The 72,089-nt window shown below is 42.0% G+C and overlaps 1 long non-coding RNA gene across 1 annotated transcript; it reads left to right on the top strand.

Moving 5' to 3' along the window:
- Positions 1 to 39,532: 39,532 nt before the first annotated feature.
- LOC121996328 lies at positions 39,533 to 50,110 on the top strand. The gene is made up of 2 exons (XR_006116045.1): positions 39,533 to 39,719; positions 49,953 to 50,110. It is a non-coding gene; the product is annotated as an uncharacterized LOC121996328 (long non-coding RNA).
- The last annotated feature ends 21,979 nt before the right edge of the window (positions 50,111 to 72,089 follow it).

Below are 72,089 nucleotides of genomic sequence, written 5' to 3'. Positions count from 1 at the left end.
TTCTACTGACCTGAACTGGGTCACAGTGGGATCTCGCTCTCCCCCAAAAAAATACGAATAAATCGTATCGAGAGTAATATGTGAGTAGGGATCTCCGAATGGTAGATCCCTGGGAGGATAGCACAAGAAAGGGCAATCAGATGGACGTAACTCTAAAAATTCTCGGATAGTCGAAGGAGAAAACGTGATATCAGTACCCGCTGCCCTAGTGGTATAGGTGAGATCGTCTACTTTCACTAGGTTATTGCAAAATTCAGCACACAGACTTATGTTTACTGGACTGGTACATTCGACTAGGTTCCTTAAGTTATAGTGGTTTATCACCTCTATAACGGAGGCACACGAATTTAGAAAGAAAGATCTATCTATACATTTAGTCATAATGGCCTTATAAATGGTTGACTCAAACTTAAGCCTTAGTTCATCTGTGGGAAACCTAGGGTCAGTGCTAGCATTGGAGGGTCCAGCACCAGTATTTGTTCGTTTCCTACTGTATAATAAAAAAAATATTCTAAGAAAACATGAGAAGACAAATTTTAATAAATTTTCAGATAGGGGAAGAAGATTTACCGAGGAGCCATCGACAAAATATAGATCTGACGACCTCGGTTAAATCGCAACAGCGTCTTCACCGCAAGAAAATTTGATTTAAAATACTCTCGCACTGAGGTTCGGAGTGAACCTTGGCAAAAGTGAAGTTTTTGTATGGCAAGGATTGGGGGCGCCTGCTGCCCCCTATTTATAGGGAACTCCGGGCGCCCCGGAGGGGAATACCAGGGGCACCCGCCCCTGGTGTTTGACCTTTTTTTTTTTTTTTGAGATTAAATTTTAAAATTAAAATTTTGAAATAATTTTTAAGTTTAAAATTGAAATTTTGAAATTAATTTTTTAAGTTTAAAATTAAAATTTTGAAATTAATTTTTTAAGGTTAAAATTAAATTTTTTTTTTAAGTTTAATTATAATTTTGAAATTACTTTTTAAGTTTAAAATTAAAATTTTGAAATGATTTTTAAGTTTTAAAATTAATTTTTAAGTTTAAAATTAAAATTTTGAAATTAATTTAAGTTTAAAATTAAAGTTTTGAAAATAATTTTTTAAGTTTAAAATTGAAATTTTGAAATTAATTTTTTAAGTTTAAAATTAAAATTTTGAAATTAATTTTTTAAGTTTAAAATTGAAATTTTGAAATTAATTTTTTAAGTTTAAAATTAAAATTTTGAAATAATTTTTTAAGTTTAAAATTGAAATTTTGAAATTAATTTTTTAAGTTTAAAATTGAAATTTTGAAATTAATTTTTTTTTAAGTTTAATTAGAATTTTGAAATTAATTTTTAAGTTTAAAATTTTGAAATTAATTTTTTAAGTTTAAAATTAAAATTAATTTTTAAGTTTAATTAAAATTTTGAAATTAATTTTTAAGTTTAAAATTAAAATTTTGAAATTAATTTTTTAAATTTAAAATTGAAATTTTGAAATTAATTTTTTAAGTTAAAATTAAAATTTTGAAATTAATTTTTTAAGGTTAAAATTGAAATTTTGAAATTAATTTTTTAAGTTTAAAATTAAAATTTTGAAATTTATTTTTAAGTTTAAAATTAAAATTTTGAAATAATTTTTAAGTTTTAAGATTAAAATTTTGAAGCCTTATTCATCTCACCCGATCTATATTATCAATCAGGGAATCCTATGATTTTGTGAGATGAAATTGGATTTTTAATTATGGAGTTTTGGTTTAACTTGTGTTAGATTCAGATTTAGCTTTGGTCTCCACAAATAGGCAATTTTCGGATAAACTTCTAAGTTTGGTGAGTCATATGGACGTCATTAGAAGTAACCAACCTTTCGAGGTTTTCCGAATAGTCCTATCCACGGAGCTTAGTACTAAATCTTGGTCTAACTGGTTAGGGTTCATTTAAGGGTAGCTTCGGTCAGTTCCACTTGGCCAAATGCACCAGATCGAAACCATATCTTTCTAGACATGCGATGTCCAAGCTTCTCTAACGTACTATCATCCAAAAACTTCACCAGTACCATGATTCAAGTTAAACTTGGTCTCTTTTTAACTAATCCTAATTACCCTACCGGGTTAGTTAATTTTGGGTTACCCTGTCGGGTAAGTTAGTTTTGGAGGTGCCAGCTATTCTGGAGCCTCCCCCTGAATTATTGGCCATTAATTTAAATTTTGGTTTTAGGTTTGTGTCGATTCCTTTTGTAGTTATAGTTAACTTGGTGATAATTTTGTTGATTTTTAAAGTGTTTAAATTTTGATTTAGGTTTGTATTTTGGATTTTGGTTTGGTTTATTCGATTTTATATAATGTATTTTTTCTTTAGGTATATAATATTGATTAAGTCCTATTTGCGTGGTTAAACACGCTTTCGGAACCCAAGCTAGATTGGTTGATTTGCATTGAGTTATTAATGATTTGAAGGTTTTATTTGAATTCGACTTATATCTTAGTCTGGTTTTATTATAGCATGCTTTTTGATTATTTAGGATTAAGTCTAGATTTTTTGATCTTGTTGTGAATTTTTCTAACATTTCTTTTAAATTGTTAATCTCATTTTTTAATGATAAATTCTCCTCCTCAAGTGTTAGATCTTGAGTTGGATTTGTATTTTCTTTTTATTCCTTGAGGTTTTGATTTTCCTCAAAAAGTGATTTGTTTTCATTTTCTAATTTAATCAATTTACTATTTAAACAGGAAATAATTCTAAAAAATTTTTTGTTTAAATTAAAATCTACCTCATTCGTGCCTTCGGAAACGAGTACGGACTCGTGGCTTGTTTCGGGTTCAGACCCGTCTTCATCTTCCGTCTCGTCTTCTGTTTCAGCTTCGTGGGCCATCAGTGCGAGGTGGCTCTGATGTTTCTGCTCTTCTTCCTCCGATTCATCCGAGGAGTCATCCCACGTTGCTTTGAGGGCCTTCTTTTTGGTTGGCTTCGGTTTGTCGAACTTCAGTTTTGGACATTCGTTCTTGTAGTGTCCCTTTTTGTTGCAGCCGTAGCAAGTCACGTTCTTTTGTTCTGAGGGAGAACTGATCTTTTGAAGGCCCTTTTTGCTGAAGCTCCTTTTTCTCCTGGTGAATATTTTTCTTACCAAGTTCACCAGGTGTTCTTCGTCTTCGGAGTCTTGGTTGGAATCTTCTTCATATTCAGGTTTGCTCTTCTTTTCTTTGGAGGAACCTGCAAATAAGGCTATACCTTTCTCGGCTCCAGCATTAGTTTGTTCATGTAATTCTAATTCACAGAAGAGCTCGTATAATTTTAATTTAGAAAGATTTTTAGAGATTTTGTAGGCATCTACGATTGATGCCCACAAACTATTACGTGGAAAAGCATTTAATGCATACCTTATTAAGTCTCTATTTTCCATCTGGTGGCCTATCGCATGAAGCCCGTTAAGGATGTCCTTGATCCTTGCGTGGAGTTGATTTGCCGTTTCACCTTCCTGCATTTTTATATTAAAAATTTTATTTAAAAGCAGGTCTCGTTTTGTTACCTTGGCGTCGCTCGTTCCCTCGTGCAGCTCGATCAATTTGTCCCACAGCTCTTTAGCGTTTTTGTGTGGACCGACTCTGTTTAGTTCTTCTCTTGTTAATCCGCATTGTAGAGTGTTGATTGCTTTATTCTCTGTTGACGCCTTTTTCTTCAAATCTGTTGTCTAGTCTTCAGGATCCAGTATATTCCCGGAAGTGTCCGCTGGAATTTTATAGGGTCTCGTAACGCTCATCCACTGGTCGAAGTCTGTTTTGAGGTAAACCTCCATGCGCTTCTTCCAGTACGGAAAATCGTCCCCGTTGAAGAGTGGAGGTCGTACTGTGCTGAAGCCTTCTTGTTGGGACATCCTGTACACAAGTAAATAACCGAAAAAAAAATATCCCAAGACTTGGTCTTGGATTAGTAGTGCGGGAAAAATAGTAGAAAAATCTAGATTGGTGTTGCACCAATTTAGATTTAATTAAAAAATATTTTAAAAAAATAGACCAGTTTGGAATAAAGTGTAAAAGTGAAGACCGAAAAAAAAAAAGGTTTCACCCCCAGTCTGATTGGTGGTTGCACCAAATCAGAGCGGTACCTGCTCTGATACCACTTGTAGGACCGTTAGATTCGATAGAGGGGGGGGCTGAATATCGATTCGAAAATATCGAGTATAAGCGCAGCGGAAAAGTAAAGTAGACACAGAGTTTTTTTTACTTCGTTCGGAGCCTGTGACGACTTCTACTCAAAGGCCCGTACTCCTTGAGTACTTTCGTTGGGCAATTCACTAGCAATTCGGATAATTACAATTTAAGTACAAAAAGATGCTAATGAAAAGAAAAAACAAAGCTGTACCGACAGACAAGGAATTTAAAAGAGCGGGATCGTGTCGTCGGAGCTTTGTGAGCGTCGTTGGAGCGCAGAGCAGCAGAGTAGCAGAGCGAGTAATCTCAGAGTTCTCAGATGTGAAACAGATGATTCTGAAGCTCCTGCCTGGGGCTTCTTTTATATGTTGCTCCAGGCGCCTGGATTCCTTCCGAGCGCCTGGAATGTGACGTAGCTGCTCAAACCGAGATGCTCCACGTGGCGACGACTTGGCCTGGATATAATTTGCTTTCCGGGCGCCCGGACCACCTTGTTCCAGAAAACTCCCATTTCCTGCAAAACAAAGTTAGTCCGAGGCAATATATATCCTGCAAAATAGATTGTTAGCACATTTTATAATAGTATGAATTAGCACAAATAGTATGACTTAGATTCCGTCTTTCCGAGACCGGAATCTAGTCACGATCTCAACTTTAGACATCCGAAATGGATCTAAGCCGGATCGAGGCCTAATGTTCCCTTCCCGGGAACGCGTCCTCGCAGTCACTCCCCTCCAGTGACTTACCTCACTTACCTGCCGACGTCTGGTCAGCCCTTCGACCCATCTGGACTTCTTGCCAGCTATCCGGTCAGCCCGTCGACCTAGCTGGACTTCTTGCCAAGCGTCCGGTCAGCCCGTCGACCCGCTTAGACTTCTCGCCAGCTATCCGGTCAGCCCGTCGACCTAGCTGGACTTCGTGCCAGACATCCGGTCAGCCCGTCGACCTGTCTGGACTTCTCCTGCACACTCGATCAAAGTGTCAGATAACAACAAAACTAACTTAACCTATTTGTCATTCATCAAAACCTAGGTTAGACCGTTAGTGCTACCCGCACCAACAACTTCTTCTTTTCTCTGGGTGGTCCATTATATATCTGGCCGAATAAAAATCCAACTGGGCTTGTAGTACATAGCTTCATAATGCTTCCCAGATGGATTTCCAGTATGCTTAGTGCATCATATTATTTCTTGAATGGATTTCTAAATAGCCTTCAATACATAACAAAGCAGCTTAATGTGAGGACATGCATAAAGACGACCGACCTTATACGTTGACCGAGATATACTCATCGACAGCATGAGCAGAGAATCCTAACAACCTGTCAGAATAACAACTATATGTCAGAGAATATATTTTCTGGAACCTTTTTCAGGAATCATCAAGTCTCTCATCCGCAGACTACTTATGACAGCATATTCCTTTAACAATCTCAGCAATGACATAAGCTATAAACGAAAATAGATATATACATGGGTAAATGGGAGATCCTTGGATAATTATTGCACATTACCTTGATTGTACATTTTTCTTTACCTAACAACCTCTGATACACTTCCTCACCTTATGATTGCAGAGGTTATGAGAGGTGGTATATAAAGGGGGTCCTCTCCGTTAGCAAGGTACCTTCTCTGAACATTTGAAGCTTACTCTCGCGAGCATGTTATCTACTGTTCTTCATTCACTCATCCGGACTTGTACTAACTTGAGCATCGGAGGGCCTTCGCCAGGGACTCCCCCTGGTTTCTAGGTGATGATATTTTATTGGCTCGTTTCCACGTGCACATGATCGAAAGGGAGCCTCTTTGTGGAGTAAGAAGTCTTCTCTAGGTTAACCATCAAGCCACCGTGCCCAGCGCACCATATCTGTAGTTTTCAAATAGGATAACTCTAGAAGCCCTAGAATGTAATGACACTCACCCTAGTGACTTTAAGAAAAGATCTTACAAAATCTTAGCTAAAACCTCCATGAAACCCCCCTGATAGTGTAAGGGCCCACGAGCAAAAATTAAGGAATTTATTTATGAAAATGTCTAAGTTCACACAAGCGTTAATTAAGGGATTAATTCATAAAATTTTCTATGAATTTTAGGAATTTTTCAAAATTTTAAATGCACTTGTATGATGCGTTTCAAGTGGATAGAACTGTTAAAATAAGGGAAACATATGATACCTGATCTAGTGGTAAGGACGGGGGATCACTCGTTGACGGGAGGTCAACGACACGTGGAGGTCAATGGTCAAGAGGGTCGAGCTAGAGGTCGTGCCGAGTGGCCAGAGGTCGTGCCGAGCGGAGTGACGGGGCCGATCAAGCATCTGGCCGACCGGACATCTGGCCAAGGGTCTCCCGGACCGGACGAAAGACAGCCTGACCAGGGGTCGGGTTTCCGATGTTCAAGGTAAAAAGGTCTATGGGTCGGGCGGACAAGGCGCTCGGCTGAGACGCAGGACAATAAAGCTCAATCATAGCCAAGCACATGAACAGGACTTCCCGGAGGCCATTGAGCATCGGGCGGCTGGTCCGCTTGGCCCGGGAACAGATAAAAGCGCTAGAAGACAAAAAGGACAACTGGTAGCTTTGTCCTCGAGACACCTGCCGCCGACAAACAGCATGGTCGGCGGCCGGATCGGACAGAATATCGTACGGTGGAAGCTTCCACCGTCACATATGGGATATGCTCAGACAATTGCGGAATGACGTCAGACGTACTTTTCTAACACTACCCTATTGAGGTATGTTTAGGGAAGTGTGTCCACGCCTCCCCGGGGTCCTATATAAGGACCCCCAGACATCGACGGAGGTATGCAATCTTTCTCACTGTAGCCATAGTAACATTACTCTGCTTCTTCGTTGCCTGACTTGAGCTTCGTAGGGTCGTCGTCGGGAAACCCCTCCCGGCTTGGCTTCTTTGCAGGTTCGCCAGAGGTCTACTTCAACACCAAAGGATAGCGGAGAGCGCCACGTCCCCAGCGTCCGTCGACTCAGCGCTCGGACAGGATCAAATTGGCGTCGTCTGTTGGAACTCACCTGAATCCGAGCTTAGAAGATGAAAGAAGCTGGACGTCAACTCCTGTTAACGCTCTCTCCTGAGGAGCTCGAAGCACTCATTCAAGCGCGAGCCGCAAAGATGGTTGAGCAATAGCAGAAGATTCAAGCAGAAAGGATAACGCAGCAGGCCGCATCCGTCTCTGGAGGCCGAGTGGCAATGGAGGACCGACCGGAACAATATTCTACGTGGGCTCAGAACAAGGGGAAGACCGGCACACCAGGAGACGCGTCGGCCGCCCCTATTCCATTCCATCGAGCACTATTCCATACGCCATCAGAATTGGCCCTAGCCAACCAAGGATCGTCCGACGAGGCACCTATCCGTGACGCTAGGAAGGGCAAGGCGCCCCGGACGGATTCATCCCCCAGTGGATCAATCGGTAGTTCTCCGACGCCATCCTGAGAGACCCACTACCAAAGCATTATACGCCTCCGGCGATCGGGGAATACAATGGGACCACCGACCCGGATGACCATCTGGGTAAGTTTGACAACACCGCCACTTTGCATCAATATACAGATGGGGTGAAGTGTCGAGTGTTCCTCACCACCCTTTCTGGGTCGGCACAACGGTGGTTCCGGAGGCTGCCGGACGATCAATAACAAGCTTCAAGGAGTTCCGCACGGCTTTTCTCCACCACTTCGCGAGTAGCAGACGCTATCAGAAAACTAGCGTCAGCCTATTCACCATCAAACAAGGACCGAGGGAGCCGCTCCAGACCTATATCCAACGCTTCAACCAGGTGGCCATGGACATCCCGACGGCCACCTCGGAAACTATGATGAACGCATTTACACGGGGCTTGCGGACGGGGATTTCTTCCATGCACTCGTCAGAAAGCAGCCTCGCAGCTACGACCACATGTTGAACAAGGCCAATAAGTACATCAACGTGGAGGAAGCTCAGATGGCGAGGAAAAAGGAAGCACCAGCCGAGCCACCAGTCCCCGCCGAGCGGAAGCCGCCTTCCAATTATCAACCGCCAAGAGGACCCCGCGCAGAGATGGCTCGTCCCCATCAGCAAGCAAGGTCGCACGTCGTTCAACAAGTAGCGGCCGATCGGCCTAAGCTAAAAGGGAAGGTATGGACTCCCATGTTCTGCTCGCTCCACCAATCCGCCACACACAACACTCGGGATTGTCGGAGTCTCCCTCCGATCGCTCATCCCGCTCCCAGGAGTTATCGTCGCCGATCCCCATCACCTGACAGGCGACATCGACACCAAGAGGCCAGGTGGCGAGCGGTCAGAGAATCACCCGAGCGACACCATCACCAGCCGCACAGAGCTAATCCCCGGGCGTCGCATGAACGGCCTAAGCCGTCCGCTCGGGAGGAAGAGAACAAAGGAAATGCCTCGAGGGGCGAAATCAACATTATCACCGGAGGGCCGGCCGAAGGAGATTCCAATAGGGCACGGAAGGCGCATGCAAGGCAGCTCACGATCCACGCAGTTGGCTGCAGTCAGGAGCGGACAAACGGGCCCGAGATCAGCTTTGGGCCTAGGGACCTTGAAGGAGTCTAAGTCCCGCATGATGACGCCCTCATCATCCGAGCGGTAATAGCTAATTATACTATTCACCGTATTTTTATTAATACAGCCAGCTCGGTCAATATCATCTTCCAGAAGGCATTTGATCAATTGCAAATCGACCGAGCCGAGTTGCTGCCGATGACAACCCCCCTCTATGGATTCACCAGTAACAAAGTTTTGCCGGTTGGACAAGTCCAGTTGGCTATCTCGCTGGGGGAGGAGCCACTCAGAAAAAACTCGGACCGCCAACTTCATCGTGGTCGATGCTCCCTCCGCGTACAATGTTATCCTGGGGCGACCGGCTCTCAACGAGTTCCGAGCGGTCATCTCCACCTTCTGCCAGAAGATCAAGTTCTCGGTGGAAGATCAAGTTGGGGAGGTCCGAGGAGATCAGCTTGCAGCTCGGCGATGCTACGTAGAGATGGTCCGTGCTGAGGCTAAATCCGCTCGGAAAGTGCCACGAGTCGAGGTAAACGCTATAACCGAAAAGCTGCCTTCTTTAGTTTATGAAGAAAAGGAGGAGGTATAGATCCACCCTGCCCGACCGGAGGCCACGACTTTCATAGCAGCCGACCTGGAAGTAAGTCAGAAAGAGAAGATGATCGGATGCCTTCAGAAAAATTATGACATTTTCGCTTGGTCGACCCACGAGCTTCCAGGAGTCTCGTCGAGCATAGTGCAGCACGAGCTTCACGTCCGACCGGATGCTCGGCCGGTAAAGCAAAGGAAGAGGGACTTCAGTGCCGAACAGAATATCATCATCCGGGCGGAGGTGGAGAAGCTCTCGGAGGCCGGCCACATAAGGGAGGTGCAGTTCCCGAGTTGACTTGCAAACGTGGTGCTGGTCTCCAAACCAGGCAACAAGTAGAGAGTCTGCATCGACTTCCGGGATCTGAACAAGGCCTGCTTGAAAGATTTCTACCCTTTGCCCTGGATCGATCAACTGGTGGACTCCACGACCGGGTGCGAGCTGATATGCATGTTGGATGCTTATCAGGGCTACCATCAAGTGCTGCTCGCCCGAGAAGACCAAGAGAAAGTCAGTTTCGTCACTGCAGACGACACTTTCTGTTACAACGTAATGCCATTCGAACTGAAGAACGCAGGAGCTACCTATCAGCGGCTGATGAATAAGGTATTCCGGGAGCAGATCGGGCGCAACTTAGAAGTGTATATAGATGATATACTTATCAAATCCTTCCGAGCGGCGGACCTTTATGCGGATTTGGAAGAAACTTTCCAGACACTGAGGAGATATGGGGTCAAGCTGAACCCCCAGAAGTGCTTATTCAGAGCAAAGGGTGAGCGTTTCTTGGGTTATATTGTGACCGAGCGGGGCATAGAAGCTAACCCCAGAAAGGTAAAAGCATTGCAAGATATGCCTCCTCCCAGAAATCTTCGAGAAGTACAGCGCCTCACCGGTTGGATAACGATGTTATCACGATTCATCTCTCGAACGGCCGACCGAAGCTTCCCTTTTTTCAAGATTCTACGCAAGGCTACTAAGTTTCAATGGGACGAGGAATGCAATCGGGCGTTCGAGGAGCTGAAGACTTATCTCAATTCTTTGCCCGTGCTGGCCAAACCGGATTTACTTGTCTTCGACCGAGCATGTTGTGGGCTCGACATTAGTAAGGCCGAACAGTGAAGAGCAGCCCGTGTACTTTTTAAGCCACATTCTAAAGGATGCTGAATCTCGCTACACTGGTCTCGAGAAATTGGCTTTTGCCTTGATCCATGCTGCGCGGAGATTGCACCCTTATTTTTTGGCGCATACAATCATCGTGATGACGAACAGCCCGCTGGGAAGGGTGCTCCTGAATCCAGAAGCGTCCGGGCGGCTCATCAAGTGGACAACCGAGCAGAGTGAGTTAGACATTCAGTATCAACCCCGCTCGGCAATTAAGGCGCAATCCTTGGCAGATTTTGTGACCGAGGTGCAAAATCCTGAGCCCGAAATGTGGAAAGTATTTATGGACAGATCTGTTGGTTGCTACTCGGAAAACCTAGAGGTTCCACTGTACAAAATTTTGTACAAAGGTCTGAACCTTTTCCTATCTACCATGTGTTCTTTTAAATTAAATTTTGGATCGCCTGCGGAACTTAACACGTTTGATCCAAAACTTAATCTATTCGTTCTTTTAGGTTTTGACTTGGGTCTCCTGCGGAACTTAACACATTAGACCCAAATCACCTTAAGTTATTAATTCCATTAAATATTAATTTCCATAATTGGTTCCCAGTACTGACGTGGCGAGGCACATGGCCTTCTTGGATATGGGAGCAACCACCACCGACTAGACAAAACCTTTTATAGAAAGCTAATATTTAATTTCCTAAAATAACTTTAGGTTAACCGAAAAGAACAATCAAATCACAAGGAAAAAATAAAACAAAAGAACACAACTTCGAAAAACATATTCGAAATACTAGAACGTAAGCCTCTTGTATTTGGTATTATTTCCATAAATAACTAGTATGATGCGGAAAGAAAAATTACTAGTTATACCTTGTAGAAAAACCTCTTGATCTTCTACCGTATTTCTCTTCTAACCTCGGACGTTGTGCAGGAAACGATCTTCCGAGATGAGAAACCACCAACCACCTTCTTCTCCTCCTAGCTAGGTTCGGCCACAAAAGAAGAAGCTTCACCAAGGAAGAAAATCAAAACACTAACCAAGCTCCAAGAGATGCTAGCTTTCTCTCCTTCTTCTTCTTCTTCTCCAAGTAGTATCCGGCCACCACAAGAGCTCCAAGGGAGAGAGAGAGGTTCGGCCACCACAAGAGGAAGAGAGGGAGAGGATGGCCGGCCACACCAAGGAACAAAAGAGGGAGAGAAATAATAGAGGTTGTCGCCCATGAAGGCACCCTCACCCCTTCTTTTATATTCCTTAGCCTAAGCAAATTAGGAAATTTAATTACAATAAAATTTCCTCAATTTCCTTGACATGATTTAATTGAGAAAAATAAAATTTCCCCAATTGAAATCTTATGGCCGGCCACATCAATGAAGAACAAATTGGACAAGTTTCAATCAACAATTAAAACTTCCTAATTTTTTTCCGGAAATTTTAAAAAAATAAAATTTCTCTTCAAAATCTCTTCATGGTTGATAAAAGGAAATTTCTATAATTTTAATTTTACAACATGTGAATAATTTTTAAAGAGAAAATAAAATATCTCACCAATCTACAAATAAGGAAAGAGATCTAATCTCTTTCTTTAATCTTTTGTAGATCTTTTACAAGAGAGATATTTTAATTTTAATTCTCTTTAATAAATTATATCTCCCACATAATAAAAATTAAAATTAAAATCCCTTTTTAATTTAATATGGCCGGCCCCTCTAGCTTGGGTTCAAGCTAGGGCCGGCCACCCCAATTTATACCTAGGCCGGCCCTAGCTTGTTTCCAAGCTAGCTTGGCCGGCCCCCTTTAAGTGGGTATAGAAGGTGGGTATAGGTGGGTATAGTACTCTATAAATAAGAGGCTACGATAGGGACCGAGAGGAGGAATTGGTTTTGGTCTCCCGATAAAATTAAGAATCCCATGTTCACCCTGAACACACAACTTAATTTTATCAATAATAATTCATTCCACTAGAGAACTATTATTGAACTACCGCACCAATCCCAAATTACATTTTTGGGCTCCTTCTTATTATGAGTGTGATAGTCTCCCTGTGTTTAAGATATCGAATGTCCACTAATTAAGTGAGTTACTGACAACTCATTTAATTAATATCTTAGTCCAAGAGTAGTACCACTCAACCTTATTATCATGTCGGACTAAGTCCACCTGCAGGGTTTAACATGACAATCCTTATGAGCTCCTCTTGAGGACATTATCAACCTAATATCTCTAGGACACAGTTTCCTTCTATAATCAACAACACACACTATAAGTGATATCATTTCCTAACTTATCGGGCTTATTGATTCATCGAACTAAATCTCACCCACTGATAAATTAAAGAAATAAATATCAAATATATGTGCTTGTTATTATATCAGGATTAAGAGCACACACTTCCATAATAACCGAGGTCTTTGTTTCTTTATAAAGTCAGTATAAAAGAAACGACCTCAAATGGTCCTACTCAATACACTTTAAGTGTACTAGTGTAATTATATAGTTAAGATAAACTAATACCTAATTACACTACGACCTTCCAATGGTTTGTTCCTTTCCATCTTGGTCGTGAGCTACTGTTTATAATTTATAAGGAACCAATAACATGATCTTCTGTGTGTGACACCATACACCATGTTATCTACAATATAAATTAATTGAACAACTACATTTATCATAAATGTAGACATTTGACCAATGTGATTCTTATTTCTAGATAAATGTTTATACCAAAAGCTAGGCTTTTAGTATACATCCTAACAATCTCCCACTTATACTAAAAGACTAAGCTGCTATATCTGCTGCCATACATCTGATTCCTATCCCTTCAACATGCCCATCAAAAGCTCTTGCCTTAAGGACCACAGTGAAAAGATCTATAGGTCATCTCCTGATGCAATCTAGGCGGCAACAACTTCTCCTCGTTTATACGATTTCTCGTTTTGGGTGGTACTTGCGCTCTATTGTGTTTACTTGCCTTATAGACTTATGGTTTCTTCAAGTTTGCTACTGCACCAACATTATTACAATAAATTGTAATAATCTTTGGACAAACCAGAAATCATATCTTAGTCTATCTTGAGGTTATTGAGTCATTAAGCTTTTATGGCTACCTCAGAGGCTTGCCATATACTAAGCTTCTATGATAGAGTCCAGAAAAACACCTATGCTTATCACTCTTCCATAGTTATGACTTTACCTCCTAAAATAAACACAAAACCCCGAGGTTGACTTATTATTGTCCCTATCTGATTGGAAGTCAAAATTCATGCAACCCACAAGGACCAAATTAACTGCCTTATAAGCTAGCATATAATCTCTAGTGCTTCTAAGGTACTTCAATATATGCTTTACTGCAGTCCACTGTCCTTGTCCAGAGTTACTTTGATATCTGCCAACTATGCCCTTGGCAAAACAGATTTCTTATCTCGTGCATAGCATTCATTAGGCTTCCGACAGCCGAAGCATAAAGAACTGTCTTTCTTTCCTTTATCTCCTTTGATGTCTACAGAGACATATCTTTAGATAAAGTCACTCCATCCTGAAAAGGTAAGAAACCTTTCTTGGAGTTTTGCATGCTTTAAAACGAGCAAGGATTTTTCCGTTGTATGAAGATTGGGATAAGTAAAATATTCTTTTCTTGCGATCCCTTATTACTTTGATCTCAAGAATATATTCATTCTCCCAAGTCCTTTATATCGAATTGTTTGGACAACCATACCCTTACTTCTGACAACATTTTGATATTATTTCCAACTACCAAAAATGTTATCTACGTATAGTACAAGAAATACCACCACGCTTCCATCACACCTTTTGTATACACAAGACTTATCCGATTACTAAATAAATCCATAGGTCTGAATTACTTTGATAAACCGGATGTTCCAAGACCTTGAAGCTTTGCCTCAGTCCATAGACTGATTGAGCTTTACACAAGATGCTCTTAGCCCTTTGCAATGAACCCTTCTGGTTGCTTTATATGGATGTTTTCTTCAAGACTTCCATTAAGGAATGTTGTCTTGACATCCACTTGCCAAATAGATAAAAGAATCCGGATAGACTTAAGCATGGCTACCAGTAAAAAAAGTTTCCTTTTTCATCAAGCCTTGCTTTGAAGGTTTCTACCTTCCTGTCTATCCCTCTTTTCCTATTATAGACCTTTTACACCCAAAGGCTTTTACACCACTTGGTGGTTCTACAAGCTTCCAGATTTTATTAGAATACATATATTCTAATTCTATTATTCATTACTCTTTGCCAAGATGCTGCATATTCATCTTGGAGTGCTTCGTCATATGTCCGGAGATCAGGTTCATGTCCTTCAGGGATCGAGTTCAAAAACTCTCTCAAAACATGAATCTTTTAAGGTTGCTTAACAACCCTCCCACTACAACAAGGCATTTTCTGTAATTGTGTATCATTTGTGATACGTGTTGCAGTTTTCTTGTGGTATCTCATCTTGTACAGTTGGTACTAGATTAGACATGTCTTTTATTATTTCCTTAAGAACAAATTTACTTATGAGCACGTGGTTCATTATATAGTCCTTTTAAAATCAGTCATTGATGCTAACAATGACCTTCTGATTTTTAAGACTATAAACCTACTTTTGTTTATCTAGGATAACTTACAAACAAGTGAACTCCTATCCAACTTATCATTATCTCTCTTTAACATATGTGCTGGATTACCCGAATCCGAATATGCTTCAAAATAGGCTTATGCCTATTCAGCAATTCTATATGAGTAGAGAGTTCTATCTTGGAAGGTACTATGTTCACTTTCGTTTTCAGAGTTTTATCCTTAAAACAAACTTGGTAATTCTCTGAATAACTCATCATCTATCTAATTATTCCATAAGAGTCCTTTACCTTCTTTCTACTACACCATGCTGTTGGGGTGTACCAGATGCAGTTAGTTGGGATTGAATCCCTACTTCTGATAAGTGATTCCTAAATTCTCCCAAGAGGTACTTGCCACTATGATCTCACAATAGTGTCTTTTTACTTTGTTGTTTCTCCACATCAGCCTAGTACTCTTTGAACTAATCAAAGTACTTAGTCTTGTGGTACATTAAGTAAATTTATTTGTATCTTGAATAGTTGTCTATAAAATAGACGAAATATTCAATACTACCTCTTGTCTGGATAGTCATAGGATCACACAAATCAGAATGAACCAATTTCAACATATCTTCGACTCCATACCCCTTAGACTTAAAAAAGCTTCTTGGTTATTTTTCCTTCCAAGTAAGACTCGCAGGTTTGGAAAGATTTCCACTACTAATGAACCCAAAAGTTCATCAGCTACCGATGAATCCTACTTAAGTTAATATAACCTAGCTTTAGATGCCAAAGATATAATTGGTTCATTTTCGAAGGTTACTTCCTCTTAAAGTTAGAAGATGGGTTACTAATTTCCATTTGTTGCATCGTAAGAGTTATTGGATTTATAAATTACCAACCAACGTACCAGAACAGATAACTTCCCTCTTTTTCTTAATAACAACTTTGTTATTAAAAGAGGCAGAATATCAAGTTCTTTGAATAGTTTAGAAACTGAAAACTAGTTCTTTCTAAACTTAGTGCGTAAAGACAATTACTAAAAAATCCATGTTTTATTCTTATCAAAAGATAAACATCTCTCACTGTAACAGCTACCACTTTTACAGTAGTGCCCATGTGGACGGTGATTTATCTTTCATTTAGTTGTCGGGTTTCCTGGAACCCTACAATGAATTGCAGACATGACTAATGGCATCTTGTATCTACACTCCAGGTTCTGGTAGATAACACCACTAGACATGTTTCAACTAATGAATTAAATACACCTAAATTGTTCTTAGTTCTAAGAAGACAGACTACCTTAATGTCCAAGTCCTATTTCCAATCATTACAATTGGGACTACTAAGTCTTTTTCTATAGTATGACTACTAGGGATTGACAAACATCCTAAGAATCACAAAAATATTTGGTCAAGATCAACTCCTTAAAATCTCCATGAATTTTGTGTATACAAAATCGAAGAGGAGATTTTATTCATTAATTTTATTATCTCGTCAACTTGACGAATAAAATTAATAGTTGATCTGTCTTTGATCAAATATTTGGTCAAAACTCTTTGAATTTAAAATAACATTGATTCCTCAAACAATATTATTTAAATTCACCAACACATCAAACACCGTGAATTTTGCATGGCACGTTAGTGTGGATGTATACAAATTCATCATTTGTAAGAGGAGGGTTTTACCCATTGACTATCTTGTCAATATAACTTTTTGACAAATAAAATTACCTCAAACACCATGAATCTTGTATGCCACGTTAGTGTGGACGTATACAAATTCAAAGATTTGTAAGAGGGGTTTATTAATTTTATTATATTGCCAATCTAGTTTTATGACAAATCAATAGTTGGTTTCCCTTTGGTCACACAAGTGATAGTAGTGACTCCGTTGGGGAGGATACTATTAAATGTGTCTAAGTGTATACCATTACTTGACACTAAGTCCATTAATAAGATTATGTCCCTTCCGTTAGGGAAGATCACACGCTCTTAATTAACTTCCTATAGTCATCCAAAAATAGAAGTCTGTTCTAGTGATCCACAAACAAGCTCATCCGTTATGGAGGAAGGCACTCAGAGCCAACGCGCAAGCTTGTTTGCATCACTTACAAACCAGTAATGGAGACCATGGGATTTACTTAAAAATCCCTCTCCCACTTAGTTATTTATAAATGAGGAATTTTAACTATGCTAGCCTACTAAATATGTAAACCAACATGCACACACAGCACAATATAAAAGCAATAAATAGAAAATCTAATTTTCAACTATTATGACTTTTATCTCTAGCTGTCCTCCGTGTGTTGTCATCCCAAGCCGCTGCCATATTTGGCCACCGCCACCGGGTCTAGCTGTCGCATCCATCTTGCTCCTAGTTCCGCTGCGCCTCTGGTCCTTAGAAGGTTCCACGCTTTGCAAGATTCGATCCGCGACATAAATAGAATTTTACATTTTTGATCCTATATTCCATAAAAGGAATGTACATGTATCTAGATCAAAAATAAAATCCTAATAAAACTAAATACAGCTCCTGCTGTATTTTATAATACAATCATGCACACACATATAAATGCCCTTGACATGTCCAAGGGTCAAATCACACACATAATAACTAAAAGCCATAATAGTTGGATCCTGCATCCATAAAGTTAGCACATCCTTCTATTATCCTGCCTAAATTATGTATGACATGTGCATAATTAAACTAATACCAAATACACAGAGGCAAAACCCTAGCTCTGATACCAATTGTTGGTTGCTACTCGGAAAACCTAGAGGTTCCACTGTACAAAATTTTGTACAAAGGTCTGAACCTTTTCCTAGCTACCATGTGTTCTTTTAAATTAAATTTTGGTTCGCCTGCGGAACTTAACACGTTTGATCCAAAACTTAATCTATTCGTTCTTTTAGGTTTTGACTTGGGTCTCCTGCGGAACTTAACACGTTCGACCCAAATCGCCTTAAGTTATTTATTCCATTAAATATTAATTTCCATAATTGGTTCCCAGTACTGACGTGGCGAGGCACATGACCTTCTTGGATATGGGAGCAACCACCACCGACTAGATAAAACCTTTTATAGAAAGCTAATATTTAATTTCCTAAAATAACTTTAGGTTAACCGAAAAGAACAATCAAATCACAAGGGAAAAATAAAACAAAAGAACACAACTTCGAAAAACATATTCGAAATACTAGAACGTAAGCCTCTTGTATTTGGTATTATTTCCATAAATAACTAGTATGATGCGGAAAGAAAAATTACTAGTTATACCTTGTAGAAAAACCTCTTGATCTTCTACCGTATTTCTCTTCTAACCTCGGACGTTGTGCAGGAAACGATCTTCCGAGATGAGAAACCACCAACCACCTTCTTCTCCTCCTAGCTAGGTTCGGCCACAAAAGAAGAAGCTTCACCAAGGAAGAAAATCAAAACACTAACTAAGCTCCAAGAGATGCTAGCTTTCTCTCCTTCTTCTTCTTCTTCTCCAAGTAGTATCCGGCCACCACAAGAGATCCAAGGGAGAGAGAGAGGTTCGGCCACCACAAGAGAAAGAGAGGGAGAGGATGGTCGGCCACACCAAGGAACAAAAGAGGGAGAGAAATAATAGAGGTTGTCGCCCATGAAGGCACCCTCACCCCTTCTTTTATATTCCTTGGCCTAAGCAAATTAGGAAATTTAATTACAATAAAATTTCCTCAATTTCCTTGACATGATTTAATTGAGAAAAATAAAATAAAATTTCCCCAATTGAAATCTTATGGCCGGCCACATCAATGAAGAACAAATTGGACAAGTTTCAATCAACAATTAAAACTTCCTAATTTGTTTCCAGAAATTTAAAAAAAATAAAATTTCTCTTCAAAATCTCTTCATGGTTGATAAAAGGAAATTTCTATAATTTTAATTTTACAACATGTGAATAATTTTTAAAGAGAAAATAAAATATCTCACCAATCTACAAATAAGGAAAGAGATCTAATCTCGTTCTTTAATCTTTTGTAGATCTTTTACAAGAGAGATATTTTAATTTTAATTCTCTTTAATAAATTATATCTCCCACATAATAAAAATTAAAATTAAAATCCCTTTTTAATTTAATATGGCCGGCCCCTCTAGCTTGGGTTCAAGCTAGGGCCGACCACCCCAATTTATACCTAGGCCGGCCCTAGCTTGTTTCCAAGCTAGCTTAGCCGGCCCCCTTTAAGTGGGTATAGAAGGTGGGTATAGTACTCTATAAATAAGAGGCTACGATAGGGACCGAGAGGAGGAATTGGTTTTGGTCTCCCGATAAAATTAAGCATCCCGTGTTCGCCCCGAACACACAACTTAATTTTATCAATAATAATTCATTCCACTAGAGAACTATTATTGAACTACCGCACCAATCCCAAATTACATTTTTGGGCTCCTTCTTATTATGAGTGTGTTAGTCTCCCTGTGTTTAAGATATCGAATGTCCACTAATTAAATGAGTTACTGACAACTCATTTAATTAATATCTTAGTCCAAGAATAGTACCACTCAACCTTATTATCATGTCGGACTAAGTCCACCTGCAGGGTTTAACATGACAATCCTTATGAGCTCCTCTTGAGGACATTATCAACCTAGATCTCTAGGACACAGTTTCCTTCTATAATCAACAACACACATTATAAGTGATACCATTTCCCAACTTACCGGGCTTATTGATTCATCGAACTAAATCTCACCCATTGATAAATTAAAGAAATAAATATCAAATATATATGCTTGTTATTATATCAGGATTAAGAGCACACACTTCCATAATAACCGAGGTCTTTGTTTCTTTATATAGTCAGTATAAAAGAAACGACCTCAAATGGTCCTACTCAATACACTTTAAGTGTACTAGTGTAATTATATAGTTAAGATAAACTAATACCTAATTATACTACGACCTTCCAATGGTTTGTTCCTTTCCATCTTGGTCGTGAGCTACTGTTTATAATTTATAAGGAACCAATAACATGATCTTCTGTGTGTGACACCATACACCATGTTATCTACAATATAAATTAATTGAACAACTACATTTATCATAAATGTAGACATTTGACCAATGTGATTCTTATTTCTAGATAAATGTTTATACCAAAAGCTAGGCTTTTAGTATACATCCTAACAGGATCATCCACTCGACTCAGAAGCAGAATTGGTATCCTGTTACTTTCCCCTCAAGAAGAGCGGATGCACCTGTCCGTCCGACTCAATTACTGAGCGACCAATATTGAAGCTGAGTACGAAGCCCTAATAGCCGGCCTACAGGCCACGCGGCACGTGGGAGCCAGCCGAGTGACGCTATTCTCAGACTCTCAGTTGGCCGCTCAGCAACTCTTAGGGTCCTTCGAGATAAACAACGCAAGGCTCAGGCTCTACGCGGAGGCCTTTGAAAAGCTCAGGACCAACTTCATAGAAGTCATCATACAGAAGATCCCCGAGCCGAAAACCAGCCTGCGGACGAGCTAGCCAAGCTCGCCAGTTCGATATCGCCGGTTGTCATCCAGCAACCAATAGAGCAAGTGTCCCTGGTGGCGCACATCGACCGGATGGAAGGTCTCACATTCCCGAGCGATTGGAGGACATCCATAATAGAATTTTTGCGATCGGAGGCCATGTCGTCCAATCGGGAAGAAGCCCAACTATTGAGGAGGAGAGCCAGCTAGTTCACGCTCATCGAGGACCAACTCTACAAGAAGGCATTCTCCCGACCTCTGCTAAAGTGCGTCAGCTCGGAGGATGCAGAATACATTCTCCAAGAGGTACACTAAGGATCTTGCGGAGGTCATCCGAGCGGTCGGTCTTTAGCGAGGAAGATCTTGCTGGCCGGATACTTCTGGCCCACCCTATAGGAAGACGTCGCTCGGACCGTCGCTACCTGCCTTTCCTATCAGAAGTTTCACAACTTCTCCCATATACCAACAGAGAAGATGAAGACATCTGCTGTGTCCTGCCCGTTCGACCAGTGGGGTATGGACATAGTGGGGCCTTTCCCTATGGCGACCGGACAATGGAAGTTTTTATTGGTGGCGGTCGACTATTTCTCCAAGTGGGTCAAAGCCGAACCACTGGCCAAAATAACCGAGCAGATGGTCAAAAAGTTCATCTGGCAGCATATAATCTATCGGTTCGGCATCCCTCATCGGCTCATCTCGGATAACGGCCGACAATTCGTTGGTCAGGAGCTCGGAGAATGGTGCAAATGATACGACATCGAACAACACTTCACTTCCGTGGCGTATCCTTAGAGCAACGGTCAAGCCGAAGTGGCCAATCGGGAGATCCTGCGAATACTTCGGGTTCGACTCGATCACATAGGAGAAAGCTGGGTGGACGAGCTGCCCGGCGTACTATGGGCCATCCGCACAACCCCAAAGGAGGGAACAGAAGTGACACCGTTCTACTTGGTGTACGGAGGTGAGGCGGTCGTCCCAGTCGAGGTCGGAGTGGAGTCCGATCGGATCTAAAGCTACGATGGGGACAATGCCGAGCGAAGGCAGCTGGAGTTGGACCTGGTGGACGAAGCGAGAGCTAAAGCAGCCGTCCAGCTGATGGCATACAGACAAAGAATGAAGCAGAATTACAACAAGCATGTAATTCCCAGAGCATTCCAGGTCGGTGATCTTGTGTGGAAGAAGGTGAAGCCGGTCGACGATGTGAGCAAGATGACAGCTCCCTGGGCGGGGCCCTTCAAAGTCATCGAGAAGCTCCGATCGGGTGCATACTACCTGGAGGATCAGGACGGACGGCGGCTGGATCGACCATGGAGCGCAAACCACCTCCAGCCGTATCGTGCTGGATAAAAGGTGCACCAGTGTAATTCATTTCATGTGTGTTCCGTTCATCTGTATCCTTTGACTGTAGGATTGAAGATAAGAAAAATTGCGAAGAGTCTGAGCATTATATGCCGAACGGAAAACTACCTGAAGATCGTCGAGCGGCGACGTTAAACTCCAGAGTCAGACCGGCGACTATAAAAACTCTGGCTTGAAGACTGTCGAGCGGCGACGTTAAACTCTAGAGTCGAACCGGCGACTATAAAAACCCCGGCTTGAAGACCGTCGATCGGCGACGTTAAACTCTAGAGTCGGACCGGCGACTATAAAAACCCCGGCTTGAAGACCGTCGAGCGGCGACGTTAAACTCTAGAGTCGAACCGGCGACTATAAAACCCCGGCTTGAATACCGTCGAGTGGCGACGTTAAACTCTAGAGTCAGACCGGTGACTATAAACCCCTCGGCTTAAAGACCGTCGAGCGGCGACGTTAAACTCTAGAGTCAGACCGGCGACTATAAACCCCCCAGATGAGGCAGCGTCGCGTTGAAGCACTTCAGCGAGACACTAGCAGAAAGTCCATGTAAAATGGAAAGTCGTTTGATCGATCGGCGCAGTAATGAAAAACACTACAGCGAAAAGCTCATAGAAGTCCCAGGGAGAGTGGGAGGTCGTTTGACCGATCGGCACAGTAAAGAAAAACACCCCAATGACAAACTCATAGAAGTCCTAGGCAGAGTGGGAGGTCGTTTAACCGATCGGCGAAATTAAGAAATTTCCTACGAGAAAAAGGTCGACAGACCGGTCGGCACAGTTACAAGCAACACTCAAAATGAAAGGCTAACGCAGCAAAAGTAGGCATTCATTTAAAAATTACTTTTAAAAGTCCGCCGACCGGGGATAAAGTTATAGATGCCACTCATTAAAAATAAAGTCTAGTCGATCGGTAGAATTACAGAAAATAGTTCATTCAAGGTAGTTGAAAATATGTTTCGGGATGGTAGTGAGAAGCGCCGCATGCTCTGTAGCAGGGATGACCACGGAGTCAGGGAGCTAGCCCTTGGACTTCAGATAGTCCGCAGTGGCGATGATGGCCAACTCGAAGGCGATGACCAGCCGGTCGCAAACCTTCTCCACAAACTCCGCTGAGCGGATGTATTTTTGCCTCAGAGTTGCGACCCAACCTGGCTCCGCTTCTTGGTACTCCTTGAAGGTGGCACGGGAAGCATCTAGAGCCTCCTGCAGGGCCTTCACATCGTCCTTGAGTTTGGTCACCTCCTCCGAGCGGCCTTTCTGCTCTCCTTCTAGCAGCTCGGCCAGCTCTTTCACACGCTGCTCTAATGCTCGAGCTTCCACATTCTTCTTATCCAAATAGGCGATGGCAGTGTTCTTCCGAGTGGTGGCGAGCTCGATCTTGTGGTCATAAGTCTTGACCTGCTTGTTGAACTAGTCCAGCATGTATGCCTGGTCGGCCGTCTTCTTCCGCTCGGCCTCTAACAAGCCCTTAGTTTTTGCGAGCTCCTTCTGCAACTCAACATAAGAGGGACCTCGAGAAGAAGACGGGCTGCTCAGACTCTTCAGTCTTTTCAGCTCCTCCTCCACCATTGCCAAGCGGTTGGCAACAACAATTTCTTCCACCCATCTCTAATATACAAAGGCATGTTAAAAGGCCGACCGGGAAGGCTACGTAAAAGTGCAGAAATGAGGCTTACCCTTGTAGACTGCTGCATATGATTGTCAGCCAGCTTGTCGAGCGGTATCATGGCCACACGGGCCCGGGCGTCCACCCACATCTCAGCGAGGGGCCCCTTGATGGTGATCAGATGTTCGGGAGCTGTTGGCCGATCGGACTCGGCCATAAACGCCTCAGTAGGGAGGTACAAGGTGGCCCTAATAGTGCGGCGCTGGCCCGGAGTCGTCTGAGCGAACGTCAAAGGATCGGAGGCCAAGCTGGACATTGTGGTAGAATGCCCGAGCGGCGAACTCGGCGTGGTACAAGAGGTAGAGGGTTGACCGACACCGCTTCGATGGGGGCCACGGGCGCATCCAGTTGAGAAGGGGTTCAGTCGGAGGAGAGCGCCTCGACCGATAGCGCTTTGCCGCGTTGAGATGCGGTGTTCGTCTGCTCGGACGCTTGCACGGCGGAGGTTGCCGAACGGAGAGACTTCTCAACATACCGCCTTTTCCTGTCGAGCGGAAGCTTGTCCTTCGGTTCGGAGTCTTCCTCCCGAACAGTCAGTTCCTTGCTAGGAGTTGCACCGCCAGTCGCATCCACAGGCAAAGCCTGAGCGGCCGACTCCCCTGCTTGCGCTTTACTCTCATCCTCGTGAGAGCCGACCGGAGCGATGCCCAACTGCTCCATTTCCTTGGCCGCTGTCGCTTTGAGCGCGGCCGCTTTCTTCTTCAAGATTCTGAACAACACGGACTCCATTACGATATTCGCGACAAAGAAAAGAAAAGGAAATCAGTTAGAACTCAAGGCAAATGTATAAGTCAAGTTCTTACCAAAGCTGCTCGGGAGGGGGGTCCGGCTCGGACTCAATCCAAATATGTACATCACTCCTTCAGGTAGGAGCTTGTTGATGTCGAGCTTCAGACCGGCTAGCAGATTCGCTGCTTGAAAATAGTCCGGTCGGGTCTTAAACTTCTTCAGCTCGGGAGAGGTAGGCGGTCCGACCTGCCATGTAGTGCGGAAAGGGAGCCGCCCGGGCATACGAAGAAAGAAGAAGTTTTCTTTCCAGTGTTTGTTGGAAGAGGGCAGTTTATCAAAAAAGACTAAGCCAGTCCGAGCCTAAAACAGATAAGTGCCCAGCTCGGACTGCTTAGGATAGTAGAAATAATAGAAGACTTCCGGGCGGAGGGGAATGTTGTGTATATTAAATAATACCACAACCCCGCACAGAAGGCGAAAAGTGTTGGTAACCAACTGGGCGAGCTGAATGCCAAAGAAGTTACAAATTTCGACGATGAAGGGGTGGAGAGGAAATCGCAGACCAGCTATAAATTGTTCGTGGAAAAAATAGATAGTGCCGCGCGGAGGGTTATGTGGCCGAGCGGAAGGAGAAAGTAGGATCAATTCGAAATCAGAAGGGATGTCGAAAGCGTTAATCAGGCTCTCGGCATCACGCCGATCGAACCGCGACTCCATGGTGGTATACCATGGGCCGAGAGCGGGGTCCTTGGGCTGAGAGGAACTTGCCATCGCTGGAACAGCAGTGGAGAAAGCGGAAATTGGGAGGAAATACAAAGGCTTGAGGGAGATGAATGGAACAGTAACCAAAAGACGAGAACTCGGCAAAGAACGCAAAGAAAACACAGAAAAAAAGAGGGAAAGACAAAGAACCTTACAGAAAAGATGAGAAGCGAAGGAAGAAGGTGTGTAAAATACCGGAAATAGGCGAATATTAATAAGGGATTTTTCCGGAATTTTTGGACATTTTTCGGGAATTTTTCGGAGCTCGTATGGACGAGTTAACGGGAACAAGAACGGGGTCCGGAAAATGCCTGTTTAGGCTACCCGATTTAAGCGAGGAAAAGATTATATTTATATATCCTTTTCCTTTTTATTTTCTTATTTCTTTTTCCTTTGCTTTTATCGCCGTTTCTCTCTCGCCGAAACCGTGCCGCGCCCCTTCTTCCCCACGCGAAATCTCTCTGCCCTAACCGCTGCCGCCCGCGGTGGTTCCTCCTCCTCCTCGCGACAGAAACCCCTCGGCCAGCAGGGGCTCGCCGGAAGGAAGATCAGTTTCGTTGCATCGCGTCGCCGCCACCGGCCGAGTCGACGCCGACCCTTCTTCTTAGCCTAGCGCCGACAGCCGGCCGCCATCGTCTGTGCCTTAGATCGCCGTCGCACAGAGCAGTGCCGGCCACCAGATCTGTTCCGAGACCCCCTCACTCTCGATCACCCCTGCGCCAACACCGTGCCCTAGCTTGTAGCCGGCTCCGACGCCACTGCCAGCCACTGCCTTGTTTCGTGTTTGAGCAGCCGGCGATCGCAGGGATCTTCCTCACCAGTCCCGTGCCCTGGGTTTGATTTTTACAGTCGGCCTTGCTTCATTTTTTCTCGGAGACAAATCGATTAAGGTAAGGTTAGGTTGTTAATTAGGTTGGTGTTTAGATCTATGATTCCCATAGCTTGATATTTGTTCTTGTTCTGATCAAGGATATTATTGCTTGATACCATATTGATCTGTTTCGTGGGAAGAATTTCCAGCAAGGTGCTGTTCTGTGGTTTGTTTTGGGTTCGGCAGCTTTCTAACAGCGGCTACTTTTCTTAGGCAGCAACGTTTCTGCTGGGAATCTAGGTAAGGTGTAGGATAACAGATCCTTGTAGTAGATTCTGTGTTGGTTGGACTATTATGATGGTAGATGTGAGTTAAGTTTATATGATGAATTAGGTTATGTATAGAATTGGATTGGTATTGAATTTAATCCATTGCTTGTTTTGTTATATGGGATCAATTCCATTTCTAAGGAAGGATAAGGTTATTAAATAGGTTTGGAGATTTTTATTTAGTTATATAGCTAAATACATTATCTGTTTGATAACACAGGACTTTGACGCGAGACGGTATCTCGACGTTGGATTGGACATTTCTTATTTGGAGGCGGGTACTTTTGACTCTTGTTGTCTTTGATATGCTTAGTAATGGAATTAACATGTTTCATTAATTATGTTTCTTATCTATATCGGTTAATCACTACCCAAATCTTACATGCTTGATTGATTGATTGGTTTTGCATCTCAGGTATATTTTTACCTGTTTATACATGCTTATAGGGGTAGTGATATGCCATGCTTGACCATGTTCAGGACCTAGGTTTTTATACCTTCTGTGTACCTTGATTTGATATGATTCTTTGACCTAGGGTGCACATTTCTATATATATGGATTAGGTCAGGATGTTTATATGGTTATTGCCATGCATCATTTGCATGATTGCATGCTGTGCGATAGTCCGCTCCATTATTGCTGAGCACATCGCCAGTTACATGGATCTGCACACACCACCACTCATGGGTTAGTGGTCGATTCAGGCTGAGTGTGTCGCAGCAGGGACTCTGTTAGGCACCGTTGGTCCGCTCATGGGTAGTGTGACACAACGAGTTATCCGACAGGGATTCCTCCCCGTCTTTGAGTACCGGGAGTTGAGAGCATTGCGCTCCCCCATCTATGATTTGGGGTAGGAGGATAGGTGTACTCCGACAGCATCCCGTCCACTCGGTCACTCATCAGGAGTAGTGACGACAGAGTGTACGGTTGTCACAGCCCTACCCACTCGGCCTCACTTTTGTATGAGATGATCGACTGGCGTCAGGGGTGACCAGGACGCATCATTGGCATCATATGCATGATGCATTTATTGCTTGTGTTTGTGGTTGCTGCATTTATATGCTGCATATTGTTTGGATGCCTATGTTTGACATGCATACAGGATTCCTATACCACTCGGATTGTTTGACCTTATACTCAGGACCTGGTTAGTACAACATTCTCCTGTTTACATCGGATGCATATTTATATCTTTCTTATAGCAGGAGACTGTACGCATGATTAGTGTTAGGTGTTATTTCTTTACTTTGCATATCAATTGTACTGCTGAGTGTTGGACTCACCCCGCCTCCATTGTTGATATTTTCAGGTTGATCTTGTCAGAGAGTTAGTCCCTGCAGACCTCGAGGATAGGATTTGGTTTCCGTTTTGGTTTCTTTTCTGTTCTAGACTATTTAAAACTTGTTATGTTTTAGATTTATTCCACCTATGGACGTTGTATGGATTTTATGATGTCGATGAAATTGGATTTGGTTTTATTCTACTACATGCCTGCCTGAACGGCAGAAGAGGTAAGAAAAAAATCGGATTTGGGCTTTACGAGTGTAGTTGAGTAGAGTGGATTTCGAGTCAGAGTATTATTACTGCGTGGTTGTGTCAGCCAGAGGCTGAATGTATATATAAACTGCGTGGTGATTGATTTTATTTATTGTTATGATTCCAGCCGCCTGTGGCTGAGTATTTAGTGCTTGTAGAAATTTTTGATTGTCCGACGTACAGGGGAGATGCTGCCGAAATTTTCTCGGACAGGGACTCCTCTGGGGGCGTGACAATTTAGTGGTATCAGAGCCAAGTTTTACGATCTTTTGTTTCGTATTTTGGATTTTCGGGATTTATCTGATACCAATTTATTGGTATCAGAGCAGGTTATGGATACCTGCTTTTGGTTTCTGGAGATTTATCGGATACCGGTTGTTGGTATTCTGGATATTTGGGTTAGCCAGGTTTGCGAGTCAAACTGGGCATTATCGGATTTTCGATATGGTTATATTTCGGATTTCCGTTTCGGATTTATTTGGATTTCCGGCGATATGTACGTTCGGAATTTTGAGGTCAAATTGGGGACTGGACAGCGACATCTCCGGATGGTAAATAGGTATGTTGTTATTTTGTGTTGGTTATATTGGTATTGATATCTCGTAATTTAATTTAATGATATGAGACGCATCTACTCATATTCTGCGAGACGCGTGCCGTGCCGACCACGTGCGAGACCACGGATCTCCGGATATGCGAGATGCCCATCGTTAGTGACCGCACCGTGAGACTCAGAGGGCAGCGGGAGCATCGGGCTCTCAAATCCCGATAGCTCCTGTAGAGATACCTACTTTGGCCACACCGACGGTATCCACGCCTACCCTGTTTACAGTACCGTCAGGAGTACCATTGGTGTACCCGACGTCTGCTCCAGCGCAGCCTACGGTGTATTCAGGACCACCGCCACTTGGACCTACAGTGTACCCGACACCAGTGGCACCTGTACCTCCAGTGCCTACAGTAGCAGCAGCTGTTCCACATCCGGTACCTTTTCCTACCGTACCTCCAGTTGCCACCACGTTTGTTCCCCAGGCAGTACCACCGACGGCTTATGCTCCGGTATATACAGTAGCACCGGGAGTTCCTCCTCCGGTTTATTCCGCGGTACCACTCCAGTGTTTCCGCCAGTTCCTGCAGCCGTCCCGACACAGCTCACTGATATTGTCGCTGCACGAGCTAGGATTCCAGCACTGGCTGAGTCGATGAAGACTCGTTTCACTCTTTTCTACGGGGATCTCGATCCGAGTATGGCTCTGTCATGGATAGAGACTATGGAGCAGACTTTCTTCTATATGGCTTGCTCCGAGTGGGAGAAAGCAGAGCTGGCTGCTTACCATTTACGGGATGAAGCTAATGCCTGGTGGGTTACTCAGCGTTCTATTATTGGTGAGCGCAACGTCACATGGACCAGGTTCAGAGAGGCTTTTGAGAGCCGTTTCTTTCCACTGTCCTATCAGATGGCTCGCCGACAGGATTTTATGAGTCTGAGGCAAAATAAGTGACCGAGTATAATACTGAATTCCTCCGGTTGGCTCAGTTTTGTCCAGAGTTAGTTGCGGAGGACAGAACTCGCATGATGTAGTTTATATAGGGATTGGATGGTTATCTGCATGTACAGCTTGCCGGATTAGGGATTACATCTTACTCTGATGCATTGAATCGAGCTTTGATGATAGACTTAGCTCGGCAGACAGCATATCTGGACAGGAAAAGAAAGCATACCTGCCGACATCGAGGCAGTCCAGCAGACTCAGCGACGATGTGCCTCGGAGTAGTCGCATGAGCAGTCGGTCGAGAGTTCTTCGGGCATCTCGTAGGCCTCGTAAATCGTATGGTCTTCTTCAGACGCCCGGCTTTTCTCAAGCCAGAACCGCCTTCCGGTGATACTCATTGTTTCAGATGTGGATCCAGAGATCACCTCACCCCACTTGCTCTGGGACAGTCGGTTTGCTTTTATTGCAAACTGCCGGGCCACCAGAGCCGAGATTGTCACCAAGGCTCGGCCTGCCTTGAGGTCAGGTCGGAGGGACAGTCTAGTCGATCGAGGGCATATCGAGGAGGCGGCCCAATCTTCACAACACACGGCGAGTAGCTCCCTCCGCGAAAGATTTGGCATGCTTGGACAGGAGTACTCCGGGTTTCTGTAGCACCCCAGAGTTTTGCTCAGGACCTTATTATCCGACTCGAAGCGATGTCGGACTCGGTCTCACCCCGTGCAGTGTCGATCACCATCTTCTCGCCTTATCGGCATAGCCCAGCCGATGGCGAGCTTACGCCCACCCAGCAGCGCATACCACCTCCTCCGCCGAGACCGGTCGTGTTCATGCGATTACCAGGGAGGATGCACAGCGGGCCGACGGATCCGTTTTCCGCGGTACGATTTCCATTTATGCATTTTCCGCTGATATTTTGATTGATACTGGTAGTTCGCACTCTTTTATATCCCGTACCTTTATGCGGGAGATTGGTAGATTACCTACTGTTAGGTTGCGGCGATTGACTGTCTCCCTACCGTCTGGTGATACTTTAGACGTCACCCAGGAGATCAGAGGTTGCCCGTTAGACTTTGGCAACATGATACTTACGGTAGATCTTCTAGTATTGGAGATGGTCGAGTTTGATATCATTCTTGGCATGGATTGGCTATCAGTATATCATGCTACCGTTGATTGCCAGACGAGGGTGGTCACCTTCCGGCCTCCGAACCAACCCTCGTGGAGTTTCACTGGCATTAGAGACGACGGCATCTCGATTATTTCGGCGATTCAGGCGCAGAAGTTGCTGTCTCAAGTATCGAGGACAGTAGTAGTTCGCAGCTCTCCGACGTTCCTGTTGTCCGGGAGTACCCGATGTATTTCCGGAGGAGTTGCAGGTTTGCCTCCTAGAAGGCCAGTGGAGTTCGCTATTGAGCCGATTCCAGGAACCGCGCCGACATCGAAAGCTCCGTATCGTATGGCACCAAAAGAGTTGAACGAGCTGAAGGTTCAACTCCAGGAGTTTTTGGATAGGGGATTTATACGCCCTAGTGTTTCACCATGGGGTTCTCCAGTTCTATTTGTCAAGAAGAAAGACGGTACCATGAGGTTATGTATTGACTACAGGTAGCTGAATTCAGTGACCGTCAGAAATAAATATCCATTACCACGGATTGAGGATTTGTTTGATCAGCACAGAGGTACTTCAGTGTATTCTAAGATTGATCTGCGATCCGGATATCATCAATTGAGGGTCAGAGACTCAGATATCCAGAAGACGGCTTTCCGTACGAGATACGGTCATTATGAGTTTTTGGTAATGCCATTTGGGCTTACCAATGCTCCAGCGGTGTTTATGGACTTGATGAACCGCATCTTTCTGGAGTATCTGGATCAGTTTGTTATCGTATTCATTGATGACATATTGGTCTACTCTCGTTCAGAGGAGGAGCATGCACAGCATCTTCGCACAGTATTGGATATTCTTCGACGACATCAGCTGTACGCGAAGTTCAACAAGTGTGCATTCTGGCTATCCTCAGTCGGTTTTCTTGGACACGTGGTTTCTAGCAGAGGTATTTCAGTTGATCCTCAGAAGATCAAGGCTGTCACCGGTTGGGAGCACCAAGTCGATTCAGAGATCCGATTTTACGGGTTTGGCGGATATTACCGATGTTTTGTCGAGGGATTCTCGTGTATTGCGCCGCTGACACGCCTTACCGGGAAAGGCGTGAAGTTCATATGGTCCGAGGATTGCGAGACTTCCAGGAGCTGAGGCGGAGATTAGTGTCGGCTCCGGTTTTGGTTTACCTTCCGGAGAGGATGGATTTGTACTTTACACCGACGCGTCTCTTTTGGGCGCTGTTTCGATGCAACACGGTAGAGTAGTCTCTTATGCTTCTCGTCGGTTGAAGGAGCATGAGAAGAACTATCCAGTTCATGACTTGGAGTTAGCCGCCATCATCTTTGCTCAAGCTTTGGCGTCATCATTTATATGGTATCACATTTGAGATTCTCACCGATCATAAGAGTCTCAAATACATTTTCACTCGGAAGGAGCTTAATCTCCGACGGAGGAGATGGATGGAGTTCTGAAGGACTACGATTGTACCATTAGCTATCACCGGGAAAGCTAATGTGGTTGCGAATGACTCAGGAAGTCCAGAGGACTTTGGCTTCACACCGGACTTGATCCACGGACTTGATTCGAGTTTCTGGAGTTAGATCTTGAGGAGCGAGGACCCACAGAGCAGGTATTCTCGTTACCATGGTTGCTCGATCGTCGATCGAGGATCCAGAGGCCTGAGCTAGTGATCGGCATTTGCGGTTTATTAGCGATCGGATAGCTTAGGCGTGAGCCGAATTTACACGAGACGAGGAGGGTATCATATACTTCCGAGGCGATTATGCGTACCTCGGTCTCATCCGGTCTTACAGGAGTTATTACAGGAGGCACATTCTCGATTTGCGATCCATCCAGCGGGACCCGCATGTATCGAGACTTGAGGCGTTCCTACTGGTGGAAGACATCGCGGATTTCGTAGCTAGATGTCTTGTTTGTCAGCAGGTGAAGACTGAACACCAGAGACCTGGATTCCTATTCCCGAGTGGAAGTGGGATCACATTACCATGGACTTTGTGGTAGGGTTGCGAGGACACGGCGAGGCCATGACGCGATTTGGGTAATCGTTGATCGATTAACCAAATCAGCGCACTCTGAATCGATCCCTGGATCGATTAGCAAGCCTGGAGAGATTATCGGACTACATGGCGTTCCATTGAGTATCATTTGGATAGAGATCCACGGTTTCGTCTCGTTTCAGCGAGTCTGCGGCAGCCTTGAGCACACAGGCTTTCAAGATCGGACCTTCCATCCACAGACAGATGGACAGTCAGAGCGGACCATTCAGACTTTAGAGGACCTGCCGAGATCATGTGTTATGGATTTCGGAGGCGATTGGGAGGACCATCCGCCATTGGTAGAGTTTGACTACAACAACAGCTTCCATGCGGCTATCCAGATGGCACCGTTTGAGGCGTTGTATGGTAGACCGTGTTGGACACCCGCCCTCGGGGATGAGGTTGGAGAGGCTCAGTTGTTGGGACCTCATAGAGTTCAGCAGGATGCAGAGTTGGTCCGTACTATCAGACGGAGGATGTCAGAGGCGCAGGATCGCCAGAAGAGTTATGCTGATCGGAGACGCAGACCACTAGAGTTCTCTGTTGGCGACCATGTATTTCTGCGAGTTTCACCCACGAAAGGGGTGAAGAGATTTGGCCTCAGAGGTAAGCTAGCTCCGCGGTACATTGGTCCCTTCGAGATCTTGGAGAGGATCGGAGCAGTAGCTTACCGACTGGCACTACCACCGTCCCTGTCAGGCGTGCACGATGTATTTCACGTATCGATGCTGAGGAGATACGTGCCTGACCCGACGCATGTACTGGCTGATATTCCAGTTCCAGTTCAGCCTGATATTACATATGAGGAGGTTCCGGTACGGATACTCGACCGGAAAGAGCGTCAGTTGCGGAACAAGACTATCCGGCTGGTTAAAGTCGGATGGCAGCATCATTCGGACGAGGAGGCTACTTGGGAGCTCGAGGATACTATCCGAGCTCGATATCCCCATCTTTTCACTTGAGGTATGTGATTTATTTACCGTTCAGCATTTATACTCTATTATCTGTTACTAGTACTTGCTGATGGAAGATATTGAAATTTGGTGACCAAATTTTTATTAGTGGGGGAGAATGTAAAATACCGGAAATAGGCGAATATTAATAAGGGATTTTTCCGGAATTTTTGGACATTTTTCGGGAATTTTTCGGAGCTCGTATGGACGAGTTAACGGGAACAAGAACGGGGTCCGGAAAATGCCTGTTTAGGCTACCCGATTTAAGCGAGGAAAAGATTATATTTATATATCCTTTTCCTTTTTATTTTCTTATTTCTTTTTCCTTTGCTTTTATCGCCGTTTCTCTCTCGCCGAAACCGTGCCGCGCCCCTTCTTCCCCACGCGAAATCTCTCTGCCCTAACCGCTGCCGCCCGCGGTGGTTCCTCCTCCTCCTCGCGACAGAAACCCCTCGGCCAGCAGGGGCTCGCCGGAAGGAAGATCAGTTTCGTTGCATCGCGTCGCCGCCACCGGCCGAGTCGACGCCGACCCTTCTTCTTAGCCTAGCGTCGACAGCCGGCCGCCATCGTCTGTGCCTTAGATCGCCGGGAGCCGAGAGCCGCCGTCGCACAGAGCAGTGCCGGCCACCAGATCTGTTCCGAGACCCCCTCACTCTCGATCACCCCTGCGCCAACACCGTGCCCTAGCTTGTAGCCGGCTCTGTTTCGTGTTTGAGCAGCCGGCGATCGCAGGGATCTTCCTCACCAGTCCCGTGCCCTGGGTTTGATTTTTTTTCAGCCGGCCTTGCTTCATTTTTCTTGGAGACAAATCGATTAAGGTAAGGTTAGGTTGTTAATTAGGTTGGTGTTTAGATCTATGATTCCCATAGCTTGATATTTGTTCTTGTTCTGATCAAGGATATTATTGCTTGATACCATATTGATCTGTTCCGTGGGAAGAATTTCAGCAAGGTGTTGTTCTGTGGTTTGTTTTGGGTTCGGCAGTTTTCTAACAGCGGCTACTTTTCTTAGGCAAGAACGTTTCTGCTGGGAATCTAGGTAAGGTGTAGGATAACAGATCCTTGTAGTAGATTCTGTGTTGGTTGGACTATTATGATGGTAGATGTGAGTTAAGTTTATATGATGAATTAGGTTATGTATAGAATTGGATTGGTATTGAATTTAATCCATTGCTTGTTTTGTTATATGGGATCAATTCCATTTCTAAGGAAGGATAAGGTTATTAAATAGGTTTGGAGATTTTTATTTAGTTATATAGCTAAATACATTATCTGTTTGATAACACAGGACTTTGACGCGAGACGGTATCTCGACGTTGGATTGGACATTTCTTATTTGGAGGCGGGTACTTTTGACTCTTGTTGTCTTTGATATGCTTAGTAATGGAATTAACATGTTTCATTAATTATGTTTCTTATCTATATCGGTTAATCACTACCCAAATCTTACATGCTTGATTGATTGATTGGTTTTGCATCTCAGGTATATTTTTACCTGTTTATACATGCTTATAGGGGTAGTGATATGCCATGCTTGACCATGTTCAGGACCTAGGTTTTTATACCTTCTGTGTACCTTGATTTGATATGATTCTTTGACCTAGGGTGCACATTTCTATATATATGGATTAGGTCAGGATGTTTATATGGTTATTGCCATGCATCATTTGCATGATTGCATGCTGTGCGATAGTCCGCTCCATTATTGCTGAGCACATCGCCAGTTACATGGATCTGCACACACCACCACTCATGGGTTAGTGGTCGATTCAGCCAGAGTGTGCAGGGACTCTGTTAGGCACCGTTGGTCCGCTCATGGGTAGTGTGACACAACGTGTTATCCGGCAGGGATTCCTCCCCGTCTTTGAGTACCGGGAGTTGAGAGCATTGCGCTCCCCCATCTATGATTTGGGGTAGGAGGATAGGTGTACTCCGACAGCATCCCGTCCACTCGGTCACTCATCAGGAGTAGTGACGACAGAGTGTACGGTTGTCACAGCCCTACCCACTCGGCCTCACTTTTGTATGAGATGATCGACTGGCGTCAGGGGTGACCAGGACGCATCATTGGCATCATATGCATGATGCATTTATTGCTTGTGTTTGTGGTTGCTGCATTTATATGCTGCATATTGTTTGGATGCCTATGTTTGACATGCATACAGGATTCCTATACCACTCGGACTGTTTGACCTTATACTCAGGACCTGGTTAGTACAACATTCTCCTGTTTACATCAGATGCATATTTATATCTTTCTTATAGCAGGAGACTGTACGCATGATTAGTGTTAGGTGTTATTTCTTTACTTTGCATATCAATTGTACCTGCTGAGTGTTGGACTCACCCCGCCTCCATTGTTGATATTTTCAGGTTGATGCTGTCAGGAGAGAGTTCCAGTTGCTGGTCCCTGCAGACCTCGAGGATAGGATTTGGTTTCCGTTTTGGTTTCTTTTCTGTTCTAGACTATTTAAAACTTGTTATGTTTTAGATTTATTCCACCTATGGACGTTGTATGGATTTTATGATGTCGATGAAATTGGATTTGGTTTTATTCTACTACATGCCTGCCTGAACGGCAGAAGAGGTAAGAAAAAAATCGGATTTGGGCTTTACGAGTGTAGTTGAGTAGGGTGGATTTCGAGTCAGAGTATTATTACTGCGTGGTTGTGTCAGCCAGAGGCTGAATGTATATATAAACTGCGTGGTGATTGATTTTATTTATTGTTATGATTCCAGCCGCCTGTGGCTGAGTATTTAGTGCTTGTAGAAATTTTTGATTGTCCGACGTACAGGGGAGATGCTGCCGAAATTTTCTCGGACAGGGACTCCTCTGGGGGCGTGACAAGGTGAGGGATCGTCGCCGGAATGCTGAGGAACAGGGTCGCCGGGGCACTGAGTAGGAAGAGGCTTCTGAACGCGAGGGCGAAGGTGCGGCGAAGGAGAAGGGCGAAGGCTTTATAAGGTTATGCCCGATCGTCCTGAGCGGTCGGATCCAGGTCACAGGGACCTAGGCCCCCATCGCGCCGTCCATTTCAAACCAACAGACGTCGCATCAGGCGTAAGGCGGCGGTCGTACGATGAGGTCAGCCGCATCACGTGGCACTCGGTTAGAGGAAGGTATTTAATGAGCCCCATCATGAGGCAGAACCCGCGTGCTCAACCATAATGGCGGAGATTTGCACGCATTCCAAGAAGATCCCGAGGACAACATCACAGGCCATTGGGCCAGCCCTCGACGATTAGCCGACCGACTCTATTAGATACATAGTGGCCGAGCGGATGTATACTTTCGGTAGTGGCGGGTCGGTTGTCGATTGGCCAGACTCATAGTCCAGTCAGTCGGACTTAGTGCCTCCTTCGACTAGACTTGAAGGGGAGGCATGCGATCCAGTGGTAAGGACGAGGGATCATTCGTTGGCAGGAGGTCAACGACACGTAGAGGTCAATGGTCAAGAGGGTCAAGCTAGAGGTCGTGCCGAGCGGCTAGAGGTTGTGCCGAGCGGAGTGACGGGCCCGACCAAGCATCCGGCCGACCGGACATCTGGCCAAGGGTCTCCAGGACCGGACTAAAGACAGTCGGACCAGGGGTCGGGTTTTCGATGCTCAAGGTAAAAAGGTCTATGGGCCGGGCGGACAGGGCGCTCGGCTGTGACGCAGGGCAATAAGGCGCAATCCTAGCCGAGCACATGAACAGGGCTTCTCGGAGGCCATTGAGCGCCGAGCGGCTGGTCCGCTCGACCCGGAAACAAATAAGAGCGCTAGAAGACAAAAAGGACAACTGGTAGCTTCGTCCTCGAGACACCTGCTACCGACAAACATCATAGTCGGCGGCCGGATCATACAAAATATCGTACGGTGGAAGCTTCCACCGTCACATACGGGATATGCTCGGACGATTGCGGAATAGCGTCAGACGTACTTTTCTGACAAAACCCTATTGAGGTATGTTTAGGGAAGCATGCACGCATTGAGAAGCGTGTCCGCGCCTCCCCGGGATCCTATATAAGGACCCCCAGACTTCGACGGAGGTATGCAATCTTTCTCACTGTAGTCACAGTAACATTACTCTGCTTCTTCGTTGCCTGACTTGAGCGTCGGAGGGTCGTCGCCGGGAAACCCCTCCTGGCTCGGCTTCTTTGCAGGTTCGCCGGAGGTCTACTTCAACACCAAAGGATAGTGGAGAGCGCCACGTCCCCAGCGTCCGTCGACTCAACGCTTGGACAGGATCAATACCCAATTTAGTGAGGAGTTGATTATTCCTGATTAACCTAAGTCGAAGCTACCTAACCTATGTATAGAATATCACTTACCTGGGTTCGGCAGGTTTTCTCCTCACAGCCCTAAAATCGCCGACTCCTCACTCTCTTCTTCCCCGAAAACGTCGATTTCTCCTCTCGGTTCACCTCCGCCGACTTCGACAGAGCTCCGCACCGAGCCCCGGCCTCCGGACAAACAACTCCCCACGTCGGCGAGGTCATGGAGGACCTTACGACCAGATGCTAAGACCTTTGAACCCCTTCCTGTTCGGCGTGACACCACCAGATGAGGGATTTCGACGGTGACACGAAGAAAGGAGAGGCAAGTACACTTCCTTATGCTATTGTGAGATCCGTGAGGTATGGGATTAGAACCTACGAGATGCTGGAATGACTTTTATGAGCTCCGATTGTCTCATTTTGTGAAGTTCTTGTCAAGTTTAGGGTTTTTGTGATGTTCATGGTCGTTTTTGTGCGTTCTTGACTCATCGTTTGGGTTCTCAGTGTTTTCTACAACGGTTTTGTGTTGTGGCTATGTTATGTGTTTCTCTTCAAGAATTCGCAACGGATTTTGGATGTTCCAATTTTGGAGCCTTGGATTGAGTTTTGTTGGTTGCTTGAATGGTTTTTCCCTGCCGTGTTGTGCTCGGTTTGGTGTTCTGTTGATGTTTCCGCTTGAATCGCAGTGCTTCTGGATTTGTTTTGCCAGTGCATTCAATTTTGTTAGAGTTCGGTTTCTTTGGAGTGTTTCTCTCGTGGTCTTTCTAGTGTTCGTTGGGTTGCAATCAAGTGTAGAAGTGATTTCTTTTGTGTTGATGAGGTTTTGAGTTTAAGCGTGATACTTGCTTGTCTAATAGCATGACAAAGATGTTAATTGGTGGAATGAGTTATGTTTCAACTTTCTTGTGAATTTTAGTTTCGGTTTAAAGTCCTGTGAGATTCTTGATTCAAATGAGTTATTTGGTGATGTTCTTGTTTGGTGGTGGAGTTTTGAAATCGGTTCTGTGATGGTTTCGGTTGCATATCATGGTGTCTGATTATTTCTTTTGTGCACGTCTTGGGTTGCTTGAGTTCTTGATATTCTAGAGGCATGGTCTTTAGACGGCGAAGCTCGGATTTCCTTGTGGTTTTGGAGTCATTGATCGGATTCGATTTGGGCATTGATGTAGTACTAGAGTTTCATTGTTTCGTTTTGGTGTGGATTTATTTTTAGGATGTTTTATTTCTTGGTAAGCTGAGGAATTTGGATCTGAATTGATGCCATTTTGGGTCTGTGCATGGCTGTAGTTGTTGATATGCTTTTTCATTTAGCTGTGAAGTTTGGGAATTTAACTGGGAGACCTGTAATGTGGTTCATGCGTAGATTTGTTGCCTTTGGGTTGTTTAGGTTTTGGTGCAGGGTGGTCTGATTTGAGCTTTGTTTGATGGTGATCATGGTTTCTTACTTGAGTCAATTGCGAGTTATGTATAGATTCCATTCATTGTGATCTGTGTACAATATGCTTTCGCTCCTCATAAGGTATTTGAATTTTCTTGCAGTAACTCAGTTTTCATGGCATGAACTGACTTAGGTGCTAAATACAGTTTTGTTCTATACTAGTACTGTTCATGTTTAAAGTGCAAATGTGATGTATAGATCATGATCATAGTATATGGACTTATGAATGGAATGTGATAGATAATAGTATAATATAGATTGGTTATGTTTCCTTATGTAGCTAATTGGACGGGTATGAGCATATGTGGTGACAGTACGGGTTGGGTGACCCGGGATGAGCTCCGGGGAGGTCCCTTCCAAATATGACTGATATCGTAGTTATGACTGATACTGTAAATTTTTGTTAGCTTTGACTATATGACTGTGTTCTCTAGGAGGTACCTCTAGGTTCATGGGATTGTTGACTAGCTCTAATTGTGGTTATCGAATATATGACATATTCATCCTATTAGCTACACAGAATCATTTGTGCATGATTTACCTTTCTTTGCGGTATCGTAATTGGGTTATGATTTCTTACTTATGAGACCTCTAGTTGCTATTTCTGTTATCTGGATGTCCTTTTATACATATTGGATTGTGCTTGCTAGGTCGTAGACTCATGATGTCTACAACACAGGTGAGGATGACTTCCAGGATATACCGGAGGACCCTCGGGCGGAGTAGACGAGGAGGCGGGATGGACGCATGGTACTGTCCATTGTCCGGGAGTGTAGAGCATATTGGAGTTACCGAGAGAGATTTTTATTTCTTTACCATTCAAGAGGGGAATGTTTGGTGAGTTATTGTTCTTATTTGGTAAACATTTGTTGATACGGTCATGTCTATTGGTTATGATAGTTTCCGTAATGGTACTGCATTATGATCATCTAACTAGTAGTTGATGAGAGAGATTAGTAAAAATAAAAAAAAATAAATAGATAAATCTGGGGATATTTCAGTTGGTATCAGAGCAATCACTCCTAAAGGACAGTGTGCGTACGCCATCTCGTTAGGAACTCGGCTATTTCTACCTTCAAGTCTGTAAGAATTAAATTTATAGTCATAAATGTAGCTATATATGTTTATGTATATACTTGAGATAATAGAGTAGATTAAAGTTATATGGATACAATTATAGTAAGAGAACTAGTGTATTAAGATTAAAGTTATATACAAACTAGTTTTTAGGATATATTGAGTTGGGCAAGTGTTCTTCCATAATAGATACAGGGTAGAGTTTCTAGGGTTTCCGGGTGTGATTTTCATGATCGCTACTTGTTTTTGTTAGTGTTGAGGTTTCTTTCCATAGTAGGTTAAGTTCGAGATAATCTTTATGTAAGATCCTAACATAGAAGCATGAAGTTTAGGATACTATGCGATGATTTCTCTTTACCTGTCCGGATTTGGTTCTTTTTACGGAGGGATTCTGTATGTTTCTTTGAACGAAATTGTTTGATCCAACTCGTTCTTGCTAATTCAATTCAGGATTTTGCATTGATTCAGGAGTTTATTTGTTGGTTTCCTAGTGGAATACTTGTTAGAATAATATGGTATGTTCTGTAGGGATTCATGAAATCTTGAGTATGGATTTTGTGATTGATTCAGGTTGGCGTTTCTTTATTGGATTTTGCAATTGATTTCGGGATCCTTGCATAGCTTTTAGATGGAGTTGATAATTGTCAGTTATTACTGGGTTTGTCCATGAAGAAGTTTTACCTTCGGTTAGATTTCTGTTTCTGTCTGATTTGGTTAGACAGACATTGATTTGAATATAAATGGTGTTATATGAATTTGATTTCTGATTTAGAATTGGATTCTCGGTTGTCTAGTAGAATATAATAGGATGATTGAGTTGTGCTTCAAATCTTGGTTAATTCATGTAAATAACAATACTGAGTTTAGAGGAACAGATTGGCCAATCAGAACATTTTACTTTTCTTGTATTTGCTGAAGATTTATGATAGATTTGTGTAAGCAGAACATTAATAAGAAAGACACTTGTATTTATATTTATTGAAAACTTGTAACGGATTTATAAAAGCAGTAATACTATGCACAGATAGTGCTGGAATTTCAATATGGTACTTTGTGTTTAACATGGATTTATTTCCTTGTTCAGTATTAGGCAGTGTGTTAAGCACTGTGATAAGGGTTTGGACTTTGAAATTTATTTCCTCTGTTCAGTAATACTATTACTTTGTGCAATCATTGAATGAAGAGGTTTAGGAATGAATGAGAACAAGTTGTGTATAACGAAACCATCAAGATTGGTTGAAGATGCTGGAACAGCAAGGGTTAGATGGGTGCTATTTTCTTTAACCAGTAAAGAGTAGTTGTGCTTAGGTTTTGGTTCTTAATCGGCTAAATAATAATCAGTGGTATATGTTGGATGTAAGTTCAGAAACTCTATTCTTCCCTGTCCAATATTGATGGTATCTTCTATTGAATGCTACACTTGGCAACCTCGTGTTTTCTTTTATTCGGAATTAATGTTGAATGCAAAAGTTAGAGACTTCACCTCTCCTAAGTGTTGAGTATAAACTTAGAAAATCTATTCTTCTTTCAAGGATTGATGATATCTCATTGATTGAATGTATGTTCAGAATTTTAATCCCATAGACAGAATTGATGGTAAATGAAATACATAGATTTATAAAGTATATGCTTCAAGTTGTTACGTGCTATTGAAATTAATTGGTAAGTATAAATTGATGATGGGTTGAGGATATTCATGTATAGTTTATGAATAAGGATAGAAGATTTATGTTAGGGAATGAAATGTTTCCTTCCAGTGGAAGGGATGTATGCTGAAACGTTGAGGTAAGGAATAGGGATAAATGTTTATGATTAGTAATTTAATATTTTTGTTCAGTAATATGTAGATTTTGTTAGGTTTGTGTTCCAGTTGCTTAGTATCTAGAGGGTAGTAGTGTTAACTTGTTTCTTTATTTGCCATCATCACAAATTGGACCACGGTAGTATGGGTGTATCTTTAGAGAGTAACCTTGAGTTGTTTTACATGTGTATAGGTTCATTGAATGTTTAAACTTTAGATCCTAGAGTAACTTAAAGTGTAGTGTTATGGAATTTCAGTTGGGAATTCGCTGTCTGACTCATTTAGTTAAAGGGTGTTGGTTTTGAGAATTTTTGGATTCTGTGATGTTTATATGATCCGTGGAGCAGGATGTTTATGTTTCTTAGTTTGTAAAAGTAATGCATGCCTTAATGAATTGGACTCATGATCTGTTGATATGGGCAACATGTGGTAAGTGTTCCATTTTATATAGCAATGTGTTCTATTGGCTTTTAATTTTCAGATCTGAATTTTTGTGAAGTATGATCATAAGTTCTGTTTCCTTTCATGAGATATTGTCTTGTACATGTTCGGATATGCATCACTACAAAATGTTAGGATGAAATCCAAGATCACCATATCATGATACCTTATAGTTATTATATTTGGCACATGCTTGGTTGAAGAGAATAGTTATTATCCATGCTTAAATATAATTACCTCTACAAATTGTCATGTTTGAATTAAGCTATAATATATGCAGCAGAACTAAATGATAGGATAGATGATCATAGGGTGAAATTTGACAAACATGGCAAACCTATAGCGTAGTTGCAAGGAGCTTGATTTGTGAACAATTTGCTAACCAGTTCTAAACACATTCGGTGGATGTGGTAGAAGATAGGGCAGTTCTGGGCCTAGAAAATTAGGACACATATGGTGAATCTAGTGGTCAAGATTCGGGGTAGGATACATACGACACAAAGTCGCCAGAAGAGTTACGCTAACCAACAATGGGGGGATTTAGAGTTTACCGTGGGAGACTAAAGCTAGAAATGTGTAATCGCTACCCCAAATCATTTGATAAGTTAAATTTCGAGGACAAAATTTTTTATATGGGGGGGGGGGGGGGGGGGGAAATTGTAAGGACCCACGAGTAAAAATTAAGGAATTTATTTACAAAAATGTCTAAGTTCACACAAGCATTAATTAAGGGATTAATTTATAAAATTTTCTATGAATTTTGAGAATTATTTAGAATTTTAAATGCACTTGTATGATACGTTTCAAGGGGATAGAACTGTTAAAATAAGGGAAACATATGATACCCAATTTAGTGAGGAGTTGATTATCCTTGATTAACCTAAGTCGAAGCTACCTAACCTAGGTATAGAATATCACTTACCTAGGTTCGGCGGCTTTTCTCCTCACAACCCTAAAATCGCCGACTCTTCACTCTCTTCTGTAGGGAGATCGGTGGCCGGCTTGAAGGGGGGTTGGATAGACGGCGCCCCCAAATCGATCGCTTTCTACGTATTTGTTAGTTGCACAGCGGAATACAAATAATACAAACACAAATACGAAAGCTAAATACAAATACAAAGAACAAGAAAGAGAAAGCAAACCAACACACGCCGATTTACGTGGTTCGGAGATAAAGCTCCTACTCCACGGCTGTCCGTAAGGTGGACGATCCCTATCCGTCGGTGGATTACTCCCCGGAAGACCTCCGGCTAGCTCAAACTTCCTTGTGGGTGGAGAAACCTCACCACAAACTCACCAAGACCTCTTGGACACAAGGGAAACTCTTGAGCATTTGTAGACTACTAATTAGACCTTAAGCAAGTCTAATTTCGTCAGAGATAACCAAGCTTCCAAGCCTTAGTTATATAGGCCGCGGGTTGAAAACCCCGCCTACCACCGATCGCCAAAACATGCAATGACCGCCCTCGTGAAAATTCGACCGTTCATCCCAACGGCTCGATTCCATCTGACGAAGAGATACATTCGATCATTGCCGGTCCACGCGATCATTGCTAAAACACGCAATGATAACACTACCGTGCTGCTACAAGTAAAACCCTAAAACTAGGATTTTACTTGGAGTACAATCTCTCGTGCACTCGTACCTCCTTACGACTCATTTGACACTTCATTTGCAGCTTTGACCTCTTGCCTTCAAGCCTACTTCCTTTGGCTCTCGTCCCTCGGATGCATTCAAGCCCGCGGCTCGTCCCCAATGCCATCCTTCGCGTATGCCTCGAAGTCGCTTCCCTCGGCCCTTGTCCTCGCTGCCTTGTCCACGGTCCCTCGGATGCTCCATCCTTCACCGGACCCGAAGCCATCAACCTGAGTCACATGTGTATCCTGCAGTCCTGCACAACTCAAGTACACATATCAAATACAAGGATGAACCTAACTTAAACCCTTTGCCCAAACACCAAAACATATGGTCTCGCGGACCATCGGGATTGCTCCAACAATCTCCCCCTTTTTGGTGTTTGACAATACGTTTAAGTTAGGGAAAACATATAGCAAATAAACATGCTAAAACAAATGGACTTACGTTGCCAAGGCTACACACTTGGACATACACCGCCGAATGGACTTACGTTGCCAAGGTTACACACTTGGCAACCGCCGAAACAATGCATCATGCATTTGAACCTATCCCAAGGCTCCCCCTACACCTATGCTCCCCAATGAGCTAGGATTTTCACAACAGGCTTTTTAAGAACCTATCCCAAGGCTCCCCCTACGCAAAGGCACTTTCAGGTTTTCCCAACTAAATCTTACTTCTCCCCCTTTGCCTAACATCTAAAAAATCCTTCAACAATATCCCAATTGTTGAAAACTTGTCATTCCAATTGACCCTAAACTCGTGTGTTTATCCCCCATGGATTTCATACACTTGTATGAGTTGACTTGGTCAAAATTCAGTGCTGAAGACAATTTCAGACTGGTATCAGTCGACTGCAAGAAGTACCAATCGACTGATCGCTACTGGCTGAGCGAACAGAATGCTTCTGTTTCCAGCCAGTCGACTGCATGTTTTATCAGGGTGCAGTCGACTGCTAAAACTAGCAGTCAACTGGCACAGTTTTTCAGCCTTTTTCAGCATTTCTGACCCACTTTCAGAAATGCACCAGAAATTCCCTAGACCTCCAAAAATTCCCAAATTTTGTGGAGAGGTCTATTGTCCCCTTGTCTACCTGGGAAAAATACATTACAAAATGTATCTATCACAAATCCCAAGATTGAAACAATATCCAAAACTAGCTAAATGGTTCAATTGAACCTTGACCTAAAGTCCTAGTTTTGACTTCCTCTTGATGTATTTGCCCATACCAACCCACAATGCATCCCTAGCATTGGTTTATATGGCATCTATACATCTAAAATCAATTATCATGCTATATGACCCCAATGTCATATTTTCAAGCATGAAACACAACCCATGTGTGCCAATTCCCTAGGTTTGAGACTCAAGTCCGTCTCCAAATCACTTGGCACATTCCGTGACCTAACCTAGACTCCCAAGTAAAACCCACTTGAGATCCATTGGCCATGAGTCCCAAATTGACTCTTTGAGCTCCCCCTAGAGCTCTTAGCTTTAGCCACCTCCCTAGGTGACTCATCTATTATGACCAAACCACAATGATGTACCTTAGAAGATCTCCTTATCTTCTTGACCTTGGACACATCATCCTTGCCATAATCATATGCAACCCTAGCATATTTTTTTTTTATTAGCCTTGGATGACTCTCCCTTGCCCTTATCATGTGTCACCCTAGCACATGGTCTCCTTTTGGCCTTGGAGGGACTAGATCGGTATCCCAAACCCGATCTATCATTGTTGGGTTTTTGGCTACCCAACACCATACTTAATCCCTTAGATCCAATAGTGAATCTCTTAAGGAATTTCTCCAATTGATCAAGCTTTTCCTTCAAAGCTTGATTTTCCCTTTCTAGGTTCCTAAACCTAGAATCAACATGTCCACCATGGTCATTCCTAGACCTACCCTTCCTAGGCATATGTCTCCCCTTCTTGGGATTAATGCCTTGGGTCTCCTTAGGTCTTTCATTTATAGATTTATCATGCATTGGTCTCCTAGGGTTATGGTCTACCTTAACCCTACTTCTATCATGATATCTAAAACCGAAGTTATGCATGGGAGTATAAGAATTTAAATTTGAATTAACCTTCAAGTTAGGGCATACCTCCCTTACCCTTGAAGCTCCCCCTTGACTTAAGCTTTTCTTCTTCTTCTCTTTCTCCCATTTCTTTAATTTCGCAAGCTTCTTGATTTCCCCCTTTTTGGGGCATTTGGTGTGGTAATGTCCCTTCTCCCCACACGTAAAGCATATAATACACATCCTTTTTCCTTGGGTTTCTTTATTCCTACAACCCTTGTTAGTGTTTAAATTAAGTTGAATGGGTTTAGGATTTACCTTCTTCTTACCCAATGGACATCTACTCTTGTAGTGCCCTTTTTCATTGCAACCGAAGCAAATTATGTTGTTTTTTGACTTCACTTCGGTGGAGGTGCTTGTTATGTTGACTTCCAAGACTTTTTCTTCTTCACTTGTCTTGGAATCTTCTTCAACCCTTGAGGATGTTGACGATGCTTCTTCATCCTCCTTCTCCTCCTTGGAAGTTGAGCATGACTCAACTTCCGTTTGCTCTTCTTCAACTTGAGCAACTAGACCCATCTCAATGGGTTCTTCGTCCTCTTGTGTAGGTTTAGGTTCTTCTTGTAGAACCATCTTCACCTTGCTCCACAACTCGTGGGCGTTCTTATACTCACCTACACCATTTATTACATGATTAGGCAAAATATCAATCAATATAGATATTACCTTTGCATTTGCCTCCGATCGTGTGGTTTGCTCTTCCGTCCAATGTCGTGGTCGGAGCCTTTTTCCCTTCTTGTCTCTCGGGACTTCGAACGGGTACTTGATCACCATCATTGTATCCCAATCCGTGTCGAAGAAGACTTCCATCTTCATCATCCAAAATGTGATGTCCCCAAGGCCTCCTCCTTCAAACTTTGGCGGTTCTATCAAGCCGGTCATCTTGTGCTTCCTTGGCAGTTAGTCCAACGGAGAGCGGCCTCGCTCTGATACCACTTGTAGGGAGATCGGTGGCCGGCTTGAAGGGGGGTTGGATAGACGGCGCCCCCAAATCGATCGCTTTCTACGTATTTGTTAGTTGCATGCGGAATACAAATAATACAAACACAAATACGAAAGCTAAATACAAATACAAAGAACAAGAAAGAGCAAGCAAACCAACACACGCCGATTTACGTGGTTCGGAGATAAAGCTCCTACTCCACGGCTGTCCGTAAGGAGGACGATCCCTATCCGTCGGTGGATTACTCCCCGGAAGACCTCCGGCTAGCTCAAACCTCCTTGTGGGTGGAGAAACCTCACCACAAACTCACCAAGACCTCTTGGACACAAGGGAAACTTTTGAGCACTTGTAGACTACTAATTAGACCTTAAGCAAGTCTAATTTCGTCAGAGATAACCAAGCTTCCAAGCCTTGGTTATATAAGTCGCGGGTTGTAAACCCCGCCTATCAGTCGACTGCCAAAACATGCAGTCGACTACCGTCAGTGGAAATTCGATCGTTACATCCCAACGGCTCGATTCCATACGAACAGAGACATTCTGATCGCTGCCAGTCAACTGCCCCAGTCCACTGCACCAGTCGACTGCTAAAACATGCAGTCGACTGCTACAGTACTGCTACAGTAACACTACCATACTGCTACAGTAACGCTACAGTAAAACCCTAAAACTAGAATTTTACTCCGAGTACAATCTCTCATGCACTCGTACCCTCACCCTTACGACTCATTTGACACTTCATTTGCAGCTTTGACCTCTTGCCTTCAAGTCTACTTCCTTTGGCTCTCGTCCCTCGGATGCATTCAAGCCCGCGGCTCGTCCCCAATGCCATCCTTCGCGTATGCCTCGAAGTCGCTTCCCTCGGCCCTTGTCCTCGCTGCCTTGTCCACGGTCCCTCGGATGCTCCATCCTTCACCGGACCCGAAGCCATCAACCTGAGTCACATGTGTATCCTGCAGTCCTGCACAACTCAAGTACACATATCAAATACAAGGGTGAACCTAACTTAAACCCTTTGCCCAAACACCAAAACATATGGTCTCGCGGACCATCGGGATTGCTCCAACATCTTCTTCCCCGAAAACATCGATTTCTCCTCCCGATTCACCTCCGTCGACTTTGATAGAGCTCCGCACCGAGCCCCGGCCTCCGGACAAGCAACTCCCCACGTCGACGAGGTCATGGAGGACATTACAACCAGATGCTGAGACCTTCTAACCCCTTCCTGTTCGGCGCGACACCACTAGATGAGGGATTCCGACGGTGACACGAAGAAAGGAGAGGCAAGTACACTTCCTTATGCTATTGTGAGATCCGTGAGGTATGGGATTAGAACCTACGAGATGCTGGAATGGCTTTTATGAGCTCCGATTGTCTCATTTTGTGAAGTTCTTGTCAAGTTTAGGGTTTTTGTGATGTTCATGGTCGTTTTTGTGCGTTCTTGACTCATCGTTTGGGTTCTCAGTGTTTTCTACAACGGTTTTGTGTTGTGGCTATGTTATGTGTTTCTCTTCAAGAATTCGCAACGGATTTTGGATGTTCCAATTTTGGAGCCTTGGATTGAGTTTTGTTGGTTGCTTGAATGGTTTTTCCCTGCCGTGTTGTGCTCGGTTTGGTGTTCTGTTGATGTTTCCGCTTGAATCGCAGTGCTTCTGGATTTGTTTTGCCAGTGCATTCAATTTTGTTAGAGTTCGGTTTCTTTGGAGTGTTTCTCTCGTGGTCTTTCTAGTGTTCGTTGGGTTGCAATCAAGTGTAGAAGTGATTTCTTTTGTGTTGATGAGGTTTTGAGTTTAAGCGTGATACTTGCTTGTCTAATAGCATGACAAAGATGTTAATTGGTGGAATGAGTTATGTTTCAACTTTCTTGTGAATTTTAGTTTCGGTTTAAAGTCCTGTGAGATTCTTGATTCAAATGAGTTATTTGGTGATGTTCTTGTTTGGTGGTGGAGTTTTGAAATCGGTTCTGTGATGGTTTCGGTTGCATATCATGGTGTCTGATTATTTCTTTTGTGCACGTCTTGGGTTGCTTGAGTTCTTGATATTCTAGAGGCATGGTCCTTAGACGGCGGAGCTCGGATTTCCTTGTGGTTTTGGAGTCATTGATCGGATTCGATTTGGGCATTGATGTAGTACTAGAGTTTCATTGTTTCGTTTTGGTGTGGATTTATTTTTAGGATGGTTTATTTCTTGGTAAGCTGAGGAATTTGGATCTGAATTGATGCCATTTTGGGTCTGTGCATGGCTGTAGTTGTTGATATGCTTTTCGTTTAGCTGTGAAGTTTGGGAATTTAACTGGGAGAACTGTAATATGGTTCATGCGTAGATTTGTTGCCTTTGGGCTATTTAGGTTTTGGTGCAGGGTGGTCTGATTGGAGCTTTGTTTGATGGTGATCATGGTTTCTTACTTGAGTCAATTGCGAGTTATGTATAGATTCCATTCATTGTGATCAGTGTACAATATGTTTTCGCTCCTCATAAGGTATTTGAATTTTCTTGCAGTAACTCAGTTTTCCATGTGGATAATTAGGATTGGTTTCCGATTTTCATGGCATGAACTGACTTAGGTGCTAAATACAGTTTTGTTCTATACTAGTACTGTTCTTGTTTAAAGTGCAAATGTGATGTACAGATCATGATCATAGTATATGGACTTATGAATGGAATGTGATAGATAATAGTATAATATAAATTGGTTATGTTTCCTTAGGTAGCTAATTAGACGGGTATGAGCATATGTGGTGACAGTACGGGTTGGGTGACTCGGGATGAGCTCCGGGGAGGACCCTTCCAAATATGACTGATACTGTAAATTATTGGTAGCTTCGACTATGTGACTGCATGTTCTCTAGGAGGTACCTCTAGATTCATGGGACTGTTGACTGACTCTAATTGTGGTTATCGGATATTTGACATATTCACCCTATTAGCTACATAGGATCATTTGTGCATGGTTTACCTTTCTTTGTTGTATCGTAATTGGGTTATGATTTCTTACTTATGAGACCCCTAGTTGCTATTTCTGTTATATCATGAATGTCCTTTTGTACATATTGGATTGTGCTTGCTGGGTCGTAGACTCATGATGTGTACAACAAAGGTGAGGATGACTTCCAAGATATGTCGGAGGACCCTCGAGCGGAGTAGATGAGGAGGCGGGTTGGATGCATGATACTGTCCGTTGTCCGAGAGTGCAGAGCATACTGGAGTTACCGTGAGAGATTTTTATTTCTTTACCAGTCGAGAGGAGAATGTTTGGAGAGTTATTGTTTTTATTTGGTAAACATTTGTTGATACGGTCATGTCTATTGGTTATGATAGTTTCCGTTGTGGTATTGTATTATGATCATTTAACTAGTAGTTGATGATAGAGATTAGTAAAAATAAAAATAAAAAAATAAATAAATAGATAAATCTGGGGATGTTTCATATAAGGTTTCCATTTGTGATTTGAATCTATTGATTAGTCAATTGTTTATTATCCTCTAGTTGATGTCTTGCTAATCAACCTCCTTCCGATTGATTGCTCCATTGTAAATGATAAGATTTTGACCATTATTGAAGCTCTTATCCAAATCTCGTGACCCCAACAGATTCTTATTTAAACATTAGTCAACTACACCAATTGGTTGCCTATCATTAGTCAATTGTCACAGTTGATCATAAAACCTTCTGTTCGACTTCATGTTGACATAAGTTGATTGCTCTAGTTGATTGCTAATGCATTATTCAACTGCCTCAGTTGACTACAAAATCTATTATTCATTTTTTAGTGCATTATGCTATCTTGTATTGTATTGACAATATTATTTTCAATCAATTGTTTGTTGTCGTCAAATCGACTACTTCTATTAGCAATTGATTTTGTGCTAAAAACATTGTTTCCACTATTCTAATTGATTACCCCAATTGACTAATACTAAAAACTAATTGATTTTGTGTTGAAAACGTTGTTCACACCATTTCAGTCAGCTTCCCCAATCAAGTGATACTATTCCAGTTGATTGATTCTCTAATTTCTACCTCTCAAGACTAAAATTTTCTCATGCCAAAAGACTTCATATCTCTAAGATTTCAACCATGTCTAGTATTCTAGATCTACTAGGACTTTCTTTATTTAGAGATTCTTCTTCTTTAGGACTTTAACTATTGTCAATATCAAACCACCATTGGCCAACTAGGATTACTTTGACTTGTCAAGAATTCCACTATCTAGAATCCACTTCTCTAGTACTTCAAATCTTACCTAGCTTATAGTCACCCTTGACTTACCAAGACTTCATCCCATGCAAAGCATTTTGTCGTCCATGATCTAACTAGTCATCCTTGACTTTCCTGAACTTCCACTCAACCATTCGGCATCCAATCCTCCATGACTTGTCATAAATTCCTATCAACTAATTACCCATGATTTGTTAGAACTTCCATAACCAACACCAATTGGAATTCAATTGTCAAGTGTTTATTAAGACATGCCCCAATTGTACTACTCTCTAATCAATATCTTATTAGATTTTTCAATACCAAGTGTCCAGTTAACCTTAATCTACTTGGGTATTTGTACTATTAAGTATCTAATAAACTTTGACCTTCTTGACATAACACTCAACCATCAAACATTAGAACTTAATCCGAAAATGATTAATCATAACAAAGGGTTGATTTCACCAATAATCTCTACCTTTTTTATATTTGATAATATATTTAAGTTAGGCTTTTCATTGACAATAAAGGTTCATAAAGTAAACCCTTTATTCTCTTTCTTTTCCATATATCGAAACAACTCTCCAAATTCCATACCAAAACTTTAGTGAAGGTTCCTTACCTCCCATTCTCCCTTGTGACAATTTGTCCAATATTCACCCTTGAGCTTAACACTTTAACAAGGTTGATACTATAGGATTGAAAGAGATGAGGGAGGGGGGTTCACTTTTCGTAAATTGAATCAAAGTCACAATGGAATATAGAAAAACAATCAAAAAACACAATCAATTTTTATTTAGTTCATAGTCTATTGCTCGCAATCCTTGATAGCTTCTGAATAGGCAATCAACTACAGGTATTCTCTTTGAGAACTTTCGGAGAAGAAGCAAACTGGAATAAATAATAAGGTGGATAGTAACAAGTTACTATCACCTTTAAAGAATGCAAGTAATAAAACTTATATCAATAACAAATAGTAGAAGATGAAGCATCAGTTGTTGGGGAGCATCTCGGTCTAGTAGCATCACGAATTGTATGAACAAAATAGTAGAAGAGAGATGAATCAATGCTAGAAATTGATGCTCAGCCTTGTACCTTGAGGCTCTTTTTATAGACCTTTCATTAGGTAGGCCGAACCATTTTCAGTCAACCAAACTTTAGATTTGCCCAACTTTACATCTAGGTTCACGATCTACCCAAATCGTATCTTTTGTAAAATTGATGTAATAAATTATATATATTTTTAGACATTATTTAACACACATCTACTTATATATCATGAATATAAACTATATTTATTGTATTCTATTTTATTATTATGTCATACGTTTACTCTATTTGTTTAGAGGTCTACTCGTTACTTGGTTTTTGATGTGCGTAGATTGTATACACTTATTGGCATGTTTTAATGCACATTCACATACTTTGAGCATGCTTGATTTATGTATTTTCGTACTTTCAGCTTTCCTTTTTAGCATATTTACTCTCTTTGTTCGGAAATATGCTTTTGTGTATTTTTTGTACACAGGAGTCGAATTTGATGAATATTTCGTGTTCAAGGCCAAACCTATAAGTAAAGTAAGGGGAGAAAGCACCTGGCCGTGTACTAGACACGACCATGCCATAGAGGGGTGCTCAAGCCATGTGGAGATCAGAGGTCGTGTGGCAGCAACAGGAAAGGAAGTCGGCTCGGTCGTGGAAACCTCACATGGCCGTGTCAAGATATGAAGCAATCCAGAGCTTAAACCTTACATGGCCATGTAGATCTACATGGCCGTGTGAGGTTTCCAGAGACCAGGAAAGCTATGGCCGTGTGCACTACTGTTGGTTGTTACTCGAAAAGCCTAATGGTTCCACTGTACAAAAATTTTGTACAAAGATCTGAACATTTTCCTAGCTATCATGTGTTCTTTTAAATTAAACTTGGATCGCTTGCGGAACTTAACACGTTTGATCCAAAGTTTAATTTATTTGTTCTTTTAGGTTTAGACTTGGATCTCCTGCGGAATTTAACACTTTCGATCCAAATCACCTAGGTTATTAATTCTATTAAATATTAACTTCCAAAATTGGCTTCCAGTACTGACGTGGCGAGGCACATGACCTTCTTGGATATGGGAGCAACCACCACCGACTAGACAAAGCCTTTTAAGGAAAGCTAATATTTAATTTCCTTAAATAAATTTAGGTCAACCGAAGAGAACAATTAAATCACAAGGAAAAAGAAAAACAAAAGAACACAACATCGAAAATAAATTTGAAATACTAGAATCACATGTCTCTTGTATTTGGTATTTTTACAAATAAATAAAACTAGCATGATGCGGAAAAACATTACTAGTTATACCTTTCTTTTGAAGACAAAGACCTCTTGATCTTCTACCGTATTCCTCTTCTAACCTCGGACGTTGTGTGGGCAACGATCTTCCGAGATGAGAACCACCTTTCCACCTTCCTTCTTTCTTCTAGATTTCGGCCACAATAAATTTCTTCAAGGATGAAGAATTTTGGCTACCACCAATGCTCCAAGGGTTGCTAGAGACGAGGCTTGCTTTCTCTTCTTCTTCTCCTTCCTTGATCCGGCCACAAACAAGAGCTCCACCAAGAAGATAGGTTTCGGCCAACAAGAGGAGAGGAGAGAAATAGGGCCGGCCACCAAAACTAAGGAAGAGAGGGAGGAAAAGAATAGAGGTTGTTCACCCATGAAGGCTCCTCTACCTCCTCTTTTATAATCCTTGGTCTTGGCAAATAAAGAAATTTTAATAAAAACTTCCTTAATTCCTTTACCATGAAAAGGAAAAATTTATTTAATTAAAAATAATTTTTCTTCTCATTATTATAATGACCGACCACACCAAATCTCCAAGCAAATAAAAATTTTAAACACAAATTAAAACTTCCTTATTTGCTTCCGGAAATTTTATAAAAAATTTCTCCAATAATTTTTATCCCTTCATGATTGGTTAAAAAGAAATTTTATAAATTAAATCTTTCTTTAAATATATGGATAATTTCCGGAAAGTTATCTCAAAAATTAAAATCTCCTTTCAATATACAAATAAGGAAAGATATCAAATCTTTTCTTAATCTTTTGTAGAAACTAATAAAAGAGAATTATTAATTTTAAACTTTCTTTTAAATCATGAACATGGTTAAAAAGAAAATTTTTACAAAAATTAAAATCAACCTTTTAATCTACAAATAAGGAAAGAGATTTAGCTCTTCTCTTAATTTTTTGTAGAATCATATAAAAGGAAAGATTTAAATTTTTAAACTCTCTTTTAAATCATGTTATCTACATAAGAAAAATTTTAAAAATAAAAATCCTTTTATTTTAATTTGGGCCGGCCACCTTGAAGCACCCATGAACCAAACTTTGGCCGACCCTAGCTTGGTCTCCAAGCTAGCTTGGCCGGCCCCTATGGGATGGGTAAGAAGGTGGGTATAGGTGGGTATAGTACTCTATAATTAAGAGGCTACGATAAGGACTGAGAGGAAAAATTGATTTTGGTCTCCCGATAAAATTAAGCATCCCGTGTTCGCCCCGAACACACAGCTTAATTTTATCAATAATAATTCATTCCACTAGAGAACTATTATTGAACTACCGCACCAATCCCAAATTACTTTTTGGGCTCCTTCTTATTATGAGTGTGTTAGTCTCCCTTTGTTTAAGATAACAAATGTTCACTAATTAAGTAAGTTACTGACAATTCACTTAATTAATATCTAGCTCCAAGAGTAGTACCACTCAACTTCATTGTCATGTCGGACTAAGTCCACCTGCAAGGTTTAACATGACAATCCTTATGAGCTCCTCTTGTGGACATTCTCAACCTAGATCACTAGGACACAGTTTCCTTCTATAATCAACAACACACACTATAAGTGATATCATTTCCCAACTTATCGGGCTTATTGATTTATCGAACTAAATTTCACCCATTGATAAATTAAAGAAATAAATATCAAATATATATGCTTGTTATTATATTAGGATTAATAGCACACACTTCTATAATAACTGAGGTCTTTGTTCCTTTATAAAGTCAGTATAAAAGAAACGACCTCAAATAGCCCTACTCAATAAACTCTAAGTGTACTAGTGTAATTATATAGTTAAGATAAATTAATACCTAATTACACTGCGACCTTCCAATGGTTTGTTCCTTTCCATCTTGGTCGTGAGCTACTGTTTATAATTTATAAGGAACCGATAACATGATCTTCTGTGTGTGACACCACACACCATGTTATCTACAATATAAATTAATTGAACAATTACATTTATTATAAATGTAGACATTTGACCAATGCGATTCTTATTTCTAGATAAATGTTTATACCAAAAGCTAGGCTTTTAGTATACATCCTAACAGACACCTGGCCGTGTACCAAACACGGCCATGCCATAGAGGGGTGCTCAAGCCATGTGGAGATCAGAGGTCGTGTGGCAGCAACAGGAAAGGAAGTAGGCTCGGCCGTGGAAACCTCACATGGTCGTGTCAAGATATGAAGCAATCCAGAGCTTAAACCTTACATGGTCGTGTAGATCTACATGGCCGTGTGAGGTTTCCAGAGACCAGGAAAGCTATGGCCGTGTGCACTACATGGCTGTGCAGGGTTTCCAATAAACAAGAGAGCTTTGGCTGTGTGCACCACACGGTCATGCCAGGTTTCCAGAGGCAGAAGTAGACCAGGCCGTGTAGATCTACACGACCATGCTTGGGGGTCATGAAAGGTGAAAGCCACGACCGTGCGCACCACACGACCTGTGAAGTTGGCAGAGAAGGGAGTGGGCAGGGCCGTGTGAACTTCACACGGCCGTGCCACGGGATAGTGTGGCGCCCAAACTTCACCTCTATTTAAACCCTTTTTCAAGATTTGAAAGGGGATCTTCTCCCTTTTGGGAGAGAAAGAGATTTGGGTATTTCCTTTCAATCTTGGGAGGATTTCTGGGCGATCTAAAGGAGGATCTTCAATGGATTCGCCTCCGGGAACGTGGATTGGATCCGAAGACCAAGCTTCATCTTAGATAAGTTTTCTTTCTCTCCTCTTCTTGGATTGGGGATCAAGAAATGCTTGTAATCTTTGTATTTTTGGTTTTCTCTCTTCGATTCATGGAGTAGATCTCTTTATTTTAGGATGAGGGAGTATTTGTAGGATGAATTGATGTAAACTCTTGTGGATTTGTCATTTTCTTGCTTCTATGATATTGTTTTGTTTGTATCAATTCAATCTTGAATGAATTGTTGTGATGTGGATCTAATTCTCATTTTAGATTGATTGTTTGAATGTCATATAGATCTTGTAAAGATTATCTCCCACTCAATTTTCCGAGGGAAGCACGCGAAAGGTGCAAGCCCGTGTAAGGACATTTCAGGGATAAAATTTAGGGAAAAATAGGTTAATTCAAGAGGGTAGGATAGAATTAGGGATTAATCTTTATATCTTATGGAATTGAGAAGTATGATCTTTGTGTTGATTATCCGAGCGATCTTCATGACAGGAACATGCCCGTGTAAGGACAAGATAAGTTCATACCTAATTGATCACATTTAGGTATAGATTTCAGTCCTAGGTCGGTTGTCTATTGCAAGAGGGAATCGGAAAGCTTCTATAAATGTTGGACAATTGAGAAATAAGATTTGGTAGATCATTTACATTGAGGGGTTTTACAAAGAAACCAAACTCCTAGAACATTCCTTTATCATAGTTCCATAATCTTGTTTGTTGATCTTTCATTTCTATGTTTACTTTTCATTAGTTACATTTAGCTTTTGGAAACCAATTGATTAGTTGTTTAGCTAACTCGTGTTGAAACATTTCTAGTGCTTATTCCAGTCCCTGTGGATACGATAATTTTTTATATTACTTGCGACATTTCCGTACACTTACGGAACGTAACAAGTTTTATTGACAGAATGTGATATAAAGAGAAAATGGATGAAAAATGCGTGTTAGAGCCTCTTTTAGAGTTCAGCACGAGCAGGTCATGCCCTAACGATCATGCCTCTTCCTTCAGAGCTCCACATGGCAGGGCCATGCCCAGAGGAATGGTCATGCTAGTCCCTAGGTAGGAACACACGGTCATGTCGTGCCCACAGGCACGACTATATCTCTACAACCCAGCATGTCACATGGTCATGCCATGCCCAGAAGCACAGTCGTATCTCATCTTCCAACGAGTCACACAGGCAGGTTGTGCCCTGAGGCATGGTTATGCTTGCCCTGGGCTACGTCACACATGCCACGACTATTCCTTGAGGTATGACTATGTGGTAGAGAAAGTGAGGGGGTAACTCCTCCTATCTATAAAAGGAGATTTTTCTCTCCTTTTGACCTAACTTTGGTTTGGGGCTCTATCCCTCTCCTTGGAGAAGAGTTTTCCCCTCTAGGAGAAACCTAGAGGCTTAATCTTGACCAAGCTGCCCGATCTGTCCTCTTTCGAAGCATGAAAACACTCCAAAGATATCGACAACACATTGCTAAACATCTCTTCTCCTTTATTATTAGATTTTGGTTGTAAGAATACTTTATTTTGTGTCTTTGGTTTATTCTTCATTTGCTATGAAGAAGACCTTCAAATTCTAGGAGTAGGGAGTAATTGTGATGTATTGTTGATGTATGAACTATGTATTTACTTATTTCTTTATTCAAGGATGTGTTTACGTGTTGTTATATTTGTATTGTACCTTATACATGTTTGATGAAATGTGTGTGGTGTATACATATGGATTATGATGGATTGATCGCCTCATAGAGGAGAAGCACTAGAGTGTATTAAACACACATTCTATAACAATCCTCTTGAAAGGAGGCCATTTCTCTACAAAAGAAATTAGCTAATTAGTGTTTAATGGGTTTTCTTAACTTAATGTTAGGAAGTGACTTGTATAATCTAGAGATTATATGACCAGGGCCCTTAGTGATAGATTTTGTCACGAGTACCTGTGCCAGCCGACATGGCCCATGGCGAAGAACAAGAAGAATGAAAGAAGTTCACAACACCCGCCATGGGTGCTCATGCCAGCCGATATGGCCCATGGCGCAGAAACCCAAAGTTTACACATTGTGACATAGGTGCCCATGCTAGCCAGCATGGCCCATGTTGCGTCAATCCTATATAGGAAACTAGCTACCGTGGCCCGTGCCCTAGTCGTCGTGCTAGTGTGGCCATCATCACCGCCAGTGCCAACCTTAAAACCCTTCAAAAACCTTCATCTTCTTCCTTTAGATCTCCCCTTCATCTTCTTCCTTTAGATCTCCCCTTCAAGCTTCCTCTTGCGCTAAAACCCTCACCTCTCCCTTTCTCTCATGGAAGCAAACACTTCTTTATTCCTAAACCTTAACATCCACTTGAGATTTTGGGGCAAAAATGAAAATAAGAAAGAGAAGATAAGCTTCTACTTCTAAAGGGAAAGACAAGGAGAAGGTAAAAGAGAAAGCACGCACCAAGGGTAACAATCCTTTTGAAATTATTGTTTGTGACAAAAATCATAGAGCGCATTTTGATATTCTTGTGAAACGTAGTATTATGCCCACTAGGTATATAGATGATCAAGTCATGGAAGTCCTAGGTATGAAGGATAACATATCGTGGCTGATTAGTAAAGTAAGTTGGGATGAATTGGTAAGTATTCTTTCTTCCACTTACACTAAGACAACTTTTGAATTCATAAGTTCCATAGATGCTAAAGTTTCAACTAGAAGTGAGTGTGAGGAGGGTAAGATCATGTTCCGATTGTTTAATGATGATTATATATGGACATTGAAATAATTTAATTATTATTTTAGATTTCATGCTGGAGGAGAGAAAATAATGCCTAGGGACTTTCATGCCACTACCTTTTCGAGGGAATTGATTGGGGAGAGTGAATATATTCCCTCAAGAGCAAAAGCTTCACAACCTAAAAATCTAATATTTGAATACCTTCATAGGATGATGGCTAATTCTATTTTTGAGAGAGAAGATAGTGAAGGGGTAGCAAGACTTAGTGAACTTTTATGCCTTTAATGTATGGTGAATGAAGTGCATATTGATTTTGGTTTCCACAGTATTAGGCATTTAGTCAAGGTTAGAAAAGCCCCTTCTGGGACTATAATGGTTGGTGGATTTATTACTTATATTTCTAAAAGTCTCGAGTATGACTTGAGTAAGTTAGAGATCATAGTGGTAATTCAAGTAGTGATATAAGGGCTTGTCTAGCGGCTAGGATGATCGTTCATGATCAAAATTCATTTGGCTTAGTAAGGAAAGATCAATCACCCTTTAGCTTCCCAATGTCAAATACACCACTATCACGAACTTTGAGAATTGGAGGTTAAAGCGAGTCACACCTATCCCTCAATCAAGAGAGTCATACTTGTCTCATTCTGAGATGCCCCATGCACTAATAGTTGACCCTAACAGCGAGAGATCCCCTATAGATGGAGTGGAGACATCGACATTTAGGGATGAGCCATCCACTATAAACATTGAACTGACTGGATTGTCTTTTTCTCATTTTGAACATCCTATAGGGCCCTCTATGTATGATTTTTCTGACTTTGCCTCATAATGATCTTAATATACGGTTGGTGAGATAAAGGTAGATTGAACATAGGGATCTCTGTGTATGCCCGGTTGGGCAAAGGCTGATCAGGCTTAGAAACACTTACCTTTATAAATATCTTAATATATGATCGATTAGATAAAGGCCAATCGAACATAGGACTCTTTGTGTACGCCTAATCAGGCAAAGGCTGGTCGAGCTCAGAAACACTTAGCCTTACAAAGATTTTAATATATGATTGGCTAGATAAAGGACGATCGAACATAGGGCTCTCTGTGTATGCCCAATCGAGCAAAGGCTAGTCGGGCTAAAAAACGCTTAGATTCACAAAAACCTTAATACACGATCAGCTGGATAAATGCCCACTGAACATAGGGCTCTTTTTGTACACCTGGTCGGACAAAGGTCGGCTGGGCTCAGAAACACTTAGCCTCTTAAAACCTTAATACATGATCGGACGAATAAAGGCCGGCTAAATATAAGGCTCTCTGTGTACGCCCGACCAGGTAAAGGTCGGTCGGGCTCAGAAACAGTTAGCCTCACCAAGATCTTAATATACGATCAACTAAATAAAGGTCGATTAAACATAAGGTTTTCTGTGTAGGCTCGATCGAGAAAATGTCGACCAGGCTTAAAGACACTTAGCCTCACAAAGACCTTAATACACGATCGACTAGATAAGGGTTGGTCGAACATAAGGCTCTCTGTGTACTCTTGGTTGGGCAAAGTTTGGTCGGGCTCATTTCTATACCTTCATAGGATGATGGCTGAGAGAGAAGATAGTGAAGGGGTAGCAAGACTTAGTGAACTTTGATGCCTTTAATGTACGGTGAATGGAGTGCATATTGATTTTGGTTTCCACTTTATTAGGCATTTAGTCAAGGTTAGAAAAGCCCATTCCGGGACTATAATGGTTGGTGGATTTATTACTTATATTGCTAAAAGTCTCGAGTATGACTTGAGTAAGTTAGAGATCATAGTGGTAATTCAAGTAGTGATATAAGGGCTTGTCTAGCGGCTAGGATGATCGTTCATGATCGAAATTCATTTGGCTTAGTAAGGAAAGATAAATCACCCTTTAAGCTTCCCAATGTCAAATACACCACTATCATGAACTTGAGAATTGGAGGTTAAAGCAAGTCACACCTATCCCTCAATCAAGAGAGTCATACTTGTCTCATTCTGAGATGCCCCATGCACTAATAGTTGACCCTAACAGAGAGAGATCCCCTATAGATGGAGTGGAGACATCGACATTTAGGGATGAGCCATCCATTATAAACACTAAACTGACTGGGTTGTCTTTTTCTCATTTTGAACATCCTATAGGGCCCTATGATTTTTCTGAAATTGGCTCACAATGATCTTAATATGTGGTTGGTGAGATAAAGATAGATTGAACATAGGGATCTCTGTGTATGCCCGGTTGGGCAAAGGCCGATCGGGCTTAGAAACACTTAGCTTTATAAAGATCTTAATATACGATCGGCTAGATAAAGGCCACTTGAACATAGGGCTCTTTGTGTACGCCTAATCAGGCAAAGGCTGGTTGAGCTCAGAAACACTTAGCCTCACAAAGATCTTAATATATGATTGGCCAGATAAAGGATGATCAAACATAGGGCTCTCTGTGTATGCCCAATCGAGCAAAGGCTAGCCGGGCTGAAAAACACTTAGCCTCACAAAAACCTTAATACACGATCAGCTGGATAAAGGCCCATTGAACATAGGGCTCTTTTTGTACACCCGATCGGGCAAAGGCCCTCTAGGCTCAGAAACACTTAGCCTCATAAAACCTTAATACATGATCGGCCGAATAAAGGCTGGTTGAACATAAGGCTCTCTGAGTACGCCCGACCAGGTAAAGGTCGGTCGGGCTCATAAACACTTAGCCTCATCAAGATCTTAATATACGATCAACTAAATAAAGGTCGATTAAACATAAGGTTTTCTATGTAGGCTCGACTGAGAAAATGTCGACCAGGCTTAAAGACACTTAGCCTCACAAAGACCTTAATACACGATCGACCGGATAAGGATCGGCCGAACATAAGGCTCTCTGTGTACTCTTGGTTGGGCAAAGTTTGGTCGGACTCAAAGACACTTAGCCTCACAAAAATCTTAATATACGACCTGTCAGATAAGGGTGGGTGAAATAGAAGGCTCTATGTGTACGTCCGACAGGGCAAAAATTGGGCGGGCTTAAAGACACTTAGCCTCATATACTTCTTTATACTAGATCGGTCGAATAAAGGTTGATTGAACAGATGACTCTATGTGTACGCCTGGCCGGGCAAAGACCGGGCAGACTTAAAGATACTTATCCTTAGGAAACTTTACATATATAATCAATCGGGCAATGGTCGATTGGGTCTAAGTTACTTGATATTATATTGTCTCTAAAATAAAGACTGTAACATACATAACTTATCATATAATTCCTTGAATAGATCTTTGGCATACTATGAGCATCATACTACTCTCTAAATAGGTCTTTGCATTACTTAGCATACAACAAAGTAGATCAATACGAATATAGGTTAAGGGTGCTTCATTTCATATGACTTACTATAAATGCCAGGCTAAATGAAATATCAGCCTGAAATATATTTAATGAAAGACATTTAAGTTAAATGGTCAGCTTAAGGACCGACCGAGATATATTTAGCAAACAAGTAGTAGACGACATTCTGAGAGGCTATCAAAGTTGTCGAAGAATATTCCTTCAAGATTTCCTCACTAATTGATCTATTACAATAGTATATCTCAACAACCTTATCAAAGACCTAAAGCATAAGCGATAAAAGAGGTACATCTGTGGATAGAAAATAAGTCCTTGGACTATCATTGTCGATCACCCTGACTATACTCTTTCTATCACCTAACAAACTCTGACATAGGGGGACACCTCACGATCACAGAGGCTATGAGAAGTTGTATATAAATGGGGATTCACTCCATTGGTGAGGTACGCAATTCGTATCATCTTCACCTTACTCTAACGTATATCAACTACTATTCTTCTTCTTCGCCCACTTATCGGAATGTGTATTGGCTTGAGCATCGGAAGGCCTTGCCAGGGATCCCTTCCCTGGTCTTTGATTACTAATGCATTGTCAGATCGTTTGATTGTGTGTCAGATCAGAGGATGTTCCATTCTAAGCTAAAGAAGTCTTCTGTCGGTCAACAAATTATCCACTAGAGCCAGCGCACCATCTCCCTAACTTTTAGATAGGATCAAATTTGCCACTGTCTATGGGAACTTTTGACTGAATATAAAGCTTCGAGATGGAAGAGGCTAGAAAACTCACTACCGTCACTTTAACACAGGAAGATCTGGAGTTGCTCATCAATGCCAAAGCATAAAAATTACTATACCAACAACATCAAGAAAACATTGGTGGCATGCTGTCGCCACCAAATCTGGTGGCATCGACTACAACACATCAATGGTAAAGAGGAGTGCAAGAGGAAGGCCTTGCTTATTTGCTCCCTGTGCCTCTCTCACCAATCCAACGCCCCTGAGTACTTTTCCATATACTGCCTGAGCCATTCATCCAAGGAGGAGTACTCTAAGAATCTTCGGGAGAAGCACCTGTCCGAGACAGGCATAAGGGAAAAGCTATAGCAAGTGATAACTCCCCTGAGCGAATTATCACCCCGTTCTTGCAGGAGGTATTGGAGAATCTATTACAGAAACACTATCAGAGTCTAAATATAGGAGAATATTTGGGAACAACCGATCTAAAGGATCATCTCCTAAAATTTGAGAATGCCACCCTTCTTCAACAATTTACAGATGGTGTGAAATGTTGAATGCTCCTCACCACCTATGATGGAACACCTCAGCGATGGTTTAAATAGTTGCCAGATAACTCCATTCGTCATTTCAAGGACTTCCGTAATGTCTTTCTCCACCACTTCTCTAGCAATTGACATTACTATAAAACCCCTTGGAGCCTCTTTTCACTCAAACAAGGGCCCAAAGAGATACTCTGAGCATACATCAAAAGGTTCAATCAGGTGGCTATGGATGTCTCCATAGCCACCACATATATTTTAGTGAGTGCCTCTCAGGGACTCACTAATAACAATTTCTTCTGTGATCTAGTTAGAAGACCTCCAATGAATTTTGACTTGCGGATCAACCAGGCAACTGAATTCATCAATGTCGAAGAAGCACAAGCTACCTAGAAGAAGGAAGTCGCCGCCCATGCACCTGCCCCAGCTATCGATTAACCAACACAACTTGCTCCCCCATCAAGAGGACCTCAGGAAGGTTCCCAAATTCACCATCAAGAACCATGGCCTCAGGTCGTGCAGCATGTGACATCTCTTCAGGAAGCTCCACGAAAGTGGTGCACATACCACTGCACATCCACTCACAATACTGAGGACTGTTAGACTCTGCTGAATCAACAAAATAACAACCCTAGATATAGTCGATGTTTCCCAGCCCCAAATCGCCAACTGTATCGATGACAAAATAGTCCACCAATGTTCCCCAACCCCAGGCTGAGCGAGCTCAAGCACCCACCTGAGTTCAGCAAGAACAACCCTTAGCACGTAAGAGAAAAATTACAATAATGCCGCCCGGGGTAATATCAACATGATAGTTAGAGGACCAACCGATGATGATTCTAACCAAGCAAGAAAGCTATACACTCAGCGTCTGGCGATTCATGTGATCAAAAGTAGTGCAGAGTGGGCAACTGGGCCCGAAATTAGGTCTAGACCCATGTTGGTGCAATCGACCTATGCTTGATTGGTATGATCATGGTTTTGATGTGTGTGTCAAAGAGTTTAAGTTAGGCTTTCATATGTGTTTGATATGTGTGTTTGGGTCTTGCAGGACTTGGTGAAACACACATGAGAAGCTTGGTGCAGCTAAGCTTGGGAAGCTCATCCTAGGGCTCAGATCCTTGAGTCGGTGAAGGATGGTGTGGAAGACATCCGAGGGATCGCCGGACGAGGAGCAACGGAGTGGAGCCGAGGGAAGCAGACTTCAAGGTAACGTGAAGGATGGCACGGAGAGGAGCCAGGGGCTCGGGTGCATTTGAGGGACGAAGGCCAAGGAAGAGGACTTCAAGGGTGACTCTGGAGAGGATAAGTGTGATTGTGTAACAAGGTGCAGTCCATTCGATTGTAAGTTTTAGCAGTCAACTGCACCAGTCGACTGCATGTTTTAGTAGTCGACTGTACCAGTCGACTGTATGTTTTAGCAGTCGATTAGCAGCGGACAGAAGCATTCTGTTCGCTCAGTCGGCAGCGACCAGTTGACTACTAAAATTAGCAATCGACTAGTAAATGATCGTTGGCCAACTGTTGGTGCTACAAAGTAGCCATTGACTACCTCCAACGGTAGCACCAGTCGACTGATGGTTTTGTCAGTCGACTGGTGCCGAGATGAGTTGATATGATGATCAACTCTATCTTATTTATAGGACGCTTTGGGGCTTGAAGGAGGTTACTCATACTTATTGAATAACTCCTTAGCAATTGTCCAAAGCTTCTAAGCCATTCTCTTCCTCCTAATCTAAGTCTTCATCTTGTAAGAGGAAGAGAACTTTGTGAGAGGTTGTACTCCACTAAGAAGGAGTAAGACCTAGCCGAAGATTACTGGGGATTGATCCACTGAAGGATCAAGGGTTCGTCCACCTCAAGGACACGCCATGGAGTAGGAGCAAGCAATCTCCAAACCACGTAAAGGATTTGTGTTAGCGTTTGTTATTTCTTGCTTGTTCTTATTGTTTTTGTTTAGTATATTCCGCCACGCTCTAACACCTTCACTACAAGAAAAACCCTCATAGACATCGGTGGAACAACAACGGTTTTAAGCAAAAACCGATGTCTTTGAGTATTTTACACCAAATTTTCCAAAAATCGATGTCTATGAGCGCAGATTTTTGCTCATAGACATCGGTTTTTTTAGCCGATGTCTAAGAGCGCCTTTTTTTCATTAATAGACATTGATTTTAACCGCGGTTTTTAAAACCCGGTGTCTATGAACCAAAATTCTGGCGGACTTTCTTAGCGCGCTCTCTTTTGGGCTTCTCCTCGCGAAACCCTAATCCTCCGCATCCTCCTTTTAGGGATGCGCTCTAGGGGCTTTTGGGGCTATATGTCGTCGCGGATCGGGCTGACGCGGGGCTAGAGCTTCCTCGGCCGATCCCCCTTCCCCGTGGCCTTCCTCCTCGGCTCTATAACCGCATCCGGGCTCGTCGCCGTCATCTTCTACTGGTTCGTCGTCTCTGCATCTCAACGCACCCCCGATCCGGCCCTCTTCGGGTGCCGTCCGGACAGCGAGGGCTCCTAGTCCATCGGGGTCTTCTACGAAAAGAGCCCCTTCTCGATTTCCCCCATCGAATTGGTACATAAGGAAGCTCGTCTATGTCTAGAAGCCGGTGTCTTGTTCGAGCTTGCGGTTATGATGGCTTTTCTTTCCTACAGCATGGGAGCAGCATGGGTCAACTCCTCCCATGGGGTATGTTCTCAGTTCTCGTCTTCCTCCCCAATTTTTAACCCTAGTGGACTGTCCGTTGCTGTGTGGATCTGGCGAGGAGAAATCGAGAGATGCGGTTCGTGGATTCATCAGTTTCGCTTCTCGCCACTTGCGGCAGCGACACCGTCAAGCTCTTCGACGTCACGGTGGATGCCGGCGATCCCTGCACCCTCAGCTACACTCCTTCCCCCGGATCTCAAATCAACTCCGTCAAGTGGAACCACACCAGTAAAAACGCTTTCCCGCCTCGTTTTATATCACACTATCTGTTTGCTTCCTCTTTGCTGTGCATTTTTGTTATGCTTGTGTCGGAGGGTTTTGTTTGCTCGATTTTAGCCTCTCTTTTTTTCCCCCCGATAGTCTGGGATGCGTTACTCTCTGAAGCAAAATTACTAGGAAACTGCGCATCTACATTTTTTACTTCTCTTGGAAATTTGTTGCTTTGCCTTGGATCTACACTATTCGAATTGTATAAGGGCATGTTTCATCCTTGCCTAGTGCCGTCAGAATTTAATTTTCCCTTGACTCATCATTCAAGTTTATTTTGTATCTTGTATAACTTAGTTAATTTTGTTAATCCAGCGGATGGTGGCTGACTTTTACGGTGGAAAAATCTTACTAAAGTTTAATCTTTGTTCGTGCAGACCTAGTGGTTGCTAGTGCTGGTGACGATAAAAAGATACCACTTTGGAATAAAAATGGCCAAAGTATGGGATCCTTTCCTTCTCACGGCAACGACCTTGCTGATGACATTGAGGTAGCTCATTGTTTGCTCATTAATTTGTTCTATTGTGATCAATACATTTGGTTTTCTGGAAATTTATAGATGCCCGGATGCCATTCAAATCATTGCCTGCATTTTTTTCCCCTCTGTCTCTCTGGTTTACATCTTGTCTTCAGTTCAACCACTGTTAACGATTATTCTAGAGTGACCTGCGTGTCTCTGGTTTACATCTCTGATTCAATTCAATAATTGTTAGTGAATTGATTTCTACTAGATGATTGCTCTGCAACCACAGTATGTCTTTTCTGTAAGTCTTATGCATGTCTCACCTTGGATGTTGTTTCCCACAGTTCTAAAACACAACTGATTTACTTGATGTATTCATGAGAAGGAAAAATACAACTAAGTTCTAAAGCAATTGATGCTTCTGTTAAAGTTGCAAAAGAATTACTAAAATTTGATGATGTTCTTGGCAGACTAATATCATGTGTGAACAATTTGAATACCACTGCTTTATATGTTAATAAATTTGAAGAAATATAACCATGGCTGGCTATACATAGTATAATCTCATCTTTTGCTATTTGATGTTTTCCTTCAAATATGTCCTAAGCATTTATTTATTTCGGCTTTATATTATTTGTTTCATGGTAAATTAATCTTCTTGTCCATCTTCAAACTCTTGACATGTTTGCAGAGTGACTAAAAGTCTTGAAAAGAACACCATATGCACCATCAATCCTAGAGGTAATTTACATCTTCTCATGTTGATTAAGCGAAAACATTCAATTGTTCATATTTTTTGAATTTCTCTATCAGATCCATATTCAATAGTGAGTAGAGATGGCTAACAAGAATTAGACGATGATCAGACTTTTTTAGTTCACAAGTTAACTAAAAACAACTATTTTAAGTGAACTTCTTTCGTAAAATGCAGAGCTTGGTTTCCTTGGAAATCATGTTCCTTCTTGAACCATATTCAATTTGGGCATGTTTTCTTTCCTCACTTTCTTGGGAGCAGCTGTCATGGTCTAAGGCCTTCATCAAAAAATGGTTCAGCATCAAAATCAAAGGTCAGGAGAGCCATGTCGACGAGATTGATAGCAAAGGTATGCCTGGTTTCTTCTTCTTGTCCAATTCCAGAAACCCTAGTCGACGAGAATAAAGTGCACTTGTTTGCCTGCTTTTCTCCCTAGTCGTCTTCATCTTGTCGACGAGATGATTTATTTGTCTGTTTGCTGGAGAAAATGATACAACAGATAGAGGAGTCTGATGTAGCTTGTTGGCACTTGTTTGCCTGCTTTTCTCTCATCTTTTTTCTATTCCTAGCTTTCAAAGCATTTGTCTATCTTAGACTTGTTTGTTTGACAGAATCAATATGATTTTCTTCCTTTATAAAGAACCAAGGACAATAAAAATTGTCACAAACAATTTGGTGAGGAGATCATGGCCTCTGTGAAAGCATGTGCTCCATACTTCTATATGATTGTGTCCCAGTTCGCGTATGCTGGATCCAGCATCCTCGGCAAGCTTGCATTAGGACAAGGACTAAGTGCACTTGTCTTCGTAGTGTACAGGCACCTTATTGCCATGCTCATCTTGGCTCCTCTTGCTTATGTGCTCGAAAGGTTCAAGGAGCATGTCTCATTAGAATTGTTGAGAATAAGATATATGACTACAAATTGAATGTTTTTAAACTCATCTCATGGTTGTAGGAATCGAAGACCCAGCTTCTCATTTGGTGTCATGCTAAAAATATTCATTCTTGCTATGTTGGGTATAACAATTCAGCAAAATGTATACTATGTTGGACTCCATCTCATTTCTCCAACTGTTGTCAGTGCCTTGGGCAATGTCATTCCTGCTTTTACTTTCTTATTGGCAATTATACTGAGGTTGATTCAGATATTAATTCCAAGTAATTTTACAGTGAATTTAGTTCATTCAAATATCATTCTATATTTGGTCTTTTTTTGCTCAGGATGGAAAAGCTCAACTTGAAGACTATAAGAGGGAGGGCCAAGCTTGCAGGGGCCATCTTCTGCATCACTGGTGCCCTGATCTTCACATTTTGGAAAGGTCATTTTGTTGGGGGCCTTTGTTACTTCACCTATGATCCAACTTCATTTCGAAAGTCCTGAGAAAGGCGATGCTTGGCTTAAAGGCTCTGCTCTTATGCTATTCGGCTATTTTGCATGTAGTGTATCGCTTGTTCTTCAGGTATTGTGTCAATGGTGTCCCTTGTGTTGTCACTTCCCTTTTAATTACTACGTTATGTTAATCATGAGTATTCTCAGGCATCCATCTGTGAGATCTACCCAGCCAAACTCACCATGAACGCCGTGATGTGCTTCTTCGCAGCACTGCAATCTTCTGCACTTTCCCTCATCTTTGAAAGGAATGCCTCGTCATGGAGAATGTTTCCGCTATTTACTCATCTTATTTTGTGCATTGTATTTGTTTGGGTAAGTTAAAGTTGATTAAGAAAATCATTAGATGCAATAATAGAAATTCCTTGATATGTGTGCATAATAACTAGTGCCAAAGGCCAAAAAAGTTTTGCAAAATGTTGGCCATCTTCTTCCACTTCATTCTACCACTTTTTCATCTCCAGCTCCTCATTACTCTATTGTTTGAAGTTGCCAACCTCCTGTTAAATCTTCCTTCTTTGGCCAATGATCTGTTACAATGAATCAAAATTTAGTAATTCAAATGTCAAGCTAGGATAAGTTAAGTTGTATCTTTCTGATTCTTAGTTAAAAAGACTGGCAATTATACATATATTTCCTTTAACCTGATTAATTATTTCTTTTTAGTGATCACCATCTTATGAGTTTGTCACTAAATTGACCAATTTGAATGGACAACTACTATGGAGAACTAACTTTATGCCTTCCTGGAATCTTATCAACTTTGTGCTAACGCTTTTATCTCATTTGTAGAATTATTGCATCTCCCTTACTCTTTGTAAAATTTTATTTGCTCTCTTCCTTCATAAGTTAGTTTAGGTGGTATGTCTCTCACAGTGATTCTTTTATTCACTTTCTGTACATATTTAATTTTTATAATCTGTACAGTAAGCACAACATGATTTGCTGAAAATTAATATTTTTTATACTTGTCTACCCTACCAGAACTTTGATAGAAACCATGGAATTACAACATTGCTAAAGGCAATACATTGGGTTGTGAAAATTGACAGATGAATATCTGGTGCATTGATATATCTTTCTTAATTTTTCTGCTGTAGATTTCGAATATTATAGGATAGGAGCTGAACATACATTTTAGCATTTTGAACCATTATCATGCCTAGTAAGTTGTTGTATGATGCTGTCGGTTCTTATCAATCTGTACACTTGAATTAGAAGGAGCAAATTATCTATGTTATATTCTAAGCAGCATATACTAAGTGTCATATATGAAAGTTTTAGATTCTATGTTATATTCGTTATCTTCCCCAGTAGCCTTTAAAAACTCAGTATTCTATTTTATTTGATACATGTACACATTTGTTTTAGTTATTTGACATATGGTGGATTTATGTGTTTTTACAGTTTACAAATCTCAAGTACTCCAGAGTTGAAATTGATGAAGTGCGGTTCGAGTGGGCTGAATGCATGCTAGATTACATTTGAAGTCCGGTTCTACCTTGATGTGTTAAAAGAATGTTCTACCTTGATTTTGATATCTATTAGCTAGCTTTTGATGTAAAAAGAATGTTTGGGTATTTTATGGATATTGTTGTAAGAAGATTATTTATATAATTTTTGAATATTTGTGTATTTTATGGATATTATTGAATGAAGAATATTTATATAATTTGTGAATATTTGTGTTTTTTTTTGTTATTGTCGGTTTTTCATTGTTTCGGAAATCAAATTTGTGCTGTTAAAAAATATACATATTACATCGGTTTTTCACCGCTGCAAAACCGGTGTTAACTAATATTACATCGGTCATTTACCGCTGCCAAAATTGGTGTTATTAACATATAATATTACATCGATTTTACACCGTTGATGAAACGGTGTCGTTAAGTGATACTACACCGGTTAATAACCGATTCAAAGATCGGTGTCGTTAAGTGATACCACACCGGTTTTAATCCGATGTCTAAAATGGCAGACTTTTAACATCGGCTTCATAGACATCGGTCGAAAATGAAATAGACACCGGTGGAAAACCGATGTCTATGAAGTTTTTTGTTGTAGAGCTTGTAGAGAAGAAAGGAAATTGGGGGTGACCTAGCTATCCACACCCCCCTTCTAGCCGGCCACTGATCCTTTACAAGTGGTATCAGAGCAAGGACACCATTCACCGGACTAATCGCCGAGAAGAGCACTTTATTAAAATGGTCGGCTCAAATATTCATCCACCCAAATTCAAAGGGGACTTCTCTTGGTGGAAGAAGAGAATGGAGGTATTTTTTGAGACCAATTTTGACATTATGCTAATCATGGAAAATGGTTTCGAAGTGCCTAGGGATCAAGACAATAAAATACTTGAGAAAACAAGGTGGAGCAAGAAGCAAAGGGAAGAACATTTGGAGAATTCTAAAACCATACATCATCTACTAAATGTCCTTTCCCAACAAGAAGTAACAAGGGTTGAAACCTATTCAAGCGCCAAGGATTTATGGGAAAAGCTAGTGGAGCTTCATGAAGGGACATCGGAAGCAAAACTAGCAAGAAGGGATCTTCTCCGAACTCAACTCAACAATATCAAACTCAAAAAAGGAGAAAAGGTATCAATACTTCATGCTAGGATTAAAGAAATTGTGAATGGACTAACAAGTGTAGGTGAGAAGCTTTCAAACCAAGATATCTTGATGAAAGCCATCAATGTCTTCCCAAGAACCTCAACATGGAGCTCCATTGTAGATTAATTCTACATTTCAAAGGATCTAGAGAAGAGCTCTCTAGATGAATTCTTCTCAACAATGGAGCTTCACGAAACAAGAGTTGAAGGATTAGATGGAGAAGCCAATAGATCAAGAGGAATAGCCCTTGTGGCAAACAAGGGAAAGGGTAAGAAGAAAAAGTCGTCATCCCCACCATCCTCCGACTTTGAAGAATCAAGTGCCTCAATGGATAGCGACCAAGAGGCGTATATGGTAAGAAAAATAAGAAGAACATTTAAAAAATTTTCATCTAACAAATCTCATGCTAGGAAAAGTTTAAGAAACAAAAGTAGGACAAGGAAGATCATTTGCTATTATTGTCAAGGAGAAGGACATATAAGAGATGATTG

Source organism: Zingiber officinale, chromosome 6A, assembly GCF_018446385.1.
Source record: "Zingiber officinale cultivar Zhangliang chromosome 6A, Zo_v1.1, whole genome shotgun sequence".
Classification (NCBI taxonomy): domain Eukaryota; kingdom Viridiplantae; phylum Streptophyta; class Magnoliopsida; order Zingiberales; family Zingiberaceae; genus Zingiber; species Zingiber officinale.
The sequence above is the reverse complement of the archived record's forward strand: the minus strand, read 5'-3'. Positions and strand labels throughout refer to the sequence as shown.